This window comes from Anarhichas minor, unplaced genomic scaffold (genome assembly GCF_050575085.1).
Source record: "Anarhichas minor isolate MPS153535 unplaced genomic scaffold, ASM5057508v1 ptg000074l, whole genome shotgun sequence".
NCBI classification, from domain to species: Eukaryota; Metazoa; Chordata; class Actinopteri; order Perciformes; family Anarhichadidae; genus Anarhichas; species Anarhichas minor.
Genome location: NW_027466520.1, coordinates 4,847,148 through 4,918,851, shown reverse-complemented (window position 1 = coordinate 4,918,851; position 71,704 = coordinate 4,847,148). Strand labels below are relative to the sequence as shown.

The following is a 71,704-nucleotide window of genomic DNA, read 5'->3' as shown; positions in this document are numbered from 1 at the left end:
AACTCCACCATGCAAAGAGTTATTTTCCTGCTGTTAACCTCTTTGAAGGAAGACACCTGAAGACAGCAGTGCACTTTTGGGATTTTTTTTTTGGGCCTAACTCTCTTCCACCGAGTGCCAGAGATGAGTCAAGTTGAGGTATTTATTTGTCAGTAAGATATCACAACTTAAAACGTGTTCCACCAAGCGAAAAGACAGACGGCAGCAGCGTTTGGAAATGAGTCAGTGATGGAAATCCGATGTGGAGTTGTCGGGAGGAAATGGACGGCTGAGGGAAGGATGACCTTCGTCGGAGGAGAGAGCAGAAGAGCTGATTAGGAAAGTGAAGACCTGCTGCAATCCAACGCCACCTGAATGAGCGGAAGAAATCTGACGTCAGTTCAATTCCCATGACAATATTACAAAACACACTGCAGTGTGGAATGCAGAAATGTGCTCCGATGCAAAGTAATAATGTTGAATACACTCGATAATAAACAAGTATTACCGCTTTATGTGCTATCGGTCCTTCTTTTCCCTCTTTTGAGCAACTTGAACTCAAAGCTGTTTGTTCAACTCGTTGTTTTTCTTAAACGTCGGCCCCCTCAGCAACAATTAATGACCAGTTGCAGGAACTTCCTGAAGGAAAAACAATGGGATGGTATCAGTGTTTCAGGTGAAAATATCATCAACAATAAACAGCGATGGAAATGACAGCTGGACAAATCAGATATCTTTGTCAAATATTTACAAGGCTGTGTTTTTTATAAGCTTCTGGTTTGTTAAATCATATAAAACAACTGAAAAGTGAATCTGGAAGAGGTGGAACTGGAATATAAATAGAAATAAATACTTTTATTCTGTCAGAAATGTGCTGGAAAGCTCACAGAGGCATGTTTGATGTTATCACCTGTGAGGAATGTGAGGAATCTCAACATGTCCAACACGCTGGAATTCAGATTCCTCAACCATAAAATACTTTCCTCGTTAGAGATTAAATATGTAAATATGCCAACTCTGTTTGTCCAATATCGACAGGCCAAATATCTGGAGTTTATATTAAACCTAAAAATAGATTTGAGCTCTCTTACCTGTAACATCTTTGAGATTTTGTGAGCCATTATTAGGTTTTTCTTGTCTTACTTTTGGCACGAAGTTCATCAATAGTTTCCTTTGGGTAAATACGAGGCTGCAGTCTGCAGATAATGCTCATCTGAGTATTATTCTGCAGGGACGTCTGAGGAAACTCAAACAGGAAGTGAGATACTCCCCAGTTTCTTATCCTGAAGGAATAATGTAGTAAAGAGATGGTTTCATTGTTTACAACTGGAAAATGTAATTCCATAAGACAAACCTGCAGAAGTTCCCGAGAGCTCAGAAGAACAGGAATTTCTGGTTGAATTTAAGTGTCTGATCACTTCATTATGTCAGTCGGCTCCAATCATGCACTAATTGGGCCGATCAGATTGCTATAACTTCATCAGGCCACTGCTTTGGAGTTTCAGTAGCCTTTCACCTGCACGTCTGACAGGTTTGCATCGTGTGTTACTTCAGACGTGTGCAGACTGTAGCTCAGGGACTCATTCAACGGGTAAGTAAAAAGTGTAAAGAAAGCGTAAATCGTTAAAGTCCAAGTGGGTGAACTAACCCTTTATATAAATAATAAATGAGTTATATTTGCAGACATATACTTAAAGTCCCAAATGAGAAGGACGAGGTCTCACTCATGGTGTGCAGAGAGAGAAACTTCTTTGTGGTTTTTAATGACCTCAGCCAAGAGACAGACAGAGAGATGATGACTGTAACAGGGTCGGACAGACTGGAGAGAATAGAGCCGCTGGGTGTGTCCCTGTGACCTGCTGGGCCGATACAATGCTCACCATCAGAGTCTCTGAGCAAAGACGCTAACGCCTGTCAACAAACACTCAGGGGATGATTAACACAAACACAATCCTCAAACTGTTTGTGTCTGGGATGGTTCTTTTTATACTTCTCTTTAGATATATGATGATTTATATGTGTCGACTATATGCTGTACTTTTTCTTCAAATTTTGAAATCACTTTTGACAACAACAAAAAAAACAAGAGGTATTTTAACCTTTTAATCATCAGAATGAAATGTGTCGTGTTGTTTTGGAGTAATTCCTGCCAGATTATTTTATGTGGAAATAACGTTCACACCTTCTTCCTCAGCGTCCTCTGGTGCTTCATGACTCAGTCTGCGAGTATGTCAATGCGTTTATCTGCATGAGTGTGTGTGTGTGTGTGTGTGTGTGTGTGTGTGTGTGTGTGTGTACCGTGAGCATCATTGTTTTCGAATACTGATTAAATTATCATTCCAGATAAAGAGGTGAGACGCACCTATCAACACTATTTCAGGACGTGATTGTATCTTGATAAAAAAAAGTGCTTCAGAGAGAAGCAGCTTCTTATATCCAGTGACCTTTGATTTATAAGAAGTGGATGTCCCCCATTGGTTGGTGGACTGCAGCATATTAAGTTAACGTTGAGCCCCATGAGCTGGATAAAACACTGTACAATTCCTCATTTATATATGTGTGTGTTTGTGTTGAAGCGGTGAAATAAGAATATGCTCATTATTCTGACACAATGACTAATAATGCAGCTATTTAAAATTAACATGTAATGTGAGCATGTGTATGTTTTATAACTACAAAGTATTTCCATACAATGACAACACCAGTGGCACTGAGGTGAAGTTACAGTCCGGGGGGGGGTCCATCCCCTCAGCCTTGTCAGTGGGCACCTGTTAGTTTATGTTGACGTGGCTTCTTTAACACCTCTGCTGATTGACTTAGCAAGTAAAATACTGACAACTCACCAGGCCCCTCAGCAGGTAGCGGACTGTGTGCATACAGCGGCGAGCTGGTAGCACCTGAGAGCAACGCATTGTGTGCTAAGCTGCTGCTGTAAAATCCCTTTGCTTATAATGCTCTGATATGGAGGTTACAGTGGAGAAAATGCCTGAATTCAACATCTTGTCTTCACGGTCAGACGCCCTCACACAAGACTCATCTGAGGGGTCATGAGATGGTTTGCATCATGGGAAAGCAGAAAAGAACATATAACAGTAAATTGAGTCAAAATTACATCATAAAAGAGAGAAATTCCAAATTTAAAATCAAGATAAACCATATACTGATTCTGATTTAAACCAATTACCACAAAGGCCCATTGCAACGTCTACACAGGCTCCTTACTCATGAGATGTCTTTGCAGATATTAAGATCAGCAGGAAAAAGCTGATTCAACACCCAAAAGCAGCAGAGATTGAGATAAATCTGAGTCCAAATACATATAAGATAACATGTCAGAAAAGTGGTCTTGATTTGAGGCTCTAGGCTTTGGCAGGTAACGCAGAGTAAACAGTGTTTGGTTTGATTGGCAGGTTATTGTTGAGTCTGTGTGGGTGTTGAGGAAGGTTGTACCTTCTCTCAGGACGTAGCCTCACTTCCCTCTCTCAGAGGCTCTCAGGAGGAGAGCAGTGTGCCTTTTAACTTTTCATACTTGTGCTGTGTTTGTTAAGGCCACATTCCCTGAGCCCGGCTGCAACTTGTGTTATTCTTCCTGTGCTGTTTGCCCCACTCGCAGCTGGAAGGACAGGAAAACCGATCTGGAAAACTACTTCATGTATGTCATCGGTGATTACAGGATGGCAGCGCCCGCCCGCGCCTTGGTATTGGCAGCCTCATGCCGGGGCTCGCGGCGCAGCGGCAGGCCTGAATAATGCCGTCCCATGGGGGCGACGCTGTGCACCCCTCCTCGCTCAAGGCCTCGCTTCTGCTTTCACGCAAGGAACTCTGTGAGCCCATGTAGCCCTGTCAGCACTCTTCCTGTGGAGAAACTGGAGAGGAAGCTCCACCAGGCTGCCCGAGGTGGCCAGAAACCTCCACAACTTTCCATTTCTTTCTTTTATCTTTCCAGTTGACTCTCAGCAAATGACAGACTGGTGCACCTAAACCATCAATTAGTGGCGGAGAAATACCACACTGTAGAAATAATCCATTACAAGCAAGAGTCCTCCATTCAAAATCTTGTAACTTTTGCTAAAGAGCAAGCTGTTCTCAATCACAGTTTGTACTTATACCTACAAAAAGTAATGCACTATAATTCGTATACAACCCAATCTTGAGCAAACAAACACAGGACTTTCACCCAGGAAACAGCTGTACATGTCCCACGTGAAACCAAAATCCTTATTTTACCTTATTTTATGTAACTAATGTATTTAACTCCCTACAATACGACGATAGTTTTTTATCACGTTAGTCGTCAGATCTGCCTCATTTCTGGGATGCCACACAGTAAGACATTCCCTCAGATCCCCTCTCTGTTCATTGCTTCCTCCTTCCTCTGCTGCCACTTTCCCAGGCAGAGGACCTGGAAGAGCAATCTAGGGGGATCAGGAATGACAAGGCAGTCCGGCCTCCCATTGTATGTGAGCGTTTACTCAGCATGGAAGAGCAAGGACAGTGAGCCTACAAGAATACAATAGGCTCATATTTATTTACTGCTTAGTGGCAGCCAGGGAGAGCCCCCTCCCCTCCTCAATAGCTGATAACAACTTTACAGTAATAGACCTCTAATAAAGTCCTCGGAGGGCAAGTAGAGGCCAGACTCTCTGACTCTATCGTGGGTTCATTTCAAACACAACCGATGAGATGTGTTAAATCTGTGAGGAAGACTCACTTCAACGTATATGAGGGTGTTAAAACAGGTTAAAAACAGTCAAATGAGTTGAGAAAAGAGAAATTGTAAATATAATCACACATTCAAATTCTCGTCAACTTCATTTCAGATGAAGTTGTTGTCTGATTTCCTCACATAGTTTGGTAATGCCAATAAGTGTCTATGGGAAAATGCAAAGCACAATTTTATCTAATACAAAGTTTCCTGTTTCCTGTAAACCTTTATATATATATATATATATATATATATATATATATATATATATATATATATATATATATATATATATATATATATATAAATATCATGCACATGGTCTCGAAAAAGAGATCTCGCAGGTTTGAAAGCAGCAGAAATGCTGGAAAAGCCCTCAGCTGTTATCTCAAACAAAGTGTTGGAAGTTATTTACATTATTCAGGAAAAGAAAAAGGGCAACTAGAAAATATGAAAGTTGTTAATGGTTGGAAAATTGTTTACTTTGTGAGCTGTAAATCCTTTTTTTCTAATGAACAAATGTGTTTGTATGTTTATCCAGTATGTATTTGGATGAGTGTGTACATGTACTCTAAGCAGCAAAGTGCAGCTTTAATCTTCTTACTACTTTTCTGCGAGCAAAAATGAAAAAGATTCCTGTTCTTAAACCGTTTTGATTATCAGTTAAAAAATATTCAAAATGAAGCAAACAAACAGATGAGAGGAATCTGTAAAGTCAGTCGTGCAGCGAGTGGATGAGTGAAAATGTGTTGCGTGAGAAAAGAAACAAGAAACACAATCCACAACACAAATTAAAATGAGTGATACTGAGACAAAGCAACATGTGTGCAGATTCATTCAGTCTAAATATTGCATAGTGTGTAAATATGAGCCATGAGAATGAGTAGAAGGGCTTTCAGGTTTGTGTGTAATGCCTTTGAGGTCCAGTGGAGGGCTCCCTCTGTTGTACTGATTCATAATCCATCTGTAAAAACACAGTAAAGCAGAACATAAAGAGGTGGCATTTCCCTTAAAACTCCACATGCAGTATGAAGAATACACATTTATATTTGGGACTTATGGTCAAACCTCCCAAACCAGCTGATCTGTTGTTTCTAAACACAAGCTGACCGAGGCTTGACCATCGTTGACACTTGTTTCCTCCCGTGTTTTAATCTGACTGAAGAACGCCTGTAAATGGACCAAACCAGTGTCGACTATCTGACCTACATGACCGAGTCCCGAGCCTGAAAAGAAATTAATTTTCCGAGAGGCATTATGGGAGCGTGATTTATTGGTTGCCTTGATGCCTTGTGGGTGTAATTGTGAGAGCACGGCTGAAGTTGAGTGGCTTTGATGCCCCCGTCCGTCCCCTCCTCCAATCCCTGAGTTTTCAGAGATTAACTCAGACACTGGATTAAAATCTCAAAATAGAGAAATCCTTTTAGATGAACAGATTGATTAAAAAGGGGAAAAGATGAGCGTGGGGTGGCACTGAGCTGCTGATATTCTCACCTGGGAGTGAAAGTCCACTTGGAGCTCAATGACAACTCTGAATGTGTGTTTACCTTTGATGAATTCAAACTGTTTCAAGACAAACAGTTGATCCATTAGAAGTTAAGTCGTTCTCTATAATGAGTTTTGACCATCAGCAAATCCGGTGGGAAAACTGGATGGCTGGTGTTTTAGAAATCTTTGTCAACACTCACAGCTGTTTGCTGTAGTTGCATTTTGGTTAGCTTTTTTATTGTATTTCCATAATATATTTTTTATTTGTCACCATTTTGGGAAACGGGCTCATTCGCTTTTAGGAGAAGATATCTGTTCATTAAATATTAAGTTACAGCTAGCATTTAGCTGGTTAGTTTAGCTTAGCTTAGCTTAGCATAACGACTGGAAACAGGGGGAAACAGCTTGCCAACAAGGGTTGCTGCTCGAATATTCTAATTGAATGGCATCTCTAAAGCTCAGCTAGCTGCTTTCCCCGTTTCCGCTCGCTTAGCTAAGCTAACTGGCTGCTGACTGTAGCTACATTTTTACTGAACAGACATGAGCGGGGTATCAATCCTCTCATCGAGAAACCCTTCGCGGGGAAGAAAAAATGCTTTTTCTTTCCCTCATCTGATTAAAAGTCAGATTTTTCTTTTGTCATTTTTTTATGACTTTTGCCCTTCAATGCAAAATGCAGTCAGGAAACTATACAGGTGTGTAGATGAGATCAAAAGAAAGGCCAGGTGCGAAGATGGGTTAGGAAATGGGGATTGTGACCCCCCCCCCCTCCCCCCATCCCCCCATCCTGATTTTGCATTGTGACTTGTGTGATCGCTACAAAAAACAGTTTTAGGTTCTGACATCGTGTTGCATTTATTTTATTTTGTAGTTTTTGCATATTCATACAAACACACAATCATCAATGAAACTGCAACAAAAAATAAATAGACACAATATAAAAAAAACTGCTCTTCTTGCACAATTCAGAGTCAGAAACCATTTGAGCTGCACTTGCTTTCATTTTGAACCATAACTGTTTGGTGCAGGCTTTAGGGAATGCCGTTTTTCTTCTTGCTGTACTACTCAGTTTGGTGTTAACAGACAAAAGCCTGATGCTTGATATCGTCATCATTGTGTAGCCTGTTTGATTGCGGGAAGCAGGTGTATGTTAGTGTGGCCTTTCAGACCAGATTTAGTCATCCAGTCACTTCCCCCTGGACCCCAGGTTCCCTCTCCGTTTCCCAGCAGAGCTCAGCCCTCCCTCCCTCCCTCCCTCCCGCCTGCATGCATGGAACACAGTGCAGAAAGCATTTTCTTCAACCACCAGATACGGTTGCATGCATTTAAGATTCATTGCATTTCCTTGGATCATTTTTTGATTATTTTTTTTAAAATGTCTTTTTTGCTGCTCCACTCTCTTTTACCCTCGTCCGCCGTCTCCACAGCTCCCCTCTCTCCTTCCAGACCTAAGCGCTCTTCCTTCCTGCCCTCTCACAGCTTCCTGCTCCGGCTCTTATCACTCCAGAAAACATGACACAGTCTCAGCCCAGTCAAACCAACGCTAATCTCCGTAGTCCCCCCTTTTCCTTGGCCATCACTGCCTTAAATGGAAGTATTGTGGGCCCCGCTGGGTGCCTGCAGGGGGGTGAGTGGATATCACAGAAGCCATGTCATCCTCCTGGGACAAATCTGCTAATGAACTTATTTATTATAAACAATATAGCCTCTACTTCACAGCCTACAAAGGGACAATACATCTGGAGTGGCCAGGCGTGTTTTTATTTATGTTTTTATTTATCTTAGAGGAAGTCGTGGGCACATTGGGACTTTATCAACTCATTCTCCTCCGAGGGGTTTTCCTCTAAGCTGAGGAAATAGTCTGCTTTGATTTACTCTGTAAATCTGTGCCTTGTAATACAGCAAGAGGTGACTGCATGAGGCCAAGGCTGTGAAATCTGGTTTGTGGTTAAAATGTGCAGCATCATGCATGAGTTGATGTTATCTGGATTTATTTTCATGAATACCCTTAAAGAATATTTCTTGTTTTTTTTTCATTACACAGTAAAATCATACTCTCTTTTGTCTAAAATCTTCCTCAGTTTGGTGTGTATTTGTCAAATCAGATGAAGTATATTCTCATGAGCATCTTGAGTAACATTTTGTGCATCGCTTGCAGGTTGTATTTATTGTTGTTCTATGACACCGCTGCCAGATACGGGTCTGCTAAGGCACGATAGAGCCCGTGTTATTGTAAGGCCACAAGGCCATCTGATAAGGTCCCATGCTCCACAGCCTGCAGCGATAACACATGTTTTGGATGGTTTCAAGCCAAAAAAGCCGAACCTGTCGCTGCACAGAATGCAACAATTACAGCAAAGTTCAAAGTCTGCACTACGGGCATTGATCAGAATATCTGGATGCCATTTTTCAGCTGCGAATAGCGTCCTCTGGGGTCTCCATTGTTCCACACACTGCAGCATGTCAGTGTAGGTAGTAGTGGGCTTTTGTCTGGATGCAGAAACGTGATGATATCAGGGGGGACTTTCCCCTGAGTTTCCTGATATGAGCTTTTCCCATGTTATCATATAGGAATAATCACAGGAGGGATGCTGATCAGCTGACAGTGATCGCTTGAATGTGATTGTAAGGAAAAACATAAGAATGCTTTTAATCTGTTTTAAAAATATATTTGTGTGCAATCATCTTAAAAAACAAGAATCATGGAGTCTGCTATGTTGCACCCCCATGTTTCTACAGTATGCCACTAATCCATAGACACTTGACCTTTAGGCATGAGTAATTATTTAACATGGGCCTGCATATGCTTTAACAGAATAGACATTTTGGGAAAATTATCATTTGGCTTTGTTGCTGAGCGTTAAATGAAACTTAACAAACATTACGTCTGTTTATATTCAATTGAAAGGGTTGAAATGTATGTTTTACAAGACGAAATATTGACGTATTATCAGGTTGCTATGGCATGTGTTAGCAAACTATTGTCAGTTTACACTTATTAATCAGTGAATAGTTGTTACCTTTGAACAGGCTAGCGCTAGTTAGCTATAGCTTAAGCTAAGCGTACCAACTGCTAACAGTAGCTTTAATATTTGAGTGTTTTAAATCTTCTCATCTTGGCAAGAAAATGAAATGTACTGAACAACATATGTAATAATGTATTCCTTTACACCGAGGCTGCATGGTGGGCTTTGGTGCAGCAGCCTGCAACTGTAGGGAGTGAGTAGATATTGATGATCCAGACCATTGTGTGTAAATGAACTGAGGAGATAATCTTCATCAGGTGAACTCAGACACTGAGAGGTCTAGTCAAACACAGGAACTCCTTGAAGTGTAAGATAGGCCAGATATGTGAGATAATGTATTGATAAAATGCTCTCACTGCGTACATTTCACTGTGACTCATTGTGGTTGTAACAGCCATGTTCCATCTTCATGATGTGTTTTTGGAACATGTTAATGTCAGCTCTCACTTTGCTCTCAAATAGGAAATTTAAAAAAAAAGGTGAAAGTAAAATTTTCACGCCTTAGGTTGATTTTTAATTTCACCCCACAGTCTCGTCGACTTGACACCGATCCATCTGCCTCGCGATTTACTTAGTTTTACGGGACATTCATTTGACAAGCACCTTGAGCGAGAGAAAGAAACTATTTGACAGAAAATATGTGTGAATCTGATTAAAGGTGGGTCGGCTCTTCCTATTAATGCTGCTTGTTTCTATACAGCGTTGGTGTAAAGGGAACAACGTAGGGAGGAAGCCCTCACACACACACACACAGTGCATTTCCTCCATAAAACCACAGCTGTGTGAAAACAACACATTCCTCAGCCATTTCTCTCACTTTAGCACAATAAAGGACATGAAGGTCTGCAGGGTACTCACTAATGTTGCTGAGTTGAATAAAGACTCGCGTGCAGGTAACTTTGCAATGACACCTTGATAATATGAAAGTGTTGCATCATAAATAGGTGTAAAAGATCAGTATTTTAGCTTTTAACCGCAGTCCATTAAAGGAGAAGTTGTTGCGTCGATGAGGAAGTTCCAGCTATGACTTTTGGAGTATTTGTTCTGTAATCTCCAGAAATGACATTGCATTATTTGCACTATGAGAAAAATATCATGAAAAGTCCAATTTAAACCGAGTCTTATGATTTTGTTTCCACCACAGCTCAAGATAAGTTTGAGTTGTGATCTTTCCTCTTATCTGCTGTCTCTGCAGCTCCCATGCTCACCTCTATTGATCCAGATTCTTGCAAGGTGTGATGCCACTGACCACACACGCCATTATTGATCGACATTGGTCACCCCTCGGCCGCCATGGCGTCCTGTTAGCACCCTCGGGGGTATCTGGGTTTTTGTTCTACGCTTTAGCGCCTCACCAAGTTAAAGGCCACACATGAAAGGATTCAGAGTGTTTGAGCCACTGAGGAATCAATTCACACCCTGATTGTCATGTACAAAGGCCTCACTGTCTCTTCCCTCGTTTAAAAAAAAAACTAGTCTGGAGAGTTGGATCAGTAATTAACTAATTTCATCACGAAGGCATCAAACACAGATTTTTAAAGTATAGATATTATTCTGGTGATGGTGCAATCTCTTCAGCATGCAACATCATGTTGCTGCAAAACAGATGAGACGAATTGAGGGACTTCTCGTGCGGAGGGGTCAAAGCCAGGCCAAGTTGCGGAGAGTAGTATTTATGTGACTGGTCGCTGTCAGGAAAACAATAATGACGCTTGGACATAATCTATCATTTGTTTTCTCACCAATACTTATAAAGCAATTCCTTTTTTTTGATATACAAAGCAAGAGCAGGGATTGTGTGAGAGCTGAAAATCAGAAGAATTACTTTGGTGTTTATCTGTTCAGCTGGACAAAAGTATTGTTGGCCCATAACGTATTGTTTAGGAGTATTTCATCCCTTTGATGCTATAAAACAATTATAAAATGGTTTATTGTATAGCTGTAAGTTCATTTTCTCATGTTTTCTTATATTTGCAAATGTTTATCTGCATGTTTTGTTCTTCCTTAAAAGAACAAAAAAAAAATAAGCTATTTCAGGCTCATACTTGTGTCAAGGACAAAAAGAAAAGAAAGACCCAAAATAGACAAGGCTTATCAGTTTGGGAATGGTCATAGCACCAGTAGGAACAATGGCGTGGCGAGATGGGAGTAGAGGTTGACCCTAATAATGCGACTGGTCCCGTCAAGGAACCAGGAGAACAGGAAGCCCACCGTACCTCTGTCCTAATGGATAAAGTCATAAAAATGATAAACACGGGTCTCGATTAGTCTCCGTCAGGACAATGTGGATTTGGGTCGGGCCAGTAAAAGTGAAGAGATGAAAGAGTCTGCTCTCCCGTGTGGCTGAACTCCCCGCTCGTTTCACTGAGGAAACCTGGGTTTTCCCTTTCCCCACTTACCAACGGTGATTCATCAGTCAATCAAGGCGTTCTATTAATACTTCCTTCTCCCTGTGGTGTTGGGAGAAAGAAGTGCGAGCATGAGTGAAAGTTACCCTGAGAGCAAGGGGGGGGGGGGTCGCTGAGTGTAAGTATACACTAGAGTTAAAGGATAGTTATGTTTTATGACAACTTGGATCTTATTTTTAAAGGCCTTTGTTTCTATTGGCTATACACAACAGATTAATCGCTGAAAACACACAACAAAGTCTGATTGGACAGGAAACACAAGCAGTAAGAGGATCATATAGGTTTAGACAAATCCCAGGTTAGCTGAGTTTATTTAAAAGACAAAATAAAAGTGAATAGTAAAATGATTACCTAAACATTTCCACTGTAAACAGTTTACAGACTTCTTGGTTGACCTTTGACTCACTCTACTTGTGCATAAATAATACACAAATGGATGTCGGCAATTAGGCTAATCCGTTAGCTTGGTTAAAGCCATTGTTCGACATTTTGGGAACGACGCTTCCTCTTGTGAAGTTCAATGCCACTCTCATGTCTGTGAAGCTAAACGTGAAGCTACAGCCTTTATACAGTTAGCTTAGCTTAGCATAAAGACAGGAAACAAGGGAAACTGCTAGCCTTGCTATATTTTCCGATTAGACTTTTGTTGTCAAAAAAATTACTTTTCCCAGTTGATTGGTTCCTAATTGGTTCTTATGAGCGGTCGACCTCAAATTATATTTTTATTTTTGTTGAAATGTGTATATTAATTTCCTCCCAGATGCTACATTTGCAAAGGCCTCTTCCCACTTATGATGCCACTGATTGAAAGCCTAACACGATATCCTTGACATCATCATTTTACATTGCTGCCTCCTCCAGTGAAACTACAGCACTATGGATGTTCTCAGGAAAGAGACTTTGATTATTTTACTTGTTGCTTCCGTTTTATTGTTGGCTGACCCCTGGCAGCTTGCAAACCCCGAGGTCACCACAACTTGTCGTGAAAAGTTTCCAAACATCCTCATGTTAGCACGACTAAAGGCATATTTAAGATTGGTCTCGGACCCGGGGCTTCAGTTTAGTCAAACAGACTGAGAATGAGGGCGAGACGAGAAGATAAGGCGGATGTGCTCATCTCCAAACTGAGCAGCAGAGACAAACAAGAAATAGCTTTATCATCAGAGCATCTTCATTCTGCAGGGGGCCGGATGGTGCTGCAGACGGGGTGAAGATATCAAAATGTCCTCTTTTGCTCAGCGTGGAGTGAGCTGGCCAATAAACACGACAGGGCCGAGTAGATTCCCACCTGATTCTCGGCAGATCCCCGACAGATTAACGCCTCCAGAACAATGAGACGAGAGTGGAGACAGCTTCCTACGAGTCCCCGCTCGTCTGGGGGAGACAACATCCCAGCAGTGCTACCCTTTCTGCAGGGTCCGGGTGTGTGCTCTCGGGCAAGGGAACTTTCCCAGCAATCCCCTGAGGGAGGGGGGAAGACTGTACCACCAATAACACTTAAAGACATATATGTGTGCGTGTAAGTGAGAGGCAACGCTTTAGGCCGCGTGATCAGTTTCTGTCTTGTTTTTCTGGTGTCATTTGTCAGAATTTCAAGTCCCCAGTTTCTGTGACCAAATAGTGACCCGGGGAAAGAACATGATCAAACTTAGACTCTCATATCCTTTTTGTGAGCATAATTTAACCACCTTAACCTGTGGATGATCTCTCATATCTGCAATCTCCCTCATGGGATGATTCTCAGGTTGCTAAAGATCAACCACCAACAAAAAGTCATAAGGAAGTCACACTTTTCCTTGACATATTCCAACTAATACTGATCCGCTGCACAGTTTGACAGCAGAATTGAAACTTATTTTAAATTCCTACGTGACTTTATTACTGTTAAAACTTCCAGCTTCGGGAAAAGGTGTGATTTCTATTTACAGAATCCAGACTTGCTCTCCTTCTTTCTCTTCTGCACACCTGTTATGTGCTCCCCACCTTAACCTCCTCATTCTCCATGACGAGGGCCCTTCCCCCATCCTGAAACACCTCCCGCTCTCCAGCAGGTGTTGGAGGAAGTCATAGTCTAATCAGATAATTTAAACAATCACTATATCTCACCATTGACAAAGATCTACACACTGACTGTATGGCTTCTAATTTATATTCCTACCATGACAAAAGAACTATAACCTGGGTTTGATGGGGGGCTGCAACTAACAAAGGTTTTAACTGTAGATAAAATGATGAATAATTTGTTTGAGTAAACCTTTAACACCAACCCTCTTTTGTTGGTGAAACACCTAAATGGGAACGAATTGAGTATTTTTCATCATTAGAGCCTTTTACAGGATGTAAAACATTGTTGAATTGACAAACTACTCTTAAAGTTGCACTGATCAACATTTTTACATGAACAATGGATCAAAGTTAACCCCCAACTCTGCAGTTTCCCTCAGCTCTAGGAGCGCTTTAGCGTCTTTAAGCTTATTGTTTTAGTTTTTTAGGACCTCAACTGTTTTGTTTTGAGTTACCGCTCTCACCAACACTGTATCCAGTCGATGCCAACGGATTTCAGGAAAAAACTTTGACAGACACACTGTAGGCGACCTGCTCAGCACCACACAGACACAGTGAAAGACTAGCTGGTGGACATAGTGGAGCGTTTAGCAGCTACAGAGACAGATATTTCCCTCAGCAGTTGGTGGAGACCAAAGACAGAGTTAAAAGTGACTATATTGATCTGAAACATGACTCCAAATAAATGTTAATGTTGCTCCGTGTCTGCTGGATGTGTAAATAAGCAACTGTTTGCTAACACGTTAGCAGCTTGATGCCAAAGTGCCAAAGCAAATGGCCCAAAAAAATAATGATGTTGTGTTTTATTGTACTGGCATTCAATGACATTTAAATATTGTGCCTTTTTACCATATGAATAACTTCATGTTTTGTCTGTAAAATGTCATAAGTTTGTGAAAAATGGTCTGCAACCAACAGTCTGCAAATTAATTATCTGTTATTTGACTACTCTATGAACTAAACATCCTTGAAGAAGTGTAAGATGAAGAATAGGACAGAGTCCCCAAACATTTGCTGCTAATTAGAGTATTGTTCAAACTCAGAGCACTTTTCCCTTCTGTGGCTTTGTCCGGCTCAGGCCTTCGCAGCTCAAGAGGCTCAGGGGATCAGCGCAGAGTGCTAACATATATATACCTTCCGTCCCTGTGATTTAAACGAACACCACTGCCTCGCAGCGCAGCACAAAGGAGCCAGCAAACACATTGTGCAATTCCCAAGAAAGCCACCCACAGACATTTATACAGTGAGACTGGCGACCAGCAGCTCAACCGTGTTTCAGAACTCACTCGGAAGGCGGACAGTTTGTGCTGCTACGCCAAGGACAGGAAGTGCTTGCAGAGGGACAGGAAGTGCTCACCGCTGCAGTAGCCGAGGCTGGAACTGAGATAATGCCATTGTGTAAGCAAGCCAAGTGACCTCTCCCTGAGCACTGAGTCCAGAGGCTGGCGTCGTGAGCCCTGGCCCCCACCCAGCCCCAGACTCCCCAGGCACGGGGTGGGGGACTTGGTGGAGGGACAGGGGGAGGAATGGAGGGAGGAGGCGGGGGTGGGGGATACGAGGCGTGTCACCTTCCCTCATCCCCCCGCCGCCTCTCCTTTGGGTCGACTCTGAACCTCACCTTGTAGAGGAAATGTGGCTACGACTCCAGACTTTATGACTTCTCCTACCAAAAGACAGGATTTTTCACTCCCACACAGCGCAAGAGAGAGAGAGAGAGGTGGCCAGGGCACGCTCATGCCCACGCCCATGTCAACACACGCATTCACAGAGACACACATGCAAACACAGAGTCTCTCTTTCTCCACTCTCTCAGGACTGGAAGGGGGGGAACTTTATCAGGTCATAAGCAGTAAAATAGACGATGACAGTATTATAGTCCAGATCCTGTCCAATGCTTGGCCCTCCATCCAAAACACCCTCCCACCGACCCCTAGAGGGTCACCCGGCGTGCTCTCTGTGTCCCCGGTGGTTTCTGCACGGGGGCACGAAAAGGTTGCATAAGCATCGCTCATATTTCTGTCAGCCCCTTTTGCCGTGTCACAGGGACCGTAAACCACAACGAGATGGGAACGGTCCGAGAAGAGCTGACAGGTTGAGGGGCTGCTGGCTCAGATAAGAACCAGCATCAGCTTGTGGGTGATGTTTGGGTTTCTGACCACAAACAGGGGCTTCATTCTCTGCTGTATAAACACTCCAAGTCTGGACATTTGAGGTGCAACAGGTTGCTTTAACCTTTCCCCCAGCGTGTCACCGTCCTGGTCTGGCACAGCTGCTCCAAAGCCAAGGATACACAGTCTCACACATTTCTGCAGCTTGCACATGTGTTTCATAGAGTTAATGGAGTTTATATTTCACAATACTGGCTAATGTCTTTAACACATATTCCATGAATGCTGCTCAGTGAAGGTTCACCTCAAACTCTCACTCAAACTCAAGTCTCAGAGAGGGATATTTTAGGGGCAAAATGTATTCTTTGTACAGTGAATAAGCCTTTTTGCCCTTTTTAAACTCAGACAAAGCTTATTAATAATACAATGAAGTGAATGAGCATCCACTGAGGTAAACAATAATTGAATTGTGACATTATAGTTCAGACATCAAAGGTGAAATGCACCTTAAAGAGTTGTTGAAAGAAATATAATAGCTGACCACAAAAAATAATAAATTACTTTTAGATTATTTTCAATATGCTGCTTTATTTTTACATATTTACAGACTATGCAATATTACCATTATGTCCCATTATGTAAATTAAAAACAAGCTATTTGGGCTTTTTTCCAGACATAACTGTTCTCTTCATAAATGCGATACCAAAAAAGTAATTTAAAGCGTTTTACGCCCACAACTTAATCAACCAGCTGTTTGTTCGGTTCATTAACATCCCAGACCGACGTCCTCGACTGTTTTGACATTTGAGCGTCACAGCCATAGACAAAAGCGCCCCAGTATCACAACATTTTACAGTTTTTTTGTGTCAGAGGCCTCATCACTTAACAAACGTGTAATAGGTGTTTAGTTAAGCTTTGTTATTTAGATCTATTGACGTCACTTTTAGGAAAGTTAAATCCTCAAACGCCCTTTGTCCAGCGCTTCTCATTAGGCTGCAATCAAAGAAAGTCTCCATCGAGACCATTGTGCGTAAAAGTTGCGAATGAGGGAACATTAACTCCACGCGTAAACCTGATATTCAAGCTTTAACACTCTTAACCCCCTCCAATACACAAACTGTCGATCAAGTATTGATCTCTGCGCATCTCAGTGTCAGTCTAATACAAAGGGTGAGAATTAAAACTGGACTCAATAAACGTGAATTGTGGATCAAAGGGTTCATCAGTTTCACCTCTTTTCTCTCCTAAAGTAGGTAAAATGTCACACATTGCCACCTTTTTAAAACCTTTGCACTAAAGCCTGGTTTATCTTAGTGTTTTATCTAACTATAAAACACATTTTGTGCACATGGGAATATATTTTTTATTATTTATAGTTTGCATCTATTAGAAATCTCACCGCGTCTCTCCTTAGAGGGTCTCAGCGCTTCAAACAAGGGTAGGAGGCGGACTACTCCAACTTTTTTACACCTTTGTAGTAGTGGGCAACTCCCACCACATGGTGATTGGCTGCCTGTGAGTTTATAGCGCACCAGTCTTCACATCCAGCACTGAGTATTCGGTACACTTCAGCCCTCGCAACTTCAGCAAATGGCTTATGGATGTGACTAATTATTTTCCAGCTTTAAAGCCAGAAACCGTGTTAAGTTCTTTGTATCTGTCTGTTGGTTCTCAGTCGTAGTGTGCTGCTGCGTCTGTTGCTCCAAAACCTCGCAGCTGGACAGAGATGAGTAGTCCCGATGCGGGTTACGCCAGCGACGATCAAACCCAGGCAAGGTGTGCGTTGTCAGTCATGATGCCTGGAATGGGACACTGCCAGTGGGCCGACCCTCTCAGTCCTCTCGGGGACGCCAAAGTGAAGAACGAGCCGTGCGCCTCCAGCTCCGGCAGCCAGAATCGCGGCAAGACCGAACCGCGGATCCGACGGCCCATGAACGCGTTCATGGTCTGGGCGAAGGATGAGCGCAAGAGACTGGCGCAGCAAAACCCGGACCTGCACAACGCGGAGCTGAGCAAAATGTTGGGTAAGTCATTTGATACTGTATTTAATCAATCTGTGTGCCAGATCTGTACAGGTTATTATAGAGAGATACTATTATTACTTGTTTCTGATATTTACGTGCTTGTTAATTTAGTTTATTGTTTTAAGTCAAATTATATTTTCGTGTTGCTCAAACAACAGTGAATGGTTATTTCTCAATCAGTGGAGGGATCGTTGAGGCAGCAGGTGAAGTTACCGTGTTATTAAAAGTTACTGTGTCTGAGTTAAGCTGCACATGTAACCTCAAAAACCTGTCCCTGCCCCCTCAAATGGCAACAAGCTATTTTTGTGTGCATCACCAGACTGCATACAGTATCTGCTGACATATCGTTGATGTGCACTCTCCTCTTGACCTGCAGGGAAATCATGGAAAGCCCTTCCTGTCACAGAAAAGCAGCCCTTTGTGGAGGAGGCCGAACGGCTGCGGGTTCAGCACATGCAGGATCACCCCAACTACAAGTACCGGCCCCGGCGGCGGAAGCAGGTGAAGAGGATTAAGAGGCTGGACTCTGGCTTTCTGGTCCACACCGTGTCCGATCACCAGCCCGGGGATGGCAGAGTGTGTGTGGAGACTCTGGGCCTGGGCTACCACGAGCATGGCTTCCAGGTTCCCCCGCAGCAGCTCAGCCACTACCGAGACGCTCATGCTCTTGGGGGCCCCTCTTATGAAACTTACAGCCTCCCTACGCCTGACACCTCCCCTCTGGACGCTGTGGAGACCGACCTCATGTTCTTCCCCCCACATTCACAAGAGGACTGCCACATGATGCCTGCATACGCTTACCACTCCCAGGCGGCGGAGTACCAGCCCCAGGACCCCCACTCCAACCACCACGGCAACCCCATCCTGCACCGGCACCCTGCCTCAGCTCCGGAGCAGCCCCCTCAGCCTGCCACCCTTCCCCCTTCCTACATGGGATGTCCCAACCCTCTGGCCATGTATTACACTCAGCACTGCAGTCCCAGCCACCCCAAACGACATCCCGGTGGAGCGGGACAGCTCTCCCCACCTCCCGACTCCCAAAGTCACTCAGCAGACGGCGTGGAGCAGATGCACCACTCTGAGCTGCTGGCCGAGGTGGACCGCAGCGAGTTCGAGCAGTATTTGAGCTCCTCTTCGGCGCGTGCGGACATGACAGGCCTGCCGTACGGGTCGCACGAGGCTGGCATGCAAGGACCTGAAAGCCTGATATCATCGGTGCTGTCAGACGCCAGCACAGCTGTGTATTACTGTAGCTACAACAACTCTTAACCTCCTGCCCGGCCTGTTACCCTGCTGCAAGGACACATGATCTGACCTCAAATCTCTGTAGCTAAATTTGAACAAAAATGTTTTTTTTGATTTGATTTGATTTGTCATTGCTAGCCTATGAGACTTTTTCTTCCTCTCTTGCAGGGATTTGTTTTGTGATAATAAATATTGAACAGCCGCTATTTTAAAGGTTATGTATATACTGAAGGTGTTTTTTATACTTTTTGCACTTTTAAAATAAATTTTTGCAAATAGACTCATCCTCTCTTGTATTTATTATTTCACATTCTCTTGAATTTCAGAAAACACTGAAAGAAGCATTCCTTCACATTCATTTATTATATGTTTACATTTCTAAATCAAAAGCTATATCACCTAAAAACATTCTCTAATGATTAGTCCGTTACTTTATAACAAAACAAAAAATGCTTTGTGAACAATTCAGTTTTTCCACTCATCACAACATTCATTGAGCGTTGGCTCTGTATTACACGGTACTATCTCTGTTGGTTTATCCCTCTTCCACATGGAGCATAAATGGGCTCGCATGCAGCACCAGTTGCTCACCTGGAAGCAGGGCAGCGGAGGGCCGCGACCCGGCTTCCTGGCCCGGACAGAGTGGAGGTAATCTCAGTGTCTGCGTTACACATGGCGCCTTGTTTTCGCAGCATGGGAGTGCAGTTTATGCTCCGGACATCCTGTCTCATCCTGAATGATTTAGTCTCTTCTGATTAATGGAAGGGGGCCATTAAAATTCACTACACCTCTGTTACACAATGGTGACACTTTATTTTGTGTATTTTAACTGCTGAACAGGAGGTATGATTCAATAACCATCCTCCAGTTATTACACAGCAATAACATCAGGTTTTAGTTCTGAAAGGCTATGATATATTTAGCCACTAACGCCAGTCTGTTGCTTCATCATACGTCAAATTTATCAGTTGAAAATCTTTAAGAGATTACATCAAACCTTGAGGATGACTTGTGGTATTTTTAGCTGACAAAGAGTCCCGTTTTATAAATAGAGATTTTCCCTATTTTAAAAGGAAGAGGTTCTTCTCTAAAGGGGTCAATCACCCTGACCTCGCCATCCATTTTTAGCACTTCAGAGGAAACATGCTCCAGAGGTGTATATATTAATGCGCTTTGTTCGTGCTGAATGTTTTGAAATATTCTCATACGTAGAAGTAATGGTTGGACCTCAAGGTAAATATTTCTGCTTCTTCCCACGGTCGTAATAATGATGTCAGCTCTTGTTAAAAACAGTCTTATTCAGGTTCAAACAGCTACATGTTTTTGACCTCAACGTACATTTCTGAGTGTTTTTACTCCAAACAAGTTTGTCTGATGTGTGTGAGGTGTTACTACGTCTTCTAACTTCCCTCGCACACAAACTGACTTGTTTCCCTTCAGGCCGTGTAGAACAATCCACTGTAATTGGTGTGAATGTGTTTAAATTCAGTCTGCAGCCGAGTGGCAGGTTTATCCTCCCTGTTGTTACGGCTAATGGTGCATAACAACAGGCTCAGGCCACGATCCCTGAGGCATCAGCAGGGTGGGTGGGGGTCACCTGTGCAGATTTAGGGAGAGGCAGACCCCCCATGTCAGCCGTGATATTATCTCCTCACACAAATTGATCAGGGCTAATTGATGAGGAAGAGCTCTCTGTTTATCTTAAAGACACAAGAATGTGTTGGATAACAAAATAAGGTATATATATTAATATGAGACATTGACTGTTTTGGGAGGGCAATACTTATTATTATTATTGTGTCTTTTTTCTGTTAAAGCTCAGGAAATGTGGGCTTTCATGGTTTTCCCTGCCGCAGTGTGTGTGTGTGTGTGTGTGTGTGTGTGTGTGTGTGTGTGTGTGTGTGTGTATGCAGGTGTGTGTGTGTTCGTGTCCCGGGGCCTCGCTGCCAGCAGTCTGCAGACAGCCACTCAGAGATTACAGCAGGACGGCCGGCTACATTAACGCAGCAGTACTTAATCATGGCACTGCCCTAATCTCAGCTCAGGTATAGCTGCCTTTCACAAACGCAGCTTCATTCAACCACAAAGCCAGCTGCAATGTATTTCATTCAGCCTCCCATAAACCATCCATATCAACTCTATTTGACCAACATGAGATGCAAACACAGTGAAGTTCAGTTCGAGGGTTAGTCATTATAAAGCCATGTTAGCTGTGGCTGAATGCTGAGCAAAGACAATGCTAATACACCTCCTCTTCATGAGCTGAATCCAGGTGTTACCAATTATGCCTAATTGGTTTCTCTGTCTCTTAACTTTACATCTTTAGAAACAAGAAGAGCAAATAAAAAGACATTTTTAAAGAATACTTTTTTATTTTTGGATGCTGTAGAGGTGGGGGTTGTGCAAAACAGGCTAAGAAGAATAGATCAGAAGCAATTACTTGATTGTACAATTAATAGGCTGAAACCGTAACTTTGATAACCCATTAATTCCACTTTTTAATAAGGCTCAATTTGAATGTGAGTTTTGTTATAAGCCATAAATAAGTGCATGTTTTGGGTCACCTGTGAAAAATCCCTTTGACTGCTTGGACCATTTACCTTCTCAAAAAGGGTCACATAAGAGCTGGACTAAAATTAAGTATTTAATAATGGCTGAATAAACCAGTGTAAGGGATTTTCCACCATCTTGCAGCCTCCTTTTCTATGTTTTGTAATATTGTAAATTACAATTTTTTTTAGGTTTGGACCGCTAGCTGGACAAAACAAGGAACTTGAAGACATCTCATTGGTTACTAGGAACACAATTTTTAACTTTAATATAAAATACTCTATAGACTAAATTATTAATTTATCAACTGTAATAAATAATAACAAAATAACAAATAACAAACAACCACAAAATCTGCATCTGAGTTTGTATTTATCATAAATGGCAGCCAGTAAGCTCTCTGCAAACTGGTCGAGGTGAAGATTCCTTTGTCCAGTTCCAGCGACAGAGAGGCTTGCGAGGGCCCAATCTGATTAAGTCATTGATAGTAGATTGCAAATACAGCATGTGAGACAGCTGCAGGAGAGGGTGTGTCTGTTGTCTAAAGCAGGGCTGGTTGCTCATAATCCCAGGCATATGCTGTCCCTCTCTGGCCTGATCGCTTTTATGGTCTGTAGTCACACCACCGTCCAGTTGTGCTCCCACTATATATAGTGGATCCAGTCAATCTCCACTCTCCACGCTGTGACTCAATAGTTTATTTTTCTTCTGATTCCAGCGCCGCTTTTGTCACACATTCAGTTATAAATAGTTGTCTTGTGAGTTAATAGAGTGAACAGGTACCCCCACTTTTTGTGCCAAGATGTCAGCTGCTGTGTCAAAATTCACAGGGATTATTCACAAATGGTTTTGGAAGTATTTGTGTTGCACGGCTGCAATGGTTCGGTAACATAAGGTGCAACACGATTTAACAGCTTTGTATCAGTGGTTTTTTATTTCGGATTGTTTTTTTATTTAAGATAGTGGTCAAGATTTTAAGTTTACAAAAATCGGTCAAGAAAAGGTTCCCTTTCTAAAATACAATTCAGATTTTCACCATCCAACCAAAGGAATTCTTCAGGAATGTGGCCCCAAAATCATCATAAAATGAGCAATAAAACTTGTATCTGAGTTCAGTTGATGTATCTGAACATAACACATAGAAATATTTGACTTTTGGTTAAATTGTGCTTCGTATAAAGCTTTACACGGAGCTGCAAGTCAAGTCAGATTTACTTATATTGCCCAATATCACAAATGTGTACAGCATACGACATCTTTACATTACTGTAGTTGTTTTTAATGAGACAATATGTCATTTGGATTTTTACCAACACACAGTCAGTATATAGTAGGCCTATGTCTTCCGAAACACAAGGAAAGTTGTGTAAAAGTATGTCTTAGTCATCAAGACTTCCTTCTTTAATGTTATGTTGAAGCCATAACAATGTGTTCATTTTAACATTTCACATGCTTCAAACATTTAATCCTAACTTTGAAGCTGTTTAACAGGACATTTACAGGTGATACATAATTGAATTCATGTTTTAATAAAGGAAAAAAAGGATTTTATGGTGAATAAAAGTGTAAAATTGCATGCAGAAATGATTAACAGTTGCCACACAGTACAATACGACAAAGAGAGGCTAGGACTGGTGCCAGGGAACATTTTTCAAGCTGGCTGGCACATTTGTTTCACAGTCAGGAATTGACTCAGGGAGCTGAATCAACTCCAGGCCTCTCCTGATCAGCTCAGCGCTCCCCGTTCTTTTGTTTGAATGCTCTAGTGGCATTCAGGACAATTTTTAGCTCACGTCCAGGCGGGTAGTGAGTATAAGATGACTACATCAGCAGTCAGTTTCCTCTCCACTGTGTTTTTCTTTGGAAGGCAGAAAGGTGTTGGCAGAGTACAGCCCCAATTTGCTCTCTTTAAGTCCTGTGTCCTCTCTGTACAGGATTCCCTGTTGGCTCTGCACATTCCCTTCTGAGTAAATATGTAGGCCAAGGAAAGTGAGCAATGCTGTTTAGTAGCCAACCAAAGAACATCGTGACCAACATCATTAATGACTAACTTAACTTAGCCATGACCAAGGAAAAAGGAAATCAATAAAAAAAAAATTGAATGAAACGCAAAGACATCCTTACAGTTACAAGGTAGATGTTTGTTATAGTTAATGGAAGGTTGAAAAGGATTATTAGATATTTGTTTCAATAGTTTGTTAAAAGCTAAATGTAGCCTGAAAGGGTATAAACAGTTAAAATAGCTAAAGGATTACTTTCTACAACTAATGGATAAACGACTATTTAGCTATTCGATAAATGGTTGGAAAAGATGACTAAAAGTAATGGACGGACAGGTGAAATAAATAGCTAAAGTAATAGAAAATGGCGAAACAGTTGAAAAAGTTAGTTAATAGTAGCTAACGGATTAATTGTTGAAACAGTAAGCTAATGGGAAAATGGTGAAGAAGGCAAAAGGAGGCTAATAGAAACGGTTGAAACAGTTAGTTAATGGATTAATGTTTGAATTAAAATTAACGTAATGATGATTTAAATAGTTAACTAATGGATAAATCGTTGAAATAGTAACGTTAGCTAATGGGAATGAGATAGATAGTTAATGAATGGTGAAAGAGCTAAAAATTAAAAACGATAAAGAGTTGAAATAGTTAGCAATAGCTACATAAAACCTAAATGTAGCCTAATGGGTACAAACAGTTGAAATAGCTAGCTAAAGGAATGCTTTGCTACAACTAATGGATAATAGACTAGTTAGCTAATGGGTGAAATAGATAGCTATGGATGGTAAAAAGGGCTAAAATGGTGGATAAACAGTTGAGTTAGCTAAAAGAAATGGATGGTTGAACTAAATGCTGGTGTGAAGTAATCAAGACTAACACAAAACAATGATTTATTTGATTCAGGATTGCGTGACCTATATAGAAACTGGATGAATTTAATGGCAGTGAAAATACTCTGAGGCTCAGCTGAGGTGGGGTTCACAAGATAAATGTGGACTATTGTCTGTTCGTGTTTTTTTTCTTTCTGTGGATCTTTGAATCTTCCACAGAGCACCTGTCTCCACTTCCTTGTTCCAATGACTCCTGTTTGCTCCATCCATGAAAGATTGGCTGGGAACATCCTTTATCCGAGAGGAAACCATACGCTGAGAAATTCACACCCTTCGCACCATTTTGGGAATCACCGGTAGGACTTCCTAAAGAATAAAAATACATAAAAATATAGTCTAAATAAAGGGAGGAGAGGGCAGAGTGTCATGACCCGGGTCAACTACTCTTTGTTGTCTCATTGCATTTGTGTGTGTGTGTGTGTGTGTGTGTGTGTGTGTGTGTGTGTGTGTGTGTGTGAGTGAGAGAAAGAGTCTGTATGTGTATGTGTTTGTGTGTGAGCAGTTGACACATGTTTTGTTCTTATTTACATTCAATAAAATACACCATATTTGCTTTTCATGTGTTTATTGTGGTAGATAATGACATTGCCATTTCACCACAGTTATGTAAAAGATTAAATAGATTTGAATTGAACTCTGTTTTTATTTTCTAATTGTTACACAGGTACACAGTTTGACCACGCTGTGGTCAGGATGTTGTTTGATAAGGGAGATTTGTAAGACTCTATTACTTTTCAGCAGTAATCTATTGATATCTATTTAATACACTGTATTTCTGACTAAATTATGCATTATGCATTATGCAATATAAAAACCAAAAGTCTACCATCTTAAATTTAATGAATGAAAGTTTCCATCTCACTTATTTCTGTTTTTGCAACCTACAGATTGGGTCAGAAAATGTGCAGAAACCAAGTTACAGTATCATATTTTTAGATAAATGTTTAAATTGTGTGAACCTACAGCCAGGACAAATGTCTAGACTCTGTTTGGTATTTTTCTTCTTCAATAACACAACAAGTCTGAAAGCTGTCTCTTACGCAGGAAGTGTATTTGTGCTCATGTTATTGGATTATGAGCTTCAAACAAATATCAAGCACATTTCCACTGAAATAGCAAACAGTTCACTTCCAGTTCCCTAAAAGCTGACGGTGTGTTCCTCCCTCCGCAGGTCCTGTCTCGTCTCCGTGGGACCGGTCTGTCCTGTCACGTCTGTACAATCTGTAACACAGTCGTACTGACAGAAAATGTTCATTTCTAAAAGTAAAATTCTGATTCAATGTTGTCTTAGTTTGGAAGTTGCTGTAGTGGTTGGCTTTTGCAGATGCTGTAAAGACGATTAGTTGTGCTGTCACTTGTTGCCACCAGGGGTCAGCTGTGCACAGGACTACATGAGGCTCACTGGGAAATTAAACATTTACCAGGTGTTAAAAAACTACAAATGTACTTATTCACAGGTAATGTGACAATTTATATGAATAGAATAAAACATAGTGGGTTGATATGCAAACTGTACAAACTTAACATTCGGTATTTCTATTTAAATAACATAATTTCAATACATTGATTAATTATATCGGATTTATAAACTAACAGGTGTAATAGAAAAAATGGCCCTGATGATTAATAATATATAGAATTATTTAAGTATTTAAAACAGAAGTTAATCTATATTTTTTTACAGGCTGATTTATTAATTTAAATACTCAATTATAATCTGTAAAAAGTCTGATTTATTAACTAACGGGTTTTATTATATTTGCAGATGATTTAAAGCATTTTGACTAATTATTACATAAACATTGATAATATCAATCAATATTGACCTAAAGCAACCCTTTTCTCAGTAAAATCCTTGCCTAGAAATGAAATTGAGTTGTGCTTATAGTTAGTTAAATGTATATGATATTCATGAGATAAACGATTTTTTTTAGAAAACAAGAGTCCAGAGTCCTTGTGAGAATATAAGAGAGTGAGGGACGTGTAGAGCACGTGTGGTCCAGGTGAGGTGAGGTGCTCCAGTAATCCCTGACAGAAGTCCTGCTGTGGTCACGCACAGCGGTCACGCTCCAGCTCTGCTGTCGTTATTACATTACCTGTGGGGTAACATGTCAATCAAATGGTTTCTTATGGTACACTGTAAGTTAGACTTTACTTGTGCATCCTCATCTTAAGAGCTGCAGAGGGATTTTAAACTAGATCATTTTATAAGCATGGTCAATTTTAAATGTTCTGTCACTGAAGAAATCTGCGAATTCATTGGTTGATGGAATTTACTGTTTTGTTTTAAGTCTATTGTCTGTGCTTTTATGTGAAACTTATGCCGTCTTGGCCAGGACTAAATCTCATTAGGAAATAAAACAACACAATACATTAAATACAATTATATCATAATTACATATTGTGTGCATAACCAAATGTCATAATGTGAAATAATGTATCATAAATCAACAACATGAGGAATATTTCAGCACATTTAAAGGTTGTTGACAGTGTAACGAGTCTGTAGTACTAATAAATCTAATGTAAATTAATTATATTAAATTAATTAAACAATCATCAGGCTTATAAACAGCTTTATACAAAATGTTCAGATGAAATGCATAATAAATCATAAGTGTATTATAACATATTCTTATATACTTAAAGGGCCGTGTCCATAATGCTCACCCTGTGTTACGTTCTCGTTGTTTGTCTTTATTTTTCCAGTAGTCTCTTGTAATACTTTTTTCTGTCTCTTGCGTTATAAATATTGTTGTAGAACCCCTTACACACATACAATAATTGTACATCACATGTATAACATTATCATATTATTATGCAGTAAAAAGACAGTACTTGTGAGGCTCATATGTAAAATAACCAATAATAGGGTAAAACCTTGCCAAATATTCATCACAGGTCTTCATTATTTTCTTTGTTTAGTTCTGCAGAGGTCCAGAGTTGTTACTTCATTAATGTAATACCTCAGATATTCAGAGATATGTGTATGTGTGTGTGTGAGTGAATCCGGGCGGGTACACTCAGGCGGCTTCTGATTATTGTCTGATGACAAACAGCTCGATCTACAGAGAGGACGGTAGGCAATAATGTGTGCTGTTAAGAGTCTGCTTTGATTGGGTTTTATTACCATTTAAATACATCACACTTCTTTATTTAGTGGAAACAGTTGAAATGTGAAGTAAATGTTGTATGATTCTGCATATCTGACATCATTAAGCATGTTTCCAGGTTTTGTCTTCCAGCATGTCAGAGGGAGATTGGGTCCCTAAACTCCATTGACAGATTGTTGTAGTGTGTATTGTTCATTTTTTTATTGATGATCTTTATTGTTTTTCTATATCAACTGGACAGTGTTTTAGGGCTGAAATTGTGAGATATTTAAATGTATGAGGTGTGGCAGATCCAACAAAAACAGGAATCAAAATAATAAATGAATGGGACTAACAGATGTTTCATATTGTAATGGACAGTGAGCGTTATGTCATGTATCCTACCAACCTTCCTCAAACTAGGGCCCATCCTTTCCTCACTATTGCTAACAGGTTAGTAGATACAAATTCTACAGAGTATCAACAGATAATTTGCTAAAAACAACTATGACAAGGGTACTTTTCATCCCTACAGAATTCCCAGACAATATATGGATATAACAGGCACCATTTCCATTGAAATTGAGGGGGGCAGTAACCTGCTCGTGAACTCTGAACAGCAGGAACACTGCTCTTTAACAGCTCACAGAGACGAGTCAAACAGTGGGCGACTAAGATTCGCCACATCCTTTTGTTGTCGGGTTGACTGAATGTCAAGGCCAGCTCAATAAGTCTTTATCTTGGCTCTGGGGTGTGTGTGTGTGTGTGTCTGTGTGTGTGTGTTAGTCAGCCAGCGTATATGACTAAAAGAGAGAGGAAAAATAATGACTACGTGCATATTCCTTTGTAAATGTCCATTGGTAAATGTGTGTATGAATGAGTGTGTTCAGAGGCACACAGTACAGTACATGTGCTGTTTGCGGCGTCTGGAAAGTCCATTTGTGTGCGGTCAGGATGCCAGTGTCTCACACTGGGAGGCCGTTTGTCTCGCCCCTGTCCACTCCACTCTGCTCTGTCGCTCAGTGACTGACCCTTAATCAGAGGAAGGTTGTCTGATGCGAGCACAGACGGATAAATCACTCCTCACCCTGGGCTGCTATCTGGGTCGCGCGTAGCCAGGTTGTCCCGTCAGCGGACTGGCCCTCCGCCCGGGCCCTCCAAAGCTAACAGCCATGTGGTATTGAGCCCTTTGGTGAGGAGGACCCTGACTGCCACTGCCCTCTGGAGAATAATAGTCCACATTCTGTGCATATCAGTATATATATTGCTGTGGAGAGGCTTTGTTGTTGATGTACTGTATCCTCACAATCTGCAGACTTTCTAAAGACATATCACTTTTTAATCTGCCATTGTGTTTTGTCTTTGTTTCCTTCATGTAATTATTTTTTCAGTCCACATTGTCTCGTTCCTGCCTTGATTATGTTGAAAATGTACTGTTTTTATTGCCTTTTAACTATATTGTCAAAGACTCTCTCAAAAAAGAGATTCACAGAGACCATTCTGGTAAAATAAGGGTTAAAAGACTTTTACCTTTATGTATATATTGATATCTATTTAACAAAAACCTAGCTAATTAATGCTAGCTAACCTGCTAAATAATGTTAACAGCCAACAGAAAACCTCAAGCAGCATATGGTAAACAAACTTCACAACCACAAGATAAAAAAAAGCATATTTTTTCAAGAATGTCTTAGCTTAACTGGCTGAAGATTATTCTAATGCTAGTTAACATTAGCCATAGGCTACTGGCAAGCTAGTGTAGCTGGATGCTATGTGGGTTATCCCTCATTATACTAGATAACCAAATTTAATGTTATGTAAAGAAAGATACCAGAGTTAATAAATTAAGTTCAGTTTTTCTATGTCTTCTTGTTTCATAGATTGCAGAGGAATATTGTTTTAGTCCTACAAAAAAGTACAACACTTCAAAAATGTGCTCAATTACTTTCCACCCCTGGCCATAACACACTTTGTTATGTTTGCCATTGAACAATTAAAGCAGACGTTGTCAAGAGAAGAAAGAGATTAAGAAAATGAAAATGATTTGAAAACAATCACCAAGCCTCTTATTGTAATTACCAGGAATTGTGGTCAGTTTTTGTGCAGCCTAATTGAATAATGGTCATATCAGTGAACAAGTGGGAGTGCGGAGTGATTTACCGCACAGAGGAGCGTGCTTATCTTTCCCTCTGTCCCATGCAGGAAACACTGGGATGTCACCAGGCAGATTAAAAGCTTGGCACAGCTGATACGGAGCGCTCAAAATGGATGGGGTGGGGACCTCTCGACTGCTGTGCTACGGGTTTTGGAGGGGAGGGGATGGACGGTGGTGTGACCTTACAGTGTGAGTCCGGTTTGGCAGGGTTTCATTCAAAATCTGGGAATTCCACTGGAAGTTAAGAGGGGGGGGGGGGGGGGGGGGGAAAGATATAACATCATGTAACTTGAATGGAATTTTGAATAGTAAGCATATTTTTGGCTCAACGTTTGCCAAGTATTCTTTTTTCTCACATTGAACTGCCCTCAAAGGAAAAATGGAATTAATCAACGTTGCTGTACATATTAAAACAATTCTAAAATAATTGGGATTTTGGCTGCAAGTAAAGTTTAAAAGAGATAATATATTTGCAGGATCATTTGCTTGTCTTTTAATTCAAGTGAATGTCCGTTGGTCACTGTGCAGCTGTATCACTTATAATTGAATTCCTGACAGCTGCAATGCTTGGAATTTTAAACAGTTCTGACAAGGGCTAAAAAACAAGCTGGGCATTTTATTTCAAATGCAAATAGAGAGGCTGAACATGGCACAACATCAGAGCAAACTGCTGTTATTTTTCTATGTAGCCACCAATGTATTCTCTGCCCTTCAAGCAGAAGCGCTCTTTGCCTCTCGAATTGAGTCGATATATGCAGACTGAAGAGAGGTGTTTGATGGGAACACAGGCAGACAGATCTGGAGGAGCAGCTGCATAGAGGACGCTGGGCCAAATATAGAAAGGGGACAAGGGCCAAAACATATCACACATTTTTTCCCATTAACAGCATAGGTTTGAATCTAACTTGGCGCCAATTAGTTGCAGTATAGGCACAAGGACTTAAAAATAGAGCTTGGCAGGGGTGGCAATACACCCGGAACGCAGAGACAGATATCTCTGTCATGGTGGCGTGTGATTTCACGTGTAATCATGTGAAGGGAAAATAACAGTATTCATATCACCAGCTGGTTCGTTATAACTCTGTGACGTGAAAGGTTATGATGTGACAAATGGAGCTTCAGACATTCGTTGCTACCTGCCATGCTGCTCTGAGTGGAGAGCTTCAGCTCAGACCTATTTTCAGACTGATTCCAGAATGTTTGGCAGGACCTGTGCTGCTGTATCAGTGTGACCAGCCGTTTTTTAACTGCTTGGTTTCAACATTTCGTCTCTTATCTCTGGAGCGGAGGGCTGGAATGAGGGGCATGCAGGCTTCGGGCCTACCTGTTTACTCTGAGGGCTTCCTCCATTGTTCCCTCCTCCCCAGCTTCCTTTGACGGATTTTTCACATTTTTGTGCTCGTTGTTGTTTTGGGAACGGGTCATGGGCTCGGCACATGGGAGCCTCCTGTGGCATTCCTGAATCTCTGTCTGGTCGGGCTCAGCAGGAATTCTTTCCTACAGCACATATCGTCCATTTCATACACACCTGAGATATTTTTACAGCAGTAAACCAAACAGAATGACAAGAGTGTCATCAATTTATCCTCTGATACTGAGCTGAAACCTGATAACTTTTGTATGTTCCTTTGATTCCTTAACGTCAGCCCCAGGTTTACTGAGGAATGAAGTTATCCCTTGTCGACTAATCCCTTTCACGACAGAAATAGACTCAACTCAGTCCAGTATTGGTGGCTGTTATGCAACTCATGATAGTTCATGGTTAAGCATATACACAACCGGCTAATTAATTAATATTTCTTGAACGAGCACTATTTTGTTGCACGTGTATTTTTGCATGGACTAAAAAAGCCTCCACGCGTGTTTGCTATTAAAAGGAATGTCCGTGTTATTTTTAAGTGTCTTATTTTATACTAACATGCCCTTTGTGTGTTCAGATCACACAGGGACAAAGACACAAATAATCCCTGATATGATTTAATAATTAATAAAGAGTTGTTTTTATTAAGAGGTAATAAGGTGAATGTTCTCTCCTTTCATTGAAAACAAGCGCTCTTCTAAGGGTCCTGCGAATGGATTAATCCTTATTATCTAAAGAGGTCCTCAATGAGATTACAACCCCACACCAATCTACCATCTGCTGCCACTGGTGGAGAAAACCCTGCTCTCCTTTTAGTTTATAATCTTCTGCAGGTACGATGCTGTGCTCTTAATAAAATATGCTTTGTTATACTGTACTGGTCTAATCACTCTCAAACCAGTGTTAGTATAATTTCACTTCACTCATTGTAAGAATGAATTGGGGGGATTTTATTTGTTTTAAAAATGATTCTTTTGGTTAAGACAATATATTCCTAGGGGGAAAACGTCTATACAAACATGTTTCCGGTCTATTTAACATATAAAACATATATTGAATAAATCCCAGGTCCTTAGTCCACCTCTTCGTCCTGCTATGACAGCTCTACGTACATCTGTGCGACACACCTTTCCCAAGAGGATTTCCAAGCAATGCACTTGCAGCGGAGATTAACGTTGTGCAAAGATTAAGCAAATTAACCAGGATGGTGTCTCCAGAAATAAACTGTTGCTGTGCACTTAGTTCAACAGCCTTCGTCATGTAGAGCACGGAATAACATTTGATGAATCTTTTCAAAACAGTTGGAAATTTCATGATGCCGGCGTAAGGTGAGTGCAATTATTGTATATTTATTTGCTTGTTCGCTGCCTCCAGTTATAATCTGTATTTATGTGCTACACTTGCAGCAGTAGAAATTGGTATGGTCATAAATCTTAAACAAATCTTCTTTTTGATTGGAATTTGTTGCTCACAATTACTACAAATTTTTCTCCTGAATATCCCAAAAATAATGTTATGTTGGTCTATTAAATACATTTTTGATTATAATTTTTAACATAATCACTTTTAGCTAAAAGAAAAATCAATTATCACTTACATTTCCATGTGACATGTACAATAATCAGGAAATGTAATATTCAAAAATTTGGAATTGATGGATTTGAAGTGTTTTAAGACATCTTATTTTTAGTAAATACAACATAGGCTTTAGGTTTACATAGATCATAACATTTTATTTAAATTATTTGATGTACATTTTCTATATTAAAAGCATAATACTGAAATATGGTATACTAAATAAATACTGGTAAGAGAGAATAACCTGTCAAACATTTCTGTATCACTTGTTCTGTACTGTGTTGTTAAAACCCAGGTAATCAAGTAATTGAAGATGCCAGTCACATGACAGGTTTCTCAGAAGTCACGTCATTTACCTGAAGGCCCGGTCCAACGAAAACAATAACATATGTTTACAAGACCTCATTTGGCTGTTGGCACATCAGCTGTTTACACCTCATGAACCATTTAAGTTAACACCGTGTTACGTTTCTGTGTTGACCTAATTGCAGAAGTTGACATGCAAATGTCTCCTTTTATCATAAACCAAACTATATTTTCTTCTCGTCACGATTATTTGTTACTGCATCACTCACAGCTATTAGGCTATTTAATACCTTTTTTCTTTATGTATTCATAAAACTGGACAAAACAATATATGTGAAAATGATTGTTTATTGTAAAAATGTCAAATGTTTTATGTGAAGAAGCAACTTGAGAAACCTTTTGAGGTTCCTCACCATTGATTATATGGAGGAAGCTTTTCTACTGAGGAATCATTACTTCACCATTCATTGTACTCTCTGCCAACGAAACCTAAACTGGGAAGTAAAAAGTACCCTTATGTGTATACTCAATATCTAATACTTCTCTTATGCTCGCCTTCCAGCCAATCAGCGATGATGAATGAGACGGGGCTTCGGAGGGTCCTCCCGGAGCAGTCATTTGGGAGTGGGCACACCTTTGGCACCCCCCGCCACCCAAGCCTCAACGACCCGATCTTATCAAAGAGGGTCTGCTTCTACAAAAGTGGAGATGCTCAGTTCAATGGCCTGCGCATTGTCATCAACAATCGCACCTTTAAAACATTTGATGCGCTTCTGGACAGCCTCTCTAAAAAGGTTCCCCTGCCGTTTGGGGTGAGGAACATCACCACCCCCAGGGGGGTTCATGCGGTCCATACTTTGGATGAACTGGAGGATGGAAAATCCTACATTTGCTCTGACAGTCGGAAGGTAAAACCAATCAACCTGTCTCTGGCCAGGAAGAAGCTGGTGCCGTGGTACCACGCCAGGCCTGTTAGTTCCCGTCGTCGGACCGTGCAGCAGGCCAGGTTTTTTCCCGGCAGGAACATCCACAAGCAGGAGTCGGTGCTTGCGCGCACGCCAAAGACGCTCCTGGTTTTCCGCAATGGTGACCCCGCTGTAAAACACACTGTGGTGCTTCACAAGAGGACTACACCCACTTTTGAGTCCATCCTGGAATATATTTCAGAGCTGATGCAGTTCCATGTGGTGAAATTACACACAGCTGATGGCAGACGTGTGAGTGTTCTCCTCCCAACACATACAAAACAATTCCTCTCAAAGAAGGAAATAAGATTTTACAACCGCCATAGACTGGAGATTTACTATAAACACCAAAATATATTCACTAAACCTTCCCTTAATATACCAAGAAAGTCTGCTGTACATACTAACAAACGGATTGACAAAGTTATTCAGGCGATATCGGAATTCTAAAAGCACACTCAAGTAAAGCCTCATTCTTCATTTAAGAATATATTTGACTTAGAGCACAAAAATGATCATTCAGCCCTTCAAGAATGGACGTACATTCCTCTAAAAGGAGTCTGTTCAAAGACAAGGCAAAGATACGTTTCAGGTTTTGGAAGCACCATTGTTGCCGCATAGAAGACTGGCTTGAACCTGGCCTGTGAACAGACGTCACATGAGAAGAGAGAGTGGTAATCTTCTTTAACAACTCACCCTAATTCGTTGAAAGGCATTCTGGGATACTGCTCTGTAGGTCAAGGATCCATTCTAAATTCAGAGCTTGCTGGTATTGCAAGGTGCCATTTTAACAAATAATACACGAATAAAGACTTGTCATACATATACATGCACGTCATTTAAATCCCTAATATATTTAGATTCAGGGTTTTTCTATTCTACCTATTCTATAAAGTGCTAACGTGATCAAATGCCATTAGAGTGACGTATGTTTCTGTCTACTGCAGGTGGACGGCCTTCCAGGCTTGACATTGTGTTCTGGGACAGTAGTGGCTGTCGGCAGGGAGCCTTTCAGGCATGCAAACTACAATGCACAGAAATCACCAGCTCAAACCATGCTGCCTACCAAACGAATGGGTCCCAGAAGACTAAAGGCTCTAAAACGTAGGTTTACATAAGAATTAGTTTGGTTTTTAGATGGACCTCTTTGTAATCATTTTGTTTTGTTGAGTTGATGTATTCTCATCGATGGACAGCTACAGTGTGTCTGCAGTAATCTACCTGCTCTCATGGGATGAAGATTGGGGAAGTGCTGAGGCAATGATATTATGTATTATAATACCGTGGCCGACCTACATACAATGCCTGTGGCTGTCGGCTATTGTTCTTTATGAACTGTGAATAGCTGTACTCTCTTTCTAATGTTTATTTTTTTCTCTTTCTTCTCCTTTCATGCTTCTTGGGTTTACTCTTCAAACCGCCTACCTATCCTCTTCAATCATTTCTCCTTCATTTTTCAACATGAACCTTTTTTTTGGCTCTTCTGACTGACTGAAAAGGTAAAACAAAGTCACAATCACACACTCCAAAGTCAAGAAATTTCTCCCTGTCGTCAGAGAGGTACATCGTGAATCGGATTCACAACTCCATCGCAGGAAGTTCAAGCGACCAAGCCAGTCACTCTGTCGAGTTGGACTCGCGTCATCTACTGGAGTCAGTACCAGAAACACCGGACACCGGCCTTAGCGTTGGAGCTGAGGAGCAGGACAGCTGCCTGCCCACAGATGACGACATTGAGAAGTCCTTTCGAGTGAACCAAGACGGTAGCATGACAGTGGAGATGAGGGTGCGACTGACAATTAAGGAAGAGGAAACCATTCATTGGACGACCACCCTGGCACGCTCGAGTGTAGCCAATCAGCTTAATGTGACCTGTTTACCGGAGCCTATGGCAGAGCAGGAGATCAGCTCACTAACATCAAACTCACTGGATTTAGAAAGTCCTGCTGCCTCCATAGACACCATCAACAAGGACAAAACTCACGATAACAACGACCGGGATCCACCTTCGCTGGGCAATGGAGTTTTCAGTGAGAGTAATAATGAAGAGGACGACAGCAAAGTACAGACAAACATGGAGTCCCCTAGGAGTGCTCCCACACCAGGGCACAAGCAAATTAGAAAAAAGCAAGCCTCTGTGGAGAGCATAAAATCAGTGACAGTAGAGGGGATTCAGGAAGGTATGGTGGGTTCTTACTCCTACAGAGAGCAGACAGAAAATGGAGCAGTGACAGGGCAGTACTGCATGGTCAAACAGAAGAGCAGCAGACCAGTGCCCAAACCTAGAAGACAGAGCTCTGTGGATGCCAACGTAAACGTCAGAAACGTATACACGTTCAAATCAGCAGGGATGACTGAGATCCAACAGATTGAATCCGGTGGAGAGGAGGTCTCTGAAACTGTCTTACACGTATATGAACAGCAGACCTGTCAGGATAATTTCTTGGCAAACCTTTGTTCAGAGGGTATGTCTGCTTTTGGGATTCCTTTTTGCAGGCCGGCTACTTCAGAAACTGGACAGCTCTCCTCCAACAATGAGTTTGAACCCCAGCCCTGGAGACCATCGACAGCTTCAGAGTCAATTAGCATCTGGAGGGCTGAGAGCACGTCAGTAACATCTGATTTAACCTTGCCTTCACAGAGGACGGGTGCAGTTCAAGCTACAAATGCTCAACAACGATTGCCAAAGCCCACTAAAGGCAAATCAAAGCCCCAACAAAGAGAGGTCAACAAAGATAAGCAGGTATCCACGAAACCTAAAGTGATCAACAAACGTGTTCGTCGGCTTACGTCACCAGGGAAAAGACGAAAAGAAAATTCTGCAGGAGCAACCGAGAAAAGTAAGAAAGCGAAGACTTTCTCCAGTGCTGGGTTCATTAAGAAGATTTATGGGAATAAATCAAAATCAGCAAAAAGCATGATGAAGCAAAAAATAGGACCAACACAAAATGGAGACAGTTGTGTTACGACAGGGAGCTCACGACAGTCGGGCGACACGATAAAATGTATTCTCAAAGACTCAAACATACCATCAGCATTGAAAGAGACTACAAGTGAGACCGTTTCTTCTGAAACATGCCGCCCGAATGCTGCTCCCAATGAAGTAAGCCAACCACGGGGAACACTGACATGGCAGACATCAATGCATCAGGAGAAAAAGAAAGAAAACGAGTCCTGTGATGTCAGCGAAAGCATTTCACTGCCTGCTTTTAACTCCTCCAGCGCTGTCACTAATGAATACGTGGAAACCTGGCTGGAGAAAGCCCGTCTCAACCCCTCAGCCCACCCAGATGAGGAAAGTAAAAAAACAGAAGCACTTACTCTTGTACAAACAGAAAACGGCAGGTGTGTGGAGTCTGACAATAAGAAAGGTTTGATGATTGTGGCAGATGAGGTAAAGTGTTTGGAGGACACATCAGGACTACCAACTCTCAAAATGGGCCCGCTGCCTGAGGATAAACTAGGAGCTTCTGTCAAACAAAGAATCCGGTCCTTTGAAAACAAATCATCAAGTCAATCAACGGAGAAAGCCACCACAAACACAGAAAACTATGATCATTTAGCTCACATTAACACAGACAAAATGAAACCTCTCTTCTGTTCTGAAATAATTCCGCCAATCAATGAGACCTCGACAGAAATTCCACCAGGCAGTGAAGTGGGAAACAAATCAAGTCAAATCAAAATCTCATTTAAAAAAGAAACACCTCCAAATACATTTTCAATGGAGCTACCACCACCACCACCACCTGCTGAAAATACTGATATACCAAACACAGAATATTCCATGATGGGTGCATCCTCAGTGGCCAGCAGCCTGGTACACAGGCTCTCATCAGTAAGCCGTCAAACGTCAGATAAACATCCATTATCTGTCAGTCCTACATCTGACAAGGCCGTATCACGTACCGACCACACAATGGAAATCACAACATCAATTCACCCCGACACTCCTTCCACGCAGAGCGCAGCACCATTACCAAGAACACGATCCATTAAAAGGGCCCCTTTGGTCAGTAATAAATCTCTTGACAGGAAAATGTCTCTCAGAAAGGCTTGTCTGGATAAATATACTTTATGTAGTGATGCCTGTTCAGAGACAAGCACATCATCTACTCCCATCAACACAGTTGGTGATAATATACTGCCAAACGGCATCTGTTCAACAGGGACACAACGACCCAGTGAGAGCCGACCAGAAGAGACACGGCAATCAAACAGCATCTCAAATTTGAAAAGTAGTCTGTCATGTTGTACTTCTGCATCTCCGACGAGTTTAACATCTGAAGAGAGAATGTCATCATTCAGTATTTCATCAAGTGAGGCTCCAACACCAAGTGATCTTTCACTTAAAGAGACAAAAACAGATAAAACACAATTATTTACTCCAAAAGAAGCATCGTCACCCAAACCCTTGGTGAAAAATGTCAAACCTATGAGCAGTCCATCTCCGGAGAGAAAATCCCAAACCAAGAAATTCCCTTCTGAACTTCCTCATAACTCTCCAAAACTATCATCATCACATAACCACCCTCCAGATATGGGAATACAAAGACATGCAACACCAAATGCTAGCCCCTCCACTGAGAGAAAGCTTAACAGACCTAAACTACATAAGAGACGGTCTCCATATTCTCAGTCTCTGGACATGGCGTCCTCACCTGTCAGACACAAGTCAAGTGGAAAGCTGCTGTCAAGAAATCTCTCCTCAGACAATGCATCAGAACCAACAAATAAGACACAAAGGAAAACGTCATCCCAGAGGAGGTGTCGCAAAACACCACAGTCCATAACCTCAACAGCTGAACTGGAAAAAACACTAACTTGTACCACTCTCATGCCGCTGGATGCTGATCAGAGTGATGACAGCAAGATGACCAATGACCTAGAGAAATCCACAGCACAAATAATCCCACAGCCATTAAACATCGCAAATCAGCCGGAAATGAAACCTGTGCTTGATAAGATTTGCTACTCAATAAAGTCAATTAGACAAATCACACAAAACAAACGTCCGTCGTGTCTGGAAAAGTCCAACAGCCTGCCTGACTTCTCCTCTCACGTGGCCTCTATGTTTGGCTCTTCTTCTAAAGCTCTCCTTGCTTTCTTGTCCGTCATGACCCTAAAAGAAGGCCTAGACAACATAAATATGAATGAGCTGAATGCAAACAATGTCAGCTGTGCCGAAGCTTTGAAAATGATCGATTCTCTCAGAAAATGTGCCAGTATTGACGATTCCCACGAGTTAAAAGTTAATTTGTCCGATTTACAGCAGTCAGCTTCCAAACAGCTCCTGCAAAGTTGGAAGGGCTTTCAGGATCTCAGCGACAAATGCAAGAGTCGCAGCTCAACACCAAATAATTCAGAGCAAGAAGTCGTGGCCGAGGCCGGTACTGAAAAGGACTGTGGCATTGACGAGATTGTGGATAATCTTGACATACCTGAGAGGCTCAAGGAGGAGTTGACCTCTCTTTCAAAAGTCGAAACTTGCAGTAACGATGAAGAAAAGATTGAAAAAGTGGTACTAAAAGATAACAGTAATCCTGAGATATCCCATTTCTCCACAGAAGATGCTGTTAATGTCAGGGATGTTGCTCAAGATGAGAAAGTTAATGTTGATGTGAGCTCCATTATTAAAAGATTCACAGACATTAACCAGCCAAAACAATCGAGCACGGGTAGTATAACTAAAGACACTAAAGACAAGGACAGCCTGTATGAGCAGAACGGTGCAGACCAATGTCTACCAGCTGAACCTATCGATAAACAGAGACCTGAAGACAAGCAGCTTTACAGTTCAGTGTTCTTTGCAAAAGATAAAGGGCAGCAAGGCCACAATGGAGACAAATCAAACCAAGAAAAGACTCAAATGAATGGAGTAGTCAGCAGCAAGAAAAGTCTTGAACAAAACCGTAGTACCTCTGAAGCAGAGGAGCAAGACATGGAAGGTAATCAGCTGCAGATGCACAGTGAGGAGAACATCCCTGAGAATGAGCTTACCCATGATGAAGAGTCAGGTTCAGATGAGGAAGGGCAGCACATGTCAAGTGCCACTAAAGATTTAGAGCAGAAGGTGCTTTGTATGCAAAGTGTATCTAGCTCAGACGCAGGTGAGCAACATAGTTCAGAAGAGGAGCAAGAAGTTGAATGTGAGGAGATACAACAGGAGAGCAGGGGAAGTGACGACTCGTCCAACCCTGAAAGTCCCTCTGAGGAGGAAGAGGACAAGCAAGCAAGCTCAAATTACTATGCAGAACTGAATGTAAGAGGGAAGGAAAGACGATTCAGCCTAGATAGTCACAAGTCTTCATCAGAGGAAGAGAAACCAGAGGTTGAATGTCAAGCAGCCCTTATAGGGTCGAATGTGAGTGTTGACGAAAGCACATGTGACTCAGATGTTGATGATCCACCTTCAGAGGAAGAGCAGGCGGAGGTTGAATGTAAAAGACTAAAGGTTATCATTGAGGAAAGTTTGTCTGGCAATGAGGAAGAGGAGGAAGAACACCTTGATAATCTTCCAGATCACAGGGAACAAACAAGAACATATAGAGAGTTAAAGACTTTGATAGAAGAGGCAGAGGAGGAAGAGGACCACCATGCTGATGAAACACACATTTGTGATACTGTAGGAGGGGATCCAAGCCAATTTATAGAAAATCAGGATTCATGTAAAAATGACAAAAGCAGTTTGATAAAGTCTGACAGCTTAGCAAAGACTTATGGATTTAATGCAGATGAAGATAGTGGGAATCACCACAGCAGCTGTGAGGAACACGTAGAGACGGAGCAACCAAAGGTTGAAGACAAACCAATCAACAACTCAAGCTACGATGATGAAGAGTCCAGCTCAGAGGACGAACACGCCGACATGGACAGATATACAGAAGAGAGCTGTACAGAATATCAAGAAGCTCCTGCACAGTCTAAAGATACCAAATGTGAAAAGGTTGTGGAAAAACTCAAGCATCAAAGTGAAGAGATAATATCCCAATCGGTCGCAGAGAGAGTGACTCTTCTGGAGAAACAAGTTGCCGATGCCCATAAGACAACAGAAAGTTCTGCCATCAGAAGATCCTCACCAAGACATACCCCTCCTGAGCCAGATGTTGAGGACTCACCCTCTGAATTGCCCACATCTCAGTCGGCTCCCAGCAGCCAATCGGCTCCTCAGTCGTCATTATCATTCAGCTACGATTCCAGTGGCGTCATAACATCGGAGCCTGAAGGCAACAGGGTCAGATCCATTAGGGACATGTTCCTGGCAAAGAGTGCCACAGATATCCCGCACAGAAGTTTGTCAAGCACGAACCCATCGGAGACCAGAGCAGAGACCTCAGCCAGTGCCGGGTACCAGTCTCAGACTTCAAGCGAGCTGTCAAGCAGCGAAGACGATTCAGCGCGGAAATCCATCACTAAAGGCTTTGTGAGGAGAACAATCGAAAGACTTTATGGCAAGAAAGATGCTAAACCTGACGAGGAAGCGGTTGAGAGGCTGCCATCTGCGCCAAAACAGAAAAAGAAAGAACATTCAAGCCTTTTCTCTCCCTTCCACATATCCCGGTCCAAAGCAAAGTCTGAGTTGTCTTACTTCAATTCCACTAATGCGTTGGACACCTTAAGTGAAGCGACACACTGCGTCGCTTTTAATGCACAAGTCGGGCCTGAAGACAGAGTCTCTATTGATAATGAACAATGGTTCCTTAGAGAAAACACCCTGATCAGAAAGTCTGTGTCAGACCCGGTCGGAATAAACAAAAACTCCACAAACTCTCACGGCGAGGAAATGTGTGAGGACACAGAGGAGAACACCCCGTATTCCCTTTTCTGCACAAAGTCTGAACTGGAAGACAAGAAGTCGTCATTTTCAAGGAAGTGCAGCTACTTTTCTTTGCCCCATACGAGTGACTCAGATGCGTATCAAGACGACCTGAGCACAGTCAGCAAGAGCAGCGCGAATGGTGACGGCACCGTGGACACAAAGGGGGACTCGGAGGACACCAGGATGTGGGCGGAGAGGAACGGCACGCTGCCCGGTGTCGGTGTCGCCGACTTTAAGATGAAGGATAACAAAGTGCACCCGCTGATGGAGCCTCCACCTGATGGCGAGGCCGTGGTTGTGCAGCCGGGGAAAGGTCAAGGCGTTATAAGCAGGAGGAGTCAGGAGCCTGACATGTTGGACATACTTTACAATTTTTGTGGTCAGAATTGTCCCATCCTGTAAGGACATTTTAGCTTTTTAACAAAAGACTAAGGACTTTTTTTTGGGTCTAAATAAGTGAACAGCTGAGCTAGAGCATAAAATATTGTTTTGGTGCCTACATTTTGATGTTGCCATAGCCTTGGCATAATACAGAATACTCATTTGAGCCAACTATCGAATGTGTTACAAGCCAATGGATTGACCTTTATTCAAATTTTACCATGTTTGATAAGAGCTTGTCAGTTTATTGTAAAAGTAGTGACCGTTGTTTTCGTGACAGCTTAAATGTGTATTTGCCACGCACACCCCAGAGCAGCTCTTTTCGTCTTATAGGTTGCCTGTCAACAGATCAAGTAGCCGGAGCATTACTGTAATCTTGTTTTTAAAGCTCTTAAAACAGATCAAGCCCCTGCAGATGTCAGGCAGCGAGGCCAATCCGCACTGCGGTGAGTGAACAGTGCCAGTTTGCGGTTAGCAGCTCAGGTCCGGGATGAAGTTCAGGTGGAAATCATGCTTAGAAAAAGCAACTGAACACGACACAGGCTGAGGGCAAAACGTAGAGATTGTCAGTAAATACGCTGATGCTTGATTTAATGTTTTGTATCTTGGCGGTCTAAAGTGTAAATAAATCATTATTGACTTTTACTAAGTAACCATAGCTTAATATGTATACAATAACCTGACCTTTATAATTAGGATAGATGGTTTCAATGTGGCAGCTGTGACATTTTTGTCTCTTTAAATTGATGTGTGAGAATAAAAGTGTGCATTTACAAATGTTGAGTATTCTCTTTCACTTTGTGATGACCTTTTTTCCCCAGACTCCAGTTGAATCCCGGTGTATTCTGGATTGGGTTTAACGTAGAGTGCATTTAGGGGGAAGTCAGAGCGAGAGGATCTGAGCGTCAAGAGAAAGTCAACAGGCCAAGGTGACCGGTGCGTTAAAGATACCTTAGGAAGCTCCGCTGGGTTGTTTTCTCCTGCTGATCAGTGGGAGCTGTTTTCTCACTCTCCGCCTGAGGAAGTATCCATGTTGTTCTTAGGTTGTTTTGTTTCTCAGAAGTTGCCATCGAGCTGGTCCGTGTTGTGACAGGAGTGTCGAGGAATGCACTAAGAGGGGAGTGTTTACATCTGCAACTACAAAGAGAAAACAGCCAGACAATTTCCGCCATTTTTACACTTATCTTAAACGTGAATGTGTCTTAAAAAGCTACAAATTATATTCATTTTCATTCTGGAGATAATGAGTGTATTTACAGCAAAATAGTGCTCAGTAAAAACTTTTAAATGTCACTGACACACAAACAGCAATGTCCACTAGATGGCATTGGTGACCAACACAACAGGAGTCATGGGGTCAGCAGTAAATGTACGTAAAAGCTCAGATCACACGTTTCTTCCAAGAAGAGAACCGAGCAAGCGAAAAAAAGGTTTTAAATCGTTTATTATTTAAATAAATATTTACATAACAGCTTCGTATAAATCAAATGTATTTTTCTTACACGACACATCTTTCTAAAAGCGACTGCTTGAACAAGGAAGAAGAAAATAAGGGATGGGTTACAATGATACTGTAAATCTGTGTTGAGAGGGGTGTAGAGGTTCACCTCGACCGCTCGCGTTGATCACTGAGCAAATATTCCCGTTTGCAATCGTAAAGGCTGAACCTGGATGACATTTACCATCGCTCCAATACCAGTCACCACCTGGGCCTCACGACCGTGCTCATCCATTATAAATGTCGTTATAGGATGCATAACTCTACATGATAATTTGATACACATTTTAATTTGTTGTTACTAAAGGAATAGGAGGATGATACTCTACACTAACTCAATAAAAAGGCCATGCCGCATGGCTAAGAAAACAAATCAACATCTTAAGTCTCACATTATTCATTCAGGCACAAACAAAGCAATAGACAGCCTCGGTGAACTTATAAGACAGCACTCACACAGTAACGGCTACAATGCCCTGCTAAACGGTGAATAGTTTATGGCTCAGCTCGAAAACACAACGTTTCAGGCAAAGTGATCTAAAAAAAATAAAATTAGAGCACACAATTAATGCCCAGCTACATTTCTAACCCACATCTCTTCAACCAGATTGTTGAAATGAGTCGCTCCTGGTTTGGATGATCAGTTTGAAATGTTAAAATAAAATGACAGTGAAATCATGGAGGGGGAGGGGGGGGGGAAGACAACTTTAACCGCCCAATAGAAATGGTGTAGTTGTGACCTTTATTATCGCTGCTGCTTATTACACAACCTCAGACGAAGGCAGCGTCACTTTTAACTGTAAAGAGATGATAAAAAAACAACTCAATGTACACATAGTTTACATCATGTAGTTAAAAAACATTCAAACTGAATGAGGACAAAACTCTAAAATAACCGTTTTATTTAATGCAACCTTATGTTTCTCAGGGATAAAAACAAAAAAACCAATGAAATGCTCTTTGTTTTCTATTGCTGTCAGGTCATGCATGTAAACTCTATACTTCGAATAAAACCAATTGTTTACTTAAAAATGTATAAAGAAAAATACTCTTCTGTTCAAAATACTATTCGGGGAGGGATTAAAGGGTGAATTAATAAAATGTTTCAACAACACCTTGTTGTTTTCATCCTGAGATTTAAACCAAAGGAGTAATTTACAGTTTTTATTTAAAAATTGTTATGCAAATACAGATTCTGCATCAGACACCGTTTGGAGATGGCGCCTCCCGTTGGTCAGTCAAATCCATCGTTACCTTTCCTGAAGACTGTCATACTGCATCAGTGTTGGGCTGGGACGGGTGCGTTCCACTCACAAAGTTATAAACCAAAAACTGAGAGGTGTCAAAATAATGCGTGGCAAAGAGTTTCCCATCAGGCGTGGGGTCGGAGAAAGCGATCTCGTCTTTGCTCAGGTATGATCCGTACACGAAGTTGTTCCTGTGCGAGAAAAACAACAATGACGGTGTCAATTTGTTTTTTAAGGTGGTATAAACATCAGACGTTGGTGTTTTTTTGTTTTTTTTTGAAGACACACTGACCTGAGGCACTCGAGCATGCGGGAGGCGATGCCCTGGCGTCTCATCATGTTGACCACCCAGATGCGGCTGATGCCACAGATGGCCGGCTCCGCTGTTGTGGAGCAGCACCAAGCTCGCTGACGCTCAAACATCACCTTTTCTCCTTCCGAACCCTCGGGCGTTGGCTCCTCGATCACCCTGTATCCCTGTGATCATTCACGAGGCTCAGCTTACATAAAGCTAAAATGCACTCTGGTATTCTATTATTGTTGTTTTTGACATGATGAACATGTGCCGATGACACGAGATTGCGGTCGCTTACCTCTTGTATGTGCTCTGCTATGAGGCATCCACCCACTTTCCTGTCATTGGAGATGAAGAGGAAGGTCTTGGTCTGAGAGGGACACTTGGTCTCCACCTGCTGGAAGCCGAGGTCGTTGTCCACCATCTCCCTGATCTCCTCCACCTGAGAAACAAACAGTTAATGTGTAGTCAAGAAATAATATGCCGGTGTTTGTGGCTCTAAAGGATACAATAATCCTTTAATGGCAAAGGTCCCTGTTAACATACTGTACCTTCTTTATAGCATATTTGGGATCATCTGGCAGAACAAGAATGATCTTGCCGTCAGGATACTCTGCCAGTATCCTCTCTTTTTTCCATCCCTGAAAAAATGATGGGAAAAACGAGTTATGTAAGGTTTGTTTTAATTGTCCTCATGAGGCATTCATGTTCTTCATTTGATAAATACAGTAACTTCTTAGAAGCTACCGATATTGTAAATGTGCATACTTCATTATAGTAAGTATTGCAACCGTTTACATCACATTGATCTACTTTTGTTTCATCAATTCGGTCATATTATCTACTAAAGTGTTGTTGTTATTATTATCTGTTATATACGAGACTTGTTTTCTAGATTCTCATAGCTACATCCTCTTGAATGCTGCTGCATTAACACCGTTTTCTTAACGGGATCATTAAATGTCATACAATTACAGAAATTTGCAAGTTAAAAGGAGAAAAGTGTATAGAACATTTATTTTAAATCACTAAAGTCAGCGAGAGTTATGTTTTATATACTCAAGATACAGAATACTGAGGAGGCATCCGAGTACATGCCACATATATACGGTAGTTTCCTGTAATTGGTTCAGATTAATCTAACTCTTGGTGATTTATTTGGCAAATAAACTTGGTGTGATGCTCGGGTATTTCTAGATGCATCTGTGTATTGCCCTGATGAGTCAACGTTGTGAGACAGCAGGCAGGACAAATAACAAGACACGTAATAAGAGGAAACCTCCTCTCACCACATATTTGACAGCGCTGATGAACTGGTTGTGGAAGAGTAAATGTTGGGATTCATCTTCAGGGTTGGCAGCAGAGTAGAGCATCCCACACACGCTGCAGGCCACTGCTCCAAAGTGCTTCTGCCCTGCATCCTACGAGACAAAGAACACACAGATCACTCCTTGTATTTATGTACATCCTGCAAATATACAACAACAACAACTACCCGGAGTAATGTGTAACTTCTGAGCTCTAGTTTACTTGCTATACCCTGTACAATAATAACAGACAGATGCTCACAATAATGGTTTGGGTGCCATCTTTGTCAGCCTCCTTTAGCTTCTTGACTTCTTTTTGCAGACAGGCATCAGAGAGAGGAGTCCTGGCATCCTGCGGCTCCGCTGCTCTGCTGCGATACAAACACACGTCACATTACCTCAGATCCCTGCTGCTACGAGGGAAAAAAAACATGTCAATTTTACTTGAGAGAAACGTCTTACTCTTGAGGTTCTTCCGGTGTCTTCTCGGCTGAATCGACCGTTTCTGTCTTGTTCTCCGGAGAAGGATCAACGCCAGTGACTGTAAGAATAGGAAAAAGATCCTGAAACACCAGTGCACATTTTGTAAATCTAAAAATAATCTCTTGGCTTTGTGTTGTAATAAGTAGCAACTGTGACAAGATATCGATTAAACCGTCTTCTTGATATTTAATATCTTAATATAAATACAGTAGGATGTTTTTTCATAATCCTGTGATAACAGTGATACCATGAAATAATGACACAACATTTTTAAAAATCTCACCAACTGTAAATAAATGCATACCTGCAGGCTTTTCTTCACTCTTCAGTGCATCATCAGACACTTTCGAGCCGTCTTCAGAGGGGATGGCAGAGGTGGGATCAGCTGTATCCTAAATAAAAAAAGAGACAGAGGATGAGTAACATCTTTCTTCCAAAATGCGGTTAGTGACACCCATTATGGCAAGATGTATCTTTGAGTTACCTTGCATTTGCCATCTTCTGATGATGGTGCATTTGGGGTTTTCTGGGGCGTTGAACCACCATCGGCCGAAGAAGCAGAGGGCTCAGGTGCGGTTGAACCCGCAGCCTGAGACGTCATTAGCTGAGCTGCACGTCCACTTCCAACAGGCTTTAACTGCGGTGAAGCAGACGCAGCGGGCTTGGACTGACCCGGAGCAGCTGACACAGCTCTTGAATGGGGCGTCGTCGAAACAGGAGACTTAATTTGAGCTTTAACCGAAGGTCCGTGTTTTAAAGAAGCCGCGGCAGTAGCAGTGGCCTTTGACTGGGGTGCTGTTGCAACGGCGGGCGGTAACTGTGGAGCGGTGGAACCGGCAGGCTTTGACTGAGCCGACGCTGCGACGGCGGGTTTTGAATGACCTGAGATCTGTCCAGCAGGTGTGGTCTGAGCTTTGAGTGTCGCCTGGTGGGCGGGATGTGATGAAACTGTGGGTCTAGATTGAGCTGCATTCGGTCGTGTCTGCTGCGCGGGCCTCGACTGAAGGCCGGGCTTTGTTGCAGCTACTGGTAATGGGTCATCATCCAGTTGAAAGTCATCAAAAGAATACTTGGGCCTGGGTCTGTATGGCTTGTACTCAACAGGCTTCTGTTTTGGCGCATTAACTCCGTTGGGCATGGGCGGGGGTACCGCCGGGAGCGTCCTCTTACCTGCTGATCTGGTCGCTTTTGGGGTGGGCGCCGGAGCAGGGGTCTCTTTAGCAGTTTGAGCCTTAGTTTGCCTTGTGGATTTACGGGTTCCAGCATTCGGAGTCCCAGTTTTGGAGGCGTCCGCTTTGTCAGGTTCAGGTTTAGTGGGTTCACTTTTGGAGGTTTCCGTTTTAGTGGGCTCAGCCGTACTGGGTTCAGGCTTAGGAGGGTCAACCTTGGGGACTTCTGGCGTGGGTGTTGCAGGCTTGCTAGTTGAGGCAGGACTTGGGAGAGGTGTTTTTGATGGACTTGCTGCAGGTGGAGGAGCCGTGGTCACAGGACTCCCTGAGAATGGAGAGGATGAAGACAGGGGTACTTGCCAATCCATGTCTGAAAACATCTGATTTGCTTGGTCGGATTTAAGTTTCTTTACACGTGCCCAGGACATTTTCTCTCTCTGCAGTTCAACCTGTCTTAGTCTTTGATATCTGGTTAGCTTCTTTTTCTCGTGGGCTTTCAGTGGCACAGAAATCTGTGTGACAAAGAAACGCCTCTTTGGAGGCTCTGGAGCCGCCACTGCGGGAGGCTTGGCCTCAGCTGAAACGTCCGTCGATGGCTTGGCTGTAGATGCCGCCTCAGCAGGGGTCACCGAAGCAGAGCTCCCTTCTGGTCCAGCAGGAGTCGCAACTATAACAGGGTCTGCCTCCTGTGTGTTGACAGGTGGACTTTCCTTCTTGCTGGCTTCGCTCTTGGCTGCTGCTGCTGCCGCTTTTGCTGCTGCCGCTTGTTTCTCTTCTTCTATCCTCTTCAACAGCATGCTGTCTGTAGCAATGTCCTCTGCGATCTCCTGACACAAAGCTAAGAGGTTCAGCTGCTGTCTGTTCGCCGTTCTCTTAGAGGCAGCAGCCTTTTGCTCGGCCAGAGCTGCCAGACGGGCTTTGGTTCTGGCCTGTGTGTTCATTTCTTGTTTCTTCGGTTTCTCTGCCACCGGTCTCTTTTTATCATCTTCAGTCTTTTCAGCTGTGCTGTTTTGCTTCAAGCTGGTCCCACAAGTGTCGTCTTTAGTTTTCTCATTAACCGTTTTCTCAGGCTCTTTAGGGGGGACTGCCTCGGGTATTTCCTGGGGTTTTTCTATTATTGTAATGTCACTATCTTCACTATCATCATTCTCTTCCTCTGCTACTACGATCTCACGACCGATCTCGATATCCTCCAGAATCTGCACTTCTTGTAGGTCCAAATTAACCTCAGCGTTCTCCATCACCAGTGCACCGCAGCTTTCATTCGTGACTTGAGCGTGAGGGTTTGCCATATCAACCTCTGAGGTATTACTGCCCATCATGGCGGATGAGGGTTGCTGGCTTTGATCAGAATTTTCAGGAACTTCAACACCTTCCTCGGTTGCGATTTCTGTCTCAATCGTGCTCCCCTGATCTAAAACCTTGCTTGAATTAGTCACTTTGATCTCATCAGTTGTTTCACATTGCTGCACTTCTGCCTCAGGGAAGACGGCTTCTTGGGAACCATTTAAAATCATTTCATTTTCCGTGTCACCTTCCAGAGCACTATCTGGATTCACCTGTTCGAAAAGAGAGTCTGACAAACCCGATTCGGCCGCTGCTTGAGTGACAATATCGAAGTGAATTTCACCCTCTTGGATCGGTTCTAAGATCAGAAACTCCTCAGATGTGCTATCTGGCATTTCGACTGTGGTGGTGGCTGTAGTCGTCGTCACCGTGACGTCTGAAACCTCCTGAAGTCCGGAGTCCTCCTGCACGTGCTCAGGAAGCTCTGTGGCACTGACGCAGTCTGGAGACCCATTGCTTCCACTTGTTTCTGGGGCATCTCCTGACTGGCCATCTGGCCTGCTGATGTCATCGCTAGAGCTGATCACTGCTACTTGTTTCACATCCTCATTCATGTTACTCTGCTCCGACTGTGCAGGGACACGACTCTCTGGCACTCGGACAGTTTGTGCTTCCATTTCAACTTCTTGGCCGTCTGAGACGCAAACTGGTTGCTTGGCATTTTCCTCATTTTCCAGTTGTTTGTTACAACGGTTTCCTTCATTAGTAGGCGAATGTCCTTCCATCTGCTGGGTGCTCTGTATGTCCAGTAAAGACACACCGTTGTGGTTCTCCGATGCTGTAGAAATCTCTCTCTCATCGTTACTTTCCGGACTACTAATGGGCTCATACACTATCTGGTTTTCATGAATCTCAACCTCTGACTGATTAACCGTCTTAATCTGCTCTTCTGACACCTGAATTACAATATCAACGTCGTCTGGTTGGCCACAAACAAAAACTATCACTTCATTGCTTCCAGCTCCTTCTGCGTGTCCTTCAATATTACTGACAGCGACAACATCACCGTCAGCCTTATCAGAGGAAATGTTTGCAGCCTCTTCTTTAACCTCATTAATCACTTGTCTCCCTGTTTCCTCTTCTAAAGCAGAATCTACCCCTCCTATTGATCCACTAATTACATCCATATCCACTTGGATATCATCAGCACTCTGCATGTTTTCACTATCCTTACTTTCAGCCATAGGAAGAGGCTCGTCAGTTTCATTTGATAAGACCACAGCGGTATCATGGACGTCCTCCATACCTTGGTTTTGCTGTTCTGCTGCTTCAGAAACCTCCTCTGGCGTTGTAGAAGTTTCCATATTTATTTGAACCTCTGGAACATCAACACGTTCAGCGTTAAACTCGTCATTATTTTCCTTACGCTCACAACTTATGCTCACTAGATCCGTTTGAACTTCTGCGTTGAGTTCACTGACGTCCTGGCTCCCAGGGCTTTGTGTTTCCACTGGAGGTGGTGGATTAGAACTCTTCTCTGGCGTTGCTGTTGTCTGCGCGTCCATTTCTGTTTGATTCTCAGTGGCATCCGCACATTCTGCAATAACCTTTTCCGCATTTTCTTCACTCTCAGAATTGGCATCGATACATTCTTGAAGTACTTCAGCATCTGTAGTGAGTTTATTGACCTTCAGACTTCTCTGGTTTTGTGTTTCTACTGCAGTTGTCTGATGAGAAGTCTCCTCTGGTGTTGCTGTTGTCTGCAAATCCACTTCTCTTTGATTCTCAGGTGCACTGACACTTTCTGTGATAACCTTGTTTTCATTTCTCTCTGGAGTCTGAATCATTAGACCTTCTTGATCTTTCTCAGATATGTCAGCTGCAGGTTCGATGACTTCTTGGCTCCTCTGGGCCTGCGTTTCTACTGTAGGCGCCATGTTAGAAATCTCCACTGGTGTCGCTAAAATCACTTCATTTGGACTTTTCTGACTTCGTATTTCCACTGGAGGTGCCGTGTTAGATATCTCCTCTGATGCTGTTGTAGCCTGCATGTCCACTTCTATTTGGCTTTTCTCCATTTCCACCGAAGTAGCTGGATTTGAAACCTCTGATGTCGATGTAGGCTGCATTTCCATTTCGATTGGACTCTCTGACACAGTCACAAAGCTCAGCTTGTTTTCTTCCTCATGACGTTCAGTCAATATAGCAGGTTCGATGACTTCTGGGCTCTTCTGGGCCTGTGTTTCTACTGTAGGTGCCATGTTAGAAATCTCCACTGATTCTGCTGCAGTCTCCACATTTACTTCATTTTGACTTTTCTGAATTAGTATTTCCATTGTAGGTGCTGTGTTAGATATCTCCTCTGATGCTGTTGTAGCCTGCATGTCCCCTTCTATTTGGCTTTTCTCTATTTCCACTGGATTTGAAACCTCTGATGTCGATGTAGTCCGAGTTTCCATTTCGATTTGACTCTCTGGTACAGTCACAGATTCAAAGCTCACCTTGTTTTCTTTTTCCATATTTTCAACCTCATGATCCTCATGATGTTCAGCAGACATGTGTGTGGTAGATTCCCTGTTCTCCTGACTTTTTACTTCCACTGTAGATGCAACGTTAGTCTCCTCTGATGTCCTTGTAGTCGCTTCTATTTGACTCTCGGTAGCAGCAACACATTCAGCATCGACCCTGCCTTCATCTTTGCCGTTCTGACAATTCGCAACTGGCTGTTTCTGTGCTATATCGGACATGTCCGTGGTGCGTTCACTGTCTCCTGGTCTCTCCTGGCTTTGTAATTCCACTGTAGATACAGGATTAGAAATCTCTGATGCCGCTGTAGTCTGTCTCTTAGGTCCACTACTAGTACATTCAAAGTTCTCGTCTTCATTTTCAATTATTCTAGAATTGAACACATGATGCTCATTAAATTCTGTAGATATGTCTGTGGCGCGTTCACTGACACCCTGGTTATTCTGGCTTTGTATTTCCACTGTAGCCACATTATTAGAAATCTCCTGCTGTGGTGTTGCAGTGGCACATTCAAAGTTCATCTCCTTTTCTTCTTCTTTACTCATCATTGCATCTTCTTTGACTTCGACAGGTGTTCCTGTCATGTGGTCTTCAACTTTGTGGTTTCCCTGGTTTTGTTTATCTTCTTCAGGTGCTGAGTCAGACCTCTCCTCCGGTGTTATTTTAGTCCGCATGTCCACATCAGTCGGACCATCTGAGACACAATCGGAGAGCACCTCGCTTTGATTTAGCTCTGGAACTAACTCACTATCTGGTGTCGGTACTTCAGTACGGCTGTCAGTTGTTTTGTCCGGCACCTCTTGGCTCAGTTGTAGCTCAGCAAAAGACCCAGGACCAGCAACAGTCGGAGTCAACAGGAACTCCACGGCTCTCCTTTCTTCCAGCTTTTCTTCAGACCTTCGGACTAGTTTGTTCACACCGTCACATGAGTTGGTAATTGTACCTGGTACTTCCTGGCTCACTTGATCCTCCGATTTCGATTCCTCTTTGAAGGTAACTTGAATTTTGACACTGAGGTCTGTTTGAGTCTCTGTTGTTAGCTTTTCCTCAGTCTGACTTTCTGGATTACTGCCTCCTACCATGATCACTTCTGGTGCAGAGTTTGACAACGCTTTATCTTCTGCACCACAGTGGTCTGCAGAGACGCTGGCTGCTTCTATCACTTCCTGCTCTCCTTCCTTGCTCCTACATTTGACATCCAGCTTTATCTCCTCAGAAAGAGACTCTGTAGTCTCCTTTGTTTCAGTTTCACCGCTCACATCTGTTCTACAAGCTGTCCTTTCATCTACCTGCACTTCAACTTCACAGCCTGGATTTGCCTCTCCAGTACTAGAATATAGTGTTTCCACTGACGTTGCAGGCGATTCCTTATCTACATCCTTTTGGCTTTGGGTGGCAAAGTCCATCTTTTCATTATCCCCCGCCTTAAACGTGATGCAAGGCAAACCTGTAACTGTTGCAGTGACAGAGTCCAATATTTCTCTACATGATGCTTCTGTGTCATTATCTATGAGATTTTGGCTGTCTGGATTTTTTAATTCCTCGTGGTTACTTTCATCAGCTGCACACTCAAATCCAGTGCTAGCTCCTATAGAGACAAACATTTCCTTAGACTCTGCTTGTGCGGCATTAACTGACATTTCTTGTCTCTGTTGTTCAGTGTCAGATTCTTTTTTCTCCTCCCGATTCTCCTCTCCCACGCTTGAATCTGAAAATCTACCATAATTGTGGTCCATCTGAACAGGGTCTCCAGGCGCCGATGGCGACCCTCTGCTCGTCTCCTGTGTGTCAGACGCCGACTCTTCAACCTTGCGCTTCGCTTTGACTCGATTGGAATATTTTCTTATGCAGCGGGCCTTGTCGCCATCATCCCTCTCTCTGAAGAGGTCGGTCTTACCACCGTCACTACTCAAATCATCCTCGGACTCTGTGGAGGCCGTTCGCTTCAGGGAAGCTTTAGAGTTAGCATTCTGTGCGGGAGCTTCTCCGCAGGAGGCACTTGTGGCTATCAGGAGCTTGGCTTTTTTGACAGGTGGGTCAGAAAAGGTTTTGCTGGAATCTTTTGGAGGGGAACTCTGTTTGGATGGCTTATTCCCCCCTTCCGCCGAAGTAGACAGTTTTATCTTAGTCCGTGGGGCTGCTGTGTTTTCTCGTGTATTTCCTGTTTTAAGGGACCGATTATTGGCAGCTGGTGCAGTTTTGGATGGCAGATCCTCCCCATCATCATCCAACTTCCTCATCTTGGGCTGAGAATCATGAGGAGACGATCCTCTCTTTGGGGCTGGCATTCTGTCAAAATATGTGACAAAAATATAAGAAGTGTGAAATCAAGACAACAGAGAAGATGCATCATACCCTAAACATTTCTAATTAATAAGCCAGGATTAACACTTTTCTTCCAGGCACTCTGCACTTTCTCTTTTCCTTTTAGGTTGAGGTGAATACAGAATATATGCCTTCAAACGACATGACAAAAATGCTCTGTGTCCAAATTCAACACTAGTATTATATTAGTTTGAACAACAATCCCTTTCTTAATAGTTAACTAGGTTTCCCAACAAACCACAAGGCTGACGTTGAACATAAACAGTGATAAATCGTAGTTCAACCAGGCGGCTAGCGAGTCACACAATGTACGATCTACATGTACTCACGTATTCGCCATCTACATTCAGTATATTAGCGATAGTGTGACAGTCGGACAGAGATTCTTGTCGCCAGGAGTTGTGCAGACAGTCAGGAATAGACAGTTAGCTAGCTAGCGGCGGCTAGTGTCGCTAGCTGGAAGTCCACAGTGATGGGAGCTAACGCTAGCAGCAGCCAACTCGCAACAAATGAACGAAACGAGACTCGCTGATCGAGTGAGTAGAAGCAGGAGGCGGACAGACAGAGTAGAGTCCTTACTGTACTAACGTCTGCGAAAAGACAAAGCCAAGAAATACGTGAATTAAACTCACTTTGATGTTTTCTTTTTCAACAACAGCTGTGTTTTTTTTTTTCTTGAGAATAAAAATTAACTGTACTTCCGGGGGGAAACGGCGGATGTGACGTAGCTGCTCTCCAGGCGCCGCTCAAGACCAGCACGACCGAGATGGAAAGTTTTGGAAATTAGGGTTCTACTTTATTTATTTATCAGAGACATAGATGTAGATGTGCCACATTTAAACAAAGTAATGATTCTCTGCCCGTTTTGGGGTTAAAAGTTAATAACATGCGGAATACATAGACTGAATTTAGGGTAGTAGACAAAAAAATGTCAACAAAAGTTGCATGTAGAATATATTTATAAGAAATAAAAATATAAAATGCTAACCGATTTTATACACTTGTACTTTACTTGAGTATTTCTTATTTTATGGTACTTTCGTCTACTACACTTCAGAGGCAAATATTGTACTTTTTACTCCGCTACATTTAGCCATTTTATAGCTATAATGAGTGCAGATTCAGATTACTAATATACAATATCAATCAGCTAATCGATTAAGATGTATTATTGTAGGTTAAGTTACCCACAAGTATATAGCTTCATTAAAATGAGCGCCATCTTTACCACCTGCAACATTAAAACACATTTGTGCATCAATAATTATAATCCAGTGATATTATGAAATAGGCCATAATGAGTACTTTTACTTTTGGTACTTTAAATATATTTTGATGCTAAAAGTTTTGTACTTAAGAGTTTCAATGCAGGACTTTCACTTACAGGGAGTATTAATACACTAGTATTTCTAAATACTTCCACCACTGCATGTCAGGTCTCTGAAGTCATCCGTTTGTGTGTTAAGTTTGTACATTTTCCTTTAATTATCTATCACCAGCTCTAGTGCACCCAGTCGTGGTTTTCTTTAAAGCATCTGTTAATATCGAAGGAACAAAACCATTAAATATTTGGAGAACTAATAACGCATCTGTATATTTCACGAGCATCAAACATCATACCACAAATTAGTCATGCTTTTGGCATCTTCTTAACAGGTCAGAGGTTAGTTTCATATGTCTGTGTGCACCAAATCATGCTGTAATATCTGTAATTTGAGGAAGAAGTCTGATATCAATTACTAAATTTTGAAGAATACATTTTTTTTTTTTTTTCTCCTCGGGATTGATTAACTTGCGTGATTATCGGACACAAACCACAAAACGTTTTTATGTGATTTTATTTTTTTAGACGTTGCAGGTATTTCATCGCCAAATCACATTAGTGGCAAGCAAAACAAGCAAAGCACTTTATAGTTGTTGGATTTAAATATACAGAGACAATCCAATATATATGTTTTGCATTTTGGCAGAGGGATGGTGATATTATTGATCAATGCACTGACAGCAAATGGAAAGCAACAGGGGGAAGGTAAAGGCATCAATAATAACATTGTGAGTGCAGACATCCTGGTTTATTTTTTCATCTCCAGGATTCCACTTCCTGGCCCGCGCTTCTTTGCACTGCAGATGTTACAAAACTGCACCCCAGGAATCTGAAAGAGGGAAAAGATGCAGGAGTCTCAATATAGAATAGCCAAGTAATGTTCAAGATTCTAACATAAAATAGAACAATGCCCGGAGAAAGATAAGCAAGCAAAACTCAACACCAAATTAAATAAATAATGTGAAGTGTTGTGTAAAGAGTGACTCAGATTAAAGTGAAGCTTTTCATACGACACTGTTGTAACAGACCTTAGATTCTGACTGTGACAGGAAGCATCTAACTTTATATACGTATACTTCTAAGATGATAAAAAAAAACTGTCTTGGAGATATGGAGATGAGCATCCAAAATCACACCCAAGATTTTGGCATGCTCACGAGGTTTTACCGACAGGGCAGTTGAGAGTTTTTCCCTCATCCCCATCCAATATTTGATATCAGCAATGCATTGGATGAAGTCATTCACTGGGGCAGTGAAAACATACTGTATATGTATAACAGTGTGTCATCACCATAGAGTGATATGAAATGTTGTATTGCTGAATATAGGAACCCAAGTGGGATCAAATTAAACAGCAGTGGATCAAGAATTGACCCTTGAGGGACTCCATATCGAATGCTGACTTCATCTGATTCAAAAGTTAATAATAGAAACATAGAAATTGAAGTAGCTTACTGTTCCTGAAGATGGTAAACATTCCTTGTGAAACATGTGTCTGCAGTGAAACACAACCACGCTGAAGGGTTTGGCCATATCTGACAGTGAAGCAAAACAACTAGCAATGAATAGCTTTCAAATGAAACACAACAGTAAAATATTTGGAAACAACTCCACAGAAAACCCACCTGACGGTAATATTGCAGCATGACACGATTCGCAAATGTTCTCCTCTGAAAAGAAAAGCAACACTTGCATGAGTACGGTTTGATCTCCACTGCTTCTGCGTGAACCAAAAAAAAAGAAAGTGCACCCACCGTCGACCCGGACTCCTCTCATCTGTGTTCGGTGCATCTTCTGGAGCAGCGAGAGGGAGTCGGCCACCAGGATCTTCTTACACCCTTCCCTCAGAAGAATCTGAGAAACGAGAAAACAAACGCTGGTTTAATAAGTTAAACAACATGATGAAGAGTCGGGCTGAGTAAAAAATAAAATAAATATTCATAAATGTTCTTATTAATTCTAGCTATACTAGTAGAGAATAACCGTTTTAATAGCTGTACTATTGTTAAATCATCTGTAGGCCCAACACGACTAAATAAATGAAGTTTACTTTATTTACTTACTTGCAGATTGTAATCCTGGAGGATTTTTACAAGTGAATCCCTGAGGTTTGGGATTTCCATGCCCTCCTTAATGCGATGGATGAGCAGGATGGGATCCACATGAGTACCGATGTTATTAAGGAGGCCGGTGATGAATGCTGGGGAGACAATAGCAGGGACAATAGCAGGGACAAAGAAATATTATGAAAGTAAGAGAATGACAAAGAAAGACAGAATGGCGATGGGAGACTGTATCGTACGTGGTTTATCAATAGAGTAAGAGATGAGATCCTCCCAGAGCTCTGCATCGTCCTGCTCTTTGGCAAACTCGATGGCCTTGTCCACATCCTGCAGCTCCTCCATGATCATCTGCAGAGCGCGTCTGCAGTTTCCCATCCTGCCTGAGAGCCAACAAGCTGGATTAGTTTCCTTTTTAATCATTTAAAAACACCCGTAAAGCAGGAAAACGGACATTAAATAACACTTACTGAGCAGGAAGACGGTCTCCTCTACAAAGTTCCTCTGCTGACAAACCTCGAGAGCCTGACAGAAAAGAGCAGACGACATAATTAATCTCTTGTCGCTTCTGGAAACTTGGATGCGCAGTAGGATGTAATAATTGTACCTTTTCAAGCGGGCAGTGTGTGCTGTCTCTCAGGAAAGGCAAGAGATTTGGACGGTCATATTCGGCATACAGGACAATCTGTCTCTCGTGGTATTTTTGGCCTTTGTGGTGATCCCGCTTAAACAGTTTATGGAGATACTGTGGAGAAAAGATGAGTCAAATCAGCTCTGGATTAAATTGTGAGGGTTAATATGATTGTATTTAAAGTTATCTCAACTCACCACATGCAGAAGCTCGGGCCTGTCCGCTAGTTCTTCCACCACCCTGTCTGCCTATTAGCAGAGAAGAGAAACAGGATCAGTGGGCTGCGGAGTTTCATCGCATCCTTAATTAAATACTGAGAGAAGCCAGGATCACTCACCGATAGCTTGTCCTCATTGTCGAGAAGCATGTCAACAGCTTTCTGCCAACGTCAATTTAGAGAATATATTACTCAAACATGTGAAAGTGAAGATAATAAAATGTTCAGTCTGCGACCAGGCTTGTACCTCTTTGTCGAAGTCCATGAGGAGTACGATCTTGTCCTCTATGGAGGAGAAAAGGTTGTGTTTGTGGATCAGCTGGTAAACATCTTTGTGCCTCAGTCTCAGGTAGATTTCCAAGGCTCTGTCGTACCGCTGGTCGTACGTGTATCTGCAACAGCATCGAGGTTCAACAGGTTGCTTTACAAGATTTGATTTTGTGTCATTTTTAATTCATTGAAAGCATTACTCCTTCAACCCTGCAGGCGCCTCAGTGAATACATCTTTGCAGACAAATATTGTCCAACCAAGCTTACACAGATACACATCATTTTGTTTTAATATTAAAAAACAGAAACTTGTGTTTGAATATGTCCCTTAATATCTATTAAATTGGTAAATGAATGCACATCTTAAGCTCATTTACAGTTCAGCCAGCGTGGTGAGCAGCGTTCTGTTGGTGGGGTCCCTCTTCAGGTGGTCGTTGACTGCCTGAACGATGGCCATGTTGTTATAAAGCTCTCCAGGCCATTCCCGGATCAGTGTGGCAAAACCCTTTGTGGACAGCAAAGGAGGAGGGACAAAGCATTAATCTGACGATCAACCAGTGGATTAACTGTACAGGACGTCCGGACTATTCAGGGACAAAGTACCTCATAGTCAGTTTTGAGAAATTCATGCAGGATCATTTCATAGATGGCCGGTCTGAGACGCAGATCCCCTCTGGGCAAATACTGACTGATGGCCTGAAAATGGAGAGAGGTGGAGCACAAAACATGCATCACATTTCATAATCGATTCATGAACACAAACACTTCAGTAATTAAGTTATATTAACGATCAGAAATTCCTACCTTCAACTGTCCGATGGTCTTGAACCGGTACACTTCATTTTCCCATAGTTCCATGTTTTTTCCAAGAACCTTCTGACACTTCCTGAATAAGAAGAATCGCGTGAATAATTTAGATGAAACAAGAACATTCTGGTTTGTGACTTTGTTCGCAGTGGCAGAGTTAATGAATAAGGAATGTTATACATGACAAAAACTGAAAATAGGGTTTCTATTAAAGAAAGAAATGCTGTTTTTCCTTCTGTTCAAACTTTTATCAACAATTAATAATGATGATATTTTATACATGCATGCAAATTCATCTTCTGTGTTTAGGTTTAGTGCACAATTCTGCGATACGATTTGTCCCAGATTCGGGTTTCTGCACACATCATTGCACCTCTTGGATGAAAGCGCTTTTAAAGTTTTTGTCAAGACTAGATTAATTTATAAGCATGGAAGATTGTAAAAACAGGATTAGGGATTATTTCAACATTGGATGTACATGTCCTGTTACTGAACAACACTGCTAATTCATTGGTTTTGACTTTTGTTTTAAGATTTTTGGGCTTTTATGTGAAACTTTCATGCTGTTATTTTGGCCAGGACTCTCTTTTAAAAGAGATTTTAAATTTCATTGGGAATATCCTGGAAAAATAATGATTATATAAAATAAATCTAAATAAAAATACAGTGAATAAACTATATAGTCTTTGTGCTTAGTGTTGGATCATGTCTAAGGGTGTTCCCTCTTTCTACAATTACAAATAAAGTGAAACATTCTGCTTAACGCTTAAAATATTTTCTGTAATGAAGACTCTGGAGATGTAAAAAAAGACAGTTTTTCCAAATATCTCACTCACTGTACGATTTATCAAAAGGATTACCTGACTGTATAGCTGCAGAAGTTAAACCTACCTCGCAGCACTGTCATAGTCTCCTTTCTCCACTAAGTGATTGATGTAAGCCATCCCAATCTTCTGAACGTCGTGTCTCTTGATGTTTTTGAAGCTGATCTCTGCAGCCATCAGCGCCTCCTGTCACAGCAACAGGACACGCAGTCAAAACTATATAATCGTAGACCGTAACCTTTTGCAACATTCATAAAATTCAACCACGCAGACCTCATATTTCTTCTTTTCAAGCAGCCAATCGATATGGTCATCCTGGTCCCGCTCCTTGGCCACGACGATGTCTTTGGGACTGATGATGTAGAAGAGCGACTCTCCCTCAGAATGCTCTGTTAATGAAAATACATTTATGCCTCTGTGTATTGCGCATTAGAGCTGACATTTGATGGTCGAGGCATAATGAAATCAGGGCGCAGTAAAAGGCCGCGTGACATTTCTCTGAGGGCTGTTTTTATGGTCTCACCGAGGCGGTAGTCTCTGCACTCGTTGTCTTGGAAGTTGCGCACGGTCAGCGCGTCCGAAGAGATCTCCTCGCAGCTCTCAGGGAGAGGCTGGATGATGTCGAGACGAGGCCGCGCACGAAACTCCTCATCCTGAACACACAAACAAATACACCATATTAGCCTCTTTAAAATAAATATATATATATATATATATATATGATGTAAGTATATTCACCATGTGATCAGAGTTCTCCTTCACAAAGTACAAGGTGACGAGCTGATCTGCCAGTGGGGCCAGACCACTGATGAAGAACTCGGTCTCAAATGCAGAAACTGTTTGAAAAAAAGACACCAAACAAAATAGCCTTAAGGACAATATGATAGACACCATATTAGAGTGGATTTAATTGATCTGTATTTTATTTTATCTTATCACTTTTAACCACCACATTTTAATCCGGTGTTATCTACTTTTATTCTTGCTTTATGTTGTCAACAGCCTTTGTGTGTCTATAAATAAAGTTCACCATAAAGTGTATGTTATACCTATTTCCACATAGCGGCTGGGCAGGTCTCTCATTTCAGTAGGATTTCTCTCTTTCGCAACACAAATCTGAGGAGATATAAGAAGATTACAGAAAGTCAGAAACACGGGAACAGCTGGTGTCAGTAATGAGTTTAAATAGAAAAGCAGCAAACCTTGATGGAAGTGCCCCAGCCGACAATAAGAGTGCTGTTGTCCTTCCAACACAGGCTGCAGGGGTACATGTCGGGCCTCAGACTGATGTTATCCCGCAGCACGTTAGTGATCCGCTGCTTTGTACCGATATCATAGATTTTAACTCCCTAAAAGACAAAAAACAAACACGCGTAAACATTTTACACATTCAGTATTATATTGTTTATTGAGGCCTGTGACCGATCACTCACCACATTGTTGGCCCAGGCGATGAGGTTAGCTCTCCACTGGACATTAGTGATGGAGCCCTCGCCTTCATGTAGCACAGACATCTTCCAGCGATTCAACCAGTTTTTTTCATACAGGAGCAGCTGAGAAAGACCACAGGAGCACATTTAATACTATTTAATACCACGCGGTTTGCAGTCGTGCAGCCCGGCCTACAGAGGGCAGCAGATGAACAGAACATTACACAGCAGCTGTGTCGGATGACAGAGTGAAACACCCTTCTAGATTTAACCCAAACTGTAGGCAACTTTCTAATTCGGCCTGCAAATGATGACGTAGAAAACGTATTTTAGTCCTCGTTTGAAGATCTTGATTCCACTTCAGGGCATTTAGGCACAAAGACAATGAAGACAGATTGCTCATTAGTCTCCGTCTAAGTGAGAAAGCTTCACATTAGCTTCACATTCAGTGGTGGAAGAAGTCGTTTTACAGTTTCACATGGTCGATGTAATTGGCAAGTAGAAGATGGTGTGAAGGCCATAAAGAAAAGGGTTGAAAGCAGTACAAGCATGACTTCATACATCCTTCTTCCTCCAATCATGATCGTCGAGGCTTCTTGAGGACACGCACCATTTATTGTATACAAGTATAGAAACAAGTGTTTAAACACAAATGTATATCTACCGTCTCGCAAAGGTGTGGAAGCTCAGCGAGAGTGTTTTTTTTTTTTAACCACAATGCATTGTGGTATCAAGGCGGCCGCTGGGCTACTCCATCAACTGCAGTTTCGTGCTCGGGCCTTGTATTGTACAAGCCGTCGAGGACAAAGCCTGTCATTCACATTCCCTGCATTGTTACTGTCCTTACTATATAAACCGCTAAATGTGCATAACATTACCAAGGATGCCTGGGAGAAGGTTGTACAGGCTCTTTAATTCAGCAGTTGGGCTGTGTTAATAAACAGTTTGCTCTACAAAGAGATGATATGACAAAAGAACTGCGGAGACAAAATTGAATTTCCTTTGACAGGATGTGGCTCCCGTTGAGGCTTATTGATTTTCATCACAGGCACATTGTGGAGGCCTTCACGACTTGGAACTGAGAGGAATCAGCGGCAATTGAAAGAAAATGGCAAAGTAACACTAACAATGGGGTTTCGTAAAATAAAGTTGTTTTTCCTCACCCCTGTTGTATAAATGTCAGTGTACTTTATTTATGGGTTGTTTTGGAATGACGCTACATCCGAGCAGTTTATAGTTGTGTGTACAGTAATTGGCGTGTGGTAATAGCTCGGTGGTTTTACCTCCGCGAAAAACAAAATAACAAATCTAATGTCTGAGATAGTTTTCACCTTCCGCAGTGGCATACCTTCCAGAGACGACTTTTAGGATGGAGATCCCCGAACGCGTCCCGGAAATCATAAGGCTATGTACCCTCTTGATAATCACATCTACTTGCCGTGCTTGTGAAGCATCGCCTTTCAAACACTGTTGAGCGAACAGCACTTTGTGAAAATGGGCAGCTCTCCCGAGAGCACTCCAGCAAGGAGACAGAAAACTAAGAGCCTTTCACAGCAGACAAAGGCCTGTGCGTCGCCGTCAGTCGAGCCAAAGTGAGAAGGTTTGCTGGTTTCGGTTTCGCCCCGGACACAATCGGGATGGATTATTGTGGCAGGAAATGGCAAAAACTGTACATAATGACTGCACGGGAAAATACCACTCAAGCCTACCTTGTTGCCCCCAGTGACAAACTGTTTGTAGTTTGATCTGCTGAACTGAGGATGTAACGCAACAACCTGCAAAACAATACAGGAGTGACAGATTATAGAGTGTCAGACATGTGATTTTCTGTTGTGTTATATGCAGGTAATGCTGTAGCAACAGATGCATAGTAAGACACTTAAAGGAGTACCCACAAAATGACCATTTGTTTATCAATGAATCACCCTGTGTTACCTTGAATCCTTGAAGAAGAACTTTGTTCCTCTTGCATGCCTCCACGGCCAAAAAACGGGGAACAGTCTTGATGAATTCAAGTAAATGGGGGGGGGGGGAGGAGCTGCATATAACAACAGCAAAACACAAACATCTACACTGAAATCAACTATCTAAAACACTTCGACAGTTTCACGCTTGCGGAGACGCGCTACTCATCTGTGTGAAGTGTTTCAAATAGTGAAGTTTAAGCAAAGATGCATGCGTTTGTGAAGTAGTGAGCAGAAGACCGGATAAATGAGACTTGGATTATTCTGCACCAGTTGTGTGAGCGGGTTTTTAAACTGATATTTTGATAAAGTGTTTACGTTAAACACGGCCGTCACTCACTTAAATTCATCAAGACATTTCTCTGTTTTTTGATTCTTCGTTCACCACGGAGGAGTTTGAGGAAAACTAAGTTTTCTTAAAAGAATTCAACGATGATCATTTTGTGGGTGAAGCGTTCCTTCAAGTTTTCAGAAAATGTGATAACAACTCACTTTGATGGGATGGTCAAAGTTCTCGTGGAAGCCCTCTCTTGTATAGAGACCGAACACTTGAACCTGAAACAGAGACGAGACGGGAGAACGGAAAGCAAAAGGTGAATAACTCAAAATTTCTCCTTTAATTGCTGCCTCTGCAACTATCCGAGGCCAGCGGGGGGAATTGTGGTCAGAAAAGACTTTGATTGGCGCTCTACTTCTCCGCTGGGTCACCAATTAGTGGACAAGTTGATTCTTTGCGCCCCGCAGGGCTTAAAAACCCGACCACAGCCTCAGTTGGCTACAACAAACCCTAATGTACCATTAGAGTACACGACACCCAGTTTCTCCTCATCTGAGGCCCCAAAAAAAGGGGACGTTATTTTTTTTTTAAAGTAGAGGAATAATATAAAACTCTGATGCAATCTCATTTTGCGAACCGCACCAGCGATTAAGGATTAAGTTAGATTTTAAAAGGATTAACAGCCAACTGAATTGGTTGAGGGCGAACAATTGCTGCAGCATTGATTTTAATTGTGTGCTCCACTTTTTTTTTTTTGTGCGACAAGATCTTGTTTTTTGCCACCGGAGTGCTAGGAGTAAGGGGAGGGTGATATCAGAGAGCATATCTTGACTGTGAAATCCATGAAGTATGGTGGTAATGATGAGAAGAGACAAGATAACAGCAAGGTGGAGAACATGGAGAGGGTATCCATAGACGGCTGATGGCTGACTGACAGCTCAACGGAGTGCAATCCTTTCCCCTTCTAGTCAAAATAGGTACAAGCTTTTTATAAATTCCTGCATCATGAAAAAAATACGTGCATATATATGGTAAAGATAAAAACTTCAGGTTAATGCTCTGACTGTGGAGGTAAAAATGCACTCCTCAAGTTCCACATCATTAGCGTCAAGTTTAACCCTGATAAGAAGAGATTTATATGAATCCGAGGATGAATTATGAAAGATGAAAAACAGATTTCACTCACCTTCCCATCCTCGGAGCAGATGCCCACATGCTCTCCACTTTCATCCAGACTGATCTGGTTGATCTTCACTGAGCTCTGCGGAGACACAATATCATCGGCATCGGCGGGTGTGAATATCTTTGCGGCCGGCCAAATGTTGCTGGCTGACATTTTATCCCATTAAGTGAAATGGCAGAAAGAGGCAAAAAAAAAGAAAGAAGATTTGACTACGTAATGGATGCACAGTCCCATATGTGTCAATGCACAGAGCGTGGCATTAACACTGTGAAGGTTAGGGGGTCCAAATTCACTGCTGACGCTCTTAAAGTTTACACATTCATGACACTATAGGGCTCTTTAGATAAAAGGATCAACTAAGTGGCATAAATTATAGCAAATGTTACTTAAAAACCTAAAAGGTTGACTGTGTAGACTAAAGGAGATCAAGTATTTTGCTTTATTTCTCCAGTGCATTATGGGTATTTGGTATTCATATTAAATACGTTTCTGCTTTTCACTGAATTACGACCGCTTTATTTTGAAACTACACAAATCCATCGGCCAGAACTCAGCTGCGCCTTTTCTGTCCAGTGAAACACTGACTGATAACTGGCCAACAGGTTCCTCGGGTGAGCAGCACTTGAATCAATGTGCTCAGCAGGGACACTGCAGTCAAATCAGCCATGATTACCGAATGTTTTTGACTCGCAAATGTTCAGTATTGTTCAGAAGTCATTCCCTTTCAGATCAAGTGAGCAGAACTGTGTGGGTGAAGTTAAACAGTGGGCCTGAATCCGATATGCTACGAGAGATCACAGCTGGTTATAAATCCAATATGGCGCTAGAGGAAAAGTCAGGAAATTGATATTATTTAGTGTTAATAATATTAATTAATATTGATAATATATCATATAATTTGCAATATTAGCATTCGTCTTTAGCGTGGCTAATGCATTTTATTACTATATACTTGAGGATTTGAATGTACTCACAATTTCAAACTTCTGCGTTACATTTCCTTGGATGTCCAGCAGGTAGACTTTTCCAAAATGGGTCCCTAGTGCAAGAAACTGGAAAGGGACAAATGCAATGTAAATCAAACCAGAATGAGAAAGAGGACACATGAAACATATTCAAGACTTTAGAAAAAAAGGCTGTGGAAGGATACAAAAAACAAAAAAAAACACACTTCCTGGAGCTGGAGCGACATGAGCAGCGTGGGGATTGGGTGGGCTTGGAGGCAAAACTGTGAAATTGCAGGAGGTGGAAAAGCCCTATTTATTAAAGCATACAGTGTGAAATGGCATTTTTTCTCCTCAAATTAAAATGCTTAAGCATAATAAATGCGCTGTACATCTGACTTCTTCCCGTGCAAGCCAAACACCTCCTTGCCCAGCAAAGAGCTATTATTTCTACTGAGCAGCAACTGCTTTCTGTGTTTTGTGCTTCAGCAAAAGTGCACGTGTGTGTGTGTGTGTGTGTGTGTGTGTACGTGAGTCCACTGGGACAAAAAAAATTATAGAAACTGGGGGCTTTTGGCATTAGATTAAGTGTGTGTTCTTCCACCCCAGCCCCAGCTCCGTGGCCTCCTCCTAATCCCCCTCCCTTCTAGACCAGCATGTGGATGTGCGGCGAGTCCACCATGCTTCAGTGCAGTCTATAATGAAATGCTTATATTTACAGGCACAGCTGAGCATGTCAGACAGAGCCCCTGCAATCTCCCCAAATAAAATAACCAGAAATAAATAAATAAAGGGTTCAACCTTGTGAGGCGGAGCGACTTTTAAAAGGGATTTATCAGAACGGAATTGTTCAAATGAAATTCCGATTCAGACACTTAAAATATGAGGCGACATAAGGCAATATGTGCCGTCGGTGGCTTTAAGGTTGTGCGGGGAGTTTGCCGCGGCGGTGGGGGCTGCTGTGTGACCACACAGGTAGCTGCATGGCACACAAGCACAGAGATGCCAGAGAGAAAGACAGTCGGATCAAATTCAGAATTCCAGCAACAGCGACGTGGCGCGGTTGCTATTTTGAGGGTTGAGTAAGAGGGGACCAAATCCTCAAAGTAAGAATAAATAAATGAAAATCAATAGCGGTTAATAAAACATCAGGCGAGGAGACGTAACTGGGTATGACTTTTGCTCTGCTCAGGCGTGCATGTGTGCTGCCGGTGCCACAACGATTAACCATCTCGCCGAGAGTGGGCGCTTAAAAAAAAAAAGAAAAAAAAAAAAAGAATTAACGTCGGACAAATGGAGGAGAGGAGCGACAAAATATGTAAGAGTGGGAATAAAAAGAGAAAGACAATGGCGCCCGGTGTCTTCTGATGCACCTCCCTGAGAGGAAAAGCAGGGGAAAGGTGAGAAAAGAATGGGCTGCCATCTCTCAGATGTGCACATAAACAATGTGAAACCTGAGGTGGACTTGACTCGTGGGTGGTGGGTTATCAGCCCTACCTTGTCATGGACGGTCATACAGCTGGCTGCATCCTTCTGGAGGATTTCTGTCACCCCATTGGAGAGCCTCTCGTACTTCAGCTTGGGCTCCTCCTCGCTGTCCTCCTCCTGGTGGACAGAGTACACTGTCACTATATGATATATATTTTCTTAAAAAGGCATTCATTACAACAGCACAGAGTCCTCTAAACAAATGCTGTAGTTCACAATATTCTTTGAAAGCCACAAACCCTTCATGCAGTACACTGAAATATACAGAATGTCCATCTCAATTTACTTAAATCCTGTGCTTAAAATCTTAAATCTGATACATTTTGAAACAAATCAGAAGACGTTATAAAAGAGGTGGAGTTGACTTTATGACATTTTATGTGTCAACTCAACTTAAAGGTGCCCTGCAGAGTTTTTGACCACTAGTGGCGCTAAGGAGCAATGTTTTTAAGTTTCCACACACTCGCACTATTCCTCCGACTGACCGGTGGTAACGCGCCAAAAAACATGAAATGCATCAACACAGGCAAGAAGATAGCTAGGGAGGAAACATGGACGTAAACAATTTATAATCTCTGCAAGGAGAAGGAGATGCATTCAATGTGTTTGTTAGACGTCAAAGATAAACTTTTGTTTGCTTGCAAGAAAACTCCACAGGGTATTTATAATATTAATATCATAACATTGAATGGATCAAATGTATACAAAAACCCATTAAATTACTTAAATAGGTGATGATGTTCAATGCAAATAACTGTGTTCATCTGTTAATAAGACAAAACTCTTCTCAAGTGTAAAATAAAAACTTGACAATGCAAAGTCCCTTGAGGCTTTTACTAAAATATTTACACAATGAGATTTAAAAAAATGATCATCAGTGATCTGGATATAATGACTAAGTAGTTAAAGGCAGATAATAGAACAGAACAGACTGTTAGAACAGAACATGTGCTTGAAAAATCAATATTTATTTATACTGCATATGCGAACATGCAGTATAATACTACTGTAAAACAGTTGACATGTAACTAACATATTTTGGGATGGTTTCACATCCACAGTGCCCACCGTCACTGCCACAGTGTCACTGAGCAAGACACTGAACCCGGCAGGACGAACGGTCAATCCTACGTCTATTCTGGCCTCTTCCAAGACATTCATATGTCTCGCATGTGTGCATCAGGAGATGTATGCACAAACACATTTCCATTATACTGCGTGAAATGCGGCATAAAGCCGTGTTTTCACGAGACCGTTCATCCCCAGTGACAAACATGAATCCAGTCATTTCATAAAGCGAACTTAAGGTATTCTACCGTGCTACACTTCCCAACACTTGCAGCCAGTCACAGCCTGAATATTACTCATAATTCAGTTTATAACCAATGCTGCACAGTCTGTGGCTGCCCAGAGGGTGCATCAACTCAAAACAGTGTCTGCCATTATGTGCTACTGGGTTGGAGGTGGGGGACAATAGCGTGGAAAAAATGTCATTTTCAAAAACAATCCTTTCCCACTCAACAACGCCATATCGAGGCTATTTCCTTTGTATTCTGGTTGTGAGATTTCTGGTGCGGGAGCATTTGTCACGGGTTTCAAAAGGTGTATCAAACAACAAAAGCTAACTTTAGCCCCAGAGAGAAACTACCCATTTTCAAACTTCTGCTGTCTCTTGGAAGCTTCCTTTCGTTTCGTCGACCACTGAGCTGGCCTTTGTGCTGAAACCGTTTTGGGCGTATTCTTTGCCTCTTGACAGTTAAGGCTGAAACATACCGACTACAATAAGGATACCAGCTTTCATTTATACACACTGAAGACCATCCTGCACCTTAAACACAATGTACAGATGGGTGACGAATAATAGGGCAAACCTGAATAAATGAGTAGAGAAACCTGAACACGGTCACCTGATCTCATCCCGTAGAAACACCGATGAGAGATGCTGGGGAGACGTGTTAGACGGTGATCTCATTGAAGTAGTTCAACACACTTAAGACACTTTGTTGTTATTGTCTTTAGTTTGCCCACCTGTCTTTTGTGCTTTTTATGACAAAAGTTATTAGATAAAAGCATATTTTGTGACTAAATATCATAAAACTTGCCATTTGTTTTAACAGCTACCTTTGTTTTTTAACCATTTCTGCCATATTCTTTGTCTATTAGCAGTTAAGACAAAATAGGCTGAAGTACATTAGTTAGAAATGTGCATTAAGGCTAAACAGGAGTGCCTTCAGTGCTTTAGGGAGGAGACAGGAGAGGAGAGTTAAAATGATCCCTATTTCCTTGACTACATGAGGCATCAAACCAACACCAATCAAAAACACTTACAGCCAGGCTTATTGCTTCTATTACATCACAACAAATCAAACTAGTCCGGCCAGATTACAAAAGGTGATGAAGAGCATGTCTTTTACTTTCAAAATCAAGTTGTTATCCTGCTCATTTCCTCACTTCCTTCATCCATTGAGCCTGCTGTCAACCAGCTAACAGCAGTATAGCAAGACGCCAAGTTTTATTAATTTGCAGTATTCTAAGTAAACAATCAGCTGCTTGCTGACCCTGTTAGTGTTCGTCTCGCACAGTATTGAACACACTGAGCACCGTTTGTAGGAGCTCTTTCTTTGTACACGCCTGGTATTTTACCCTTTTCCTTTCGCTCACTCTTAACAGTTTCCCTCCGAGAGCCTTTCCCTGATATTTCATTCAATTATCTGCTTCCTATATAAAGACTCTTCCCCTTCCTGCCAGACGGATGTACAAAGCTATATTTTATTTAGCCTACCTGTGATTCTCAGAAGCACAAGTGTACCGTAACATGCCGGAGCTCAGTCGTAACATTGATGGATCTGGAAAGCTATCTGTAATTCATGAGTGTTTGAGACCTCTCAAAATCTGACAACGATCCTTCCGGGATCAAGCTGGGCGGATAAAGGCTGGCTATGCATTACAGTCCTTTCAGGAGGCAGCGAGCTTTACTGGAGTTCAACAATCACCCATGCCTGACAGAACTATGCACACCCCTGTCATCAACAATATGCCGCTCTTGATGCATTATTACACTGACATACTGGTGCAACTGCACGACATTTCCAGGTGTAATTGTGTTCCCCTTTAACCTCTTTATACACTTCCTCTCAGGAAGAAGCTACCTCTGCAGGAGAAAGAAAAGGCAGCACGAAGGGATGTTTCTTACCTCAGACTCATCTGTGAATTCCTCACTTTGTTTTCTGTCCTGAATGAAGGGATATTTTGAATGGATTTGAACAATTTGTCATTACAAATATTACTATATTACAGCACCGACGCATACAGTAGTACATTTATGATGACAGAGCATTATAATATGATTTAACTCAAATATAGGCTGCAGAAAGTAGGCAGGGCAATGCAGCTAATGTTCTACTTTCATAGAAATCAATGTAAAGCTACCATCAAATCATATATTTAAGCTTTCTGTGCCACAGAGACAGAAACACAACAAGCTAAATCAAATCAACAGGCCACAGACAGAATTCACGGATTCACAATTTTCATTCATTTTGATGCTTACACGGAAAACAACATTAGCCAGTTAGCCGTTAGCATGCCGTGCTTACCTGCTCCTCCACATCCGCCATTGTTATTATCTGTATCCGAGCAGAGTCGTGATAATATTTCAAAATGTTTTCAGAGAGTACATGTTGAAGGGCCACAATATCGCAGTTGTTTTAGCCTCATTGCAAAAATATCCACAATACAGCAAAGTGATGTTTGTTGTCGAAGCCTGCTTCCTCTGTCATGAGTTCAATCACATGACAGAAACAACGCCGCTAAGCATTCTGGGTATTGGAGTCGTTCTAGCAGAGACAGCCGCCAGACCGTCGGAAGAGGAGGAGGTGACACCAATTAACAACAGGTGAGGCCTTTTTAACGTGGTATTTATATTTGTCGAAAGCTTTTCTGCTTTTATAAGTACTTTATGCTCGGTATTAACTTTGTTTATTCACTTCTGTTCATATTTGAGA

At 42.0% G+C, this 71,704-nt stretch overlaps 3 protein-coding genes across 5 annotated transcripts; 1 reads left to right on the top strand and 2 right to left on the bottom strand.

Moving 5' to 3' along the window:
• The first annotated feature begins 17,437 nt into the window (after positions 1-17,437).
• sox17 (SRY-box transcription factor 17) lies at positions 17,438-19,245 on the top strand. Its single transcript, XM_076080535.1, has 2 exons — positions 17,438-17,803; positions 18,180-19,245. Exons 1-2 carry the CDS (start codon positions 17,506-17,508, stop codon positions 19,070-19,072), a joined length of 1,191 nt encoding a protein of 396 aa, XP_075936650.1. The 5' UTR covers positions 17,438-17,505; the 3' UTR covers positions 19,073-19,245.
• A 24,326-nt stretch (positions 19,246-43,571) lies between these two features.
• On the bottom strand, positions 43,572-54,955 carry LOC142937699 (uncharacterized). Of its 3 annotated transcripts, none has more exons than XM_076080754.1 (10): positions 54,914-54,955; positions 47,459-54,245; positions 47,279-47,366; positions 46,954-47,032; positions 46,754-46,862; positions 46,474-46,605; positions 45,736-45,825; positions 45,483-45,626; positions 45,182-45,366; positions 43,572-45,080 (listed from the first exon to the last, which is right to left on the bottom strand). In XM_076080754.1, the coding sequence occupies exons 2-10, from the start codon at positions 54,242-54,244 to the stop codon at positions 44,912-44,914; spliced, it is 7,782 nt and encodes a 2,593-aa protein (XP_075936869.1). In that variant the 5' UTR covers position 54,245; positions 54,914-54,955; the 3' UTR covers positions 43,572-44,911. The 3 variants fall into 3 exon arrangements, with proteins under 3 accessions (XP_075936869.1, XP_075936867.1, XP_075936868.1); XM_076080752.1 differs by lacking the exon at positions 54,914-54,955 and adding an exon at positions 54,611-54,907; XM_076080753.1 differs by lacking the exon at positions 54,914-54,955 and adding an exon at positions 54,611-54,907 and having other exon boundaries at positions 46,754-46,859.
• A 1,148-nt stretch (positions 54,956-56,103) lies between these two features.
• On the bottom strand, positions 56,104-71,498 carry vps41 (VPS41 subunit of HOPS complex). Its single transcript, XM_076080755.1, has 28 exons — positions 71,297-71,498; positions 70,894-70,932; positions 67,710-67,817; positions 66,243-66,320; positions 65,272-65,346; positions 64,301-64,363; positions 63,554-63,619; positions 61,848-61,967; positions 61,617-61,763; positions 61,464-61,530; positions 61,153-61,250; positions 60,938-61,067; positions 60,688-60,803; positions 60,482-60,600; positions 59,588-59,669; positions 59,387-59,479; positions 59,161-59,288; positions 58,761-58,905; positions 58,634-58,675; positions 58,494-58,544; positions 58,273-58,410; positions 58,136-58,190; positions 57,908-58,048; positions 57,669-57,805; positions 57,360-57,459; positions 57,231-57,275; positions 57,061-57,140; positions 56,104-56,434 (listed from the first exon to the last, which is right to left on the bottom strand). The coding sequence occupies exons 1-28, from the start codon at positions 71,315-71,317 to the stop codon at positions 56,354-56,356; spliced, it is 2,565 nt and encodes an 854-aa protein (XP_075936870.1). The 5' UTR covers positions 71,318-71,498; the 3' UTR covers positions 56,104-56,353.
• Between the last annotated feature and the right edge of the window lie 206 nt (positions 71,499-71,704).

Bases quoted from the DNA above. Each gene is read 5' to 3' on its own strand.
- sox17 (XM_076080535.1), top strand. From the start codon at position 17,506: ATGAGTAGTCCCGATGCGGGTTACGCCAGCGACGATCAAACCCAGGCA. The intron at 17,804-18,179 runs GTAAGTCATTTG...CTTGACCTGCAG, and splicing joins GGAGCTGAGCAAAATGTTGG to GGAAATCATGGAAAGCCCTT.
- LOC142937699 (XM_076080752.1), bottom strand. The intron at 47,033-47,278 runs GTATGCATTTAT...CTATTCTTACAG, and splicing joins GAGTGAAGAAAAGCCTGCAG to TCACTGGCGTTGATCCTTCT. The intron at 45,826-46,473 runs GTGAGAGGAGGT...TCATTTTTTCAG, and splicing joins TCAGCGCTGTCAAATATGTG to GGATGGAAAAAAGAGAGGAT.
- vps41 (XM_076080755.1), bottom strand. From the start codon at position 71,317: ATGGCGGATGTGGAGGAGCAG. The intron at 63,620-64,300 runs GTGAGTTGTTAT...ATTGTTTTGCAG, and splicing joins ACTTTGACCATCCCATCAAA to GTTGTTGCGTTACATCCTCA. The intron at 61,764-61,847 runs GTGAGTGATCGG...TTTGTCTTTTAG, and splicing joins TCGCCTGGGCCAACAATGTG to GGAGTTAAAATCTATGATAT.